Here is a 72,089-nt window from a genome sequence, read left to right as displayed (position 1 = left end):
ACAAGCATTCTACGTACGAGTTAGAACAAAAATGCCTCAATTCAATTATCATTAGTTACACTTGTAGGGTGTAAGCAAGAACATATGTTGTGTGGCTATACGGGTTTGACAAACCCTCATTCGGACTGTTCACTACCGTTAAGCGAATGAAATATATTTTCGGGTATAAGTGTAGGTTCTAACACTTTATTTATGGGGTTCATGGAAAGTTAAGCCTTGATAATTGGGTGCTCGTGATAACAACTTTTAGAATGGTTTACTATTATTTCAACGCTATAAATCTTGTGGTTCAGCTTACTTACTTAAATACTCATTTACTAAACCTATGATTTCACCAACGTTTTCGTTGACAGATTTTCTATGTTTTTCTCAGGTCCTTGAACGATATGTGTTACATGCTTCCGCACTCTATTTTGATACTTGCTTGGATGTCGAGTATACTTGCATACATGGAGCGTCTTTTGACTTTACATTAAATCGTGTCGCATAGGTTTCATTTGTACTTAAAAACGTTGTATCGTATTAGTCGTTGAACTACTTTGTAAACTTTGAAACATCTTTACATATGAAATGAATGCGATATATTTTGGTCAAACTTTGTTTTAAAGACTTATGACCACGTAATGGGACCTAAGTAGACGGCGCCGTCAATGATGATTTTGTCGGGTAGCTACAAACCCATCGGGACCAAGGCAAAGATGAAGACCGACACCCTCATGTGTCATTACCGAGGACCCGAAGCAAGATTCTGAGGTATTTTTTAAGATGTCAGTTTTATTATTGTTTTCAGCCCGAGACTTCACAACATGTTGGTATTTAGACACCCATTTTAGAAGCTGAACTACAAATATCAGGAAGGACTTTGTGTGAGATTTTGAAGACTTCCAACCTATATTAACCTCACAATTTTCAACATTTCAACACATTCACTCAATACAACACTCAAGAACAAAAAATCACTCCATCACATTTTATTTAGCATTTTTTTGTAATTAATTACTAATCTCTTTAATTAGTAATTAAGGAGGTTAAGATAGAAAGTGCACTAGACGGTCAGATATTTGTACAAACGCTATCTCAAGTTTAGTTTCTTTATTTATTTCAAACATGTTTTTATTTATTTATTTATTTTATCTTTATTGTGCTTGTGATTTAATTACTGATATCGGCAAAAATGTCACATTTTTACCTCGATATTAGAGCCCAAAAGTAATAAAGTTCCAAGCTTTGTCGGCAAAATATTCACTTAGTCGGTTAATTTTGTAGAATTAATAATTACGAAGACGATGCAAAAATAATCGGGAGAATCGGAGCTAAAACGAAGTTTCTAGAGCGAAAACGGTGAAAGACAAGTTACGACTCAAGAAACCAAATAACGATCAAGGAAATCAAGTTACGATCCAGTGAAAATAGCTGACCAGGGAAGGCCATATGACTTGCCATCCGGCTGCCATACGGCCTGCCAGTATGTAAAACGGCCTGCCATTCGGCCTTGGCAAACGGGCACACAATCTGGCTTGCCTGATCATACGACCTGCCAGCCGTATGCAGGCAAAAATCAAGCTTATTTAAGGAGCTTTTGTCATCCATTTTTCACACACCTCTTTTCACTCTTACTACAATACACTTTCTCTCACTAGAGCTTTCAAGGCCTTCTCACCTCCGAGCGGGAAATTAAGCACTCGGAGGTGAACGTCGAAGATTGTACTAGGAGCGGTCTATAGGATGTCAGCACTTGTAATGGTCCAGATCTCGGCTGTAAACGGTGAACGCTTTCCTTAATTTAATAAAGTTATCTTGTTACTTTGAGTTGCTTTCATATTGAATGCTTATCTATCCATTGCAAATGTTTATTACATGTTGAATATCTTATCTGAAACTTATGTTATTGTTATGCTGAACCTTGACGGTCTAGAAGTCTAATTTACGGATCACCCTTTCCACTTATTCACGTGGCTATAACCTAGTATTAAGATCTGATCAACCCTATGATACAAGGTAAGTAGTTATGTGTGCTTAACGTCACACTAGGGATATAGTTCCTACGTACGGTTAATCATTTATCCGTAAAAGAAGAGCTGCCCATTTATGTTGTGATTAGAGTAGGCAATATAGAGTTCAGTGAACAATGGCTTGCTCAAAAGCATGATTCACGTCAGAAGCAACATTCTTGAGATGTTGTAAGATGATCTGGGGTTGAGTAAGTGATCACAAAGGAGAGACTTCTAATCCAATTAGCAGTACCTTAGAATATCTAAGATTGCACATATGTTAATGTTAAGGCATAGCTTAGTATTAAGTGGGGGGATGTTACTGTAGTTAAACCAACTAGGATTAAGAAAAGCTGAGACTTTCCTTTAGGGATATACCACTTTATTCATGTACCTAGGATTCTATCCATAAGGTCGTTTAAACACTCTAAGGTTAACGTTGGGAGTAGGGATATCCGTCTTAGCCCGAATCTTCAAAGCCTAAACTCTTAGTGACAAATTGATTAGATTCATAACCCAATTGATTGAGGTTTAATGTTAATTCTAGGAAGTTAAACTCTTGTAATAGTTCTCCATCAATATTCTATTCTTCATACATATCCCTTTTTATCTTTATAGTTTACGCTACCTTAGTTAATCTTAATCTATCACCACTTGTCGTTAGGGTTAACTATTTAGGCACTTTTATCCCACATTAGTGAGCAAACATACAAAAATACGAACCTGAGTTATACTTACCACTTACTCGTTTAAAGGAAGACAAGTAGGTGAACTATAGCTAGGAAACCCAGCTAAATATAAATAATAAAACCATTACTCCCTCTTGGTAACTGATTCTGACGTTTTGCGACTTAACGACACCTCACAAATAAAACCGTCCGTTTTGACCATATCAATTTCCATGCTAGCGTAAATATCTGAGTGGTTGCTATGATTGGTGTATGTGTTGGAGTAGTTATTAATTAAATAGTATTGTTATGCCGGTTAGCCTTTAGGTAAAAATACGGGATGTTTAATTCGAGGTTTAGTAACCGTTATTTATCTAACTTATGATGTGGCTTAGACACAGTCTTCCCCATGAAAGTAGCTAACTCATTAGGCTTAGGTTCTTAGTTATTCTTTCATGATAGATTCTCAGAACTCGGCAAGGCCATAATTTTCCTGAGACCCTGTGTGTTCATAGGAAATAAGGATTATAAGTTCAGAGGTAAATTCAACGGTATAAATCAAGCAGTTAATACATTTTGTGAGATGCATCTATCATATGCACGTATTGTTGTTTTGACCCATTTGAAATAGAACATCACTCAAATTGACCCATCTGTAGTCATCATTAACAATTTACTAAGCCTTTTTTGTTCGTTTCTTTATTTCTACTTATACATGTTCTTCGTTTTTTTTACGAAATCGAGATCGGAGTCTTCTCCAAGTTCAATACACATATGGTAGATGAATTCAATCTGTACACAAATTGAATTCAATTTGTATACAGACTGATTTTATTTATAAATTAAAAAAAGTTCTACTCTGTATATAAATTGAGTTCAATTTGCACATAGATTGAGTTTAATCTGTAAAAGATTGAGTTCAATCTGCACATAGATTGAGTTCAATCTGTACACAGACTAAACATTAATCTATATATAGGTTGAAAAAATTATTTATATAAAAAAAATCAGTCTGTACAGACTGAAGTTCAGTTTGTGGGTATAATAGGTGCATATGCATTCAGTATGTCAGTTCTATGAGTTCTTACTACCCATGATTCTCTCTGATATATATATATATATATATATATATATATATATATATATATATATATATATATATATATATATATATATATATATATATATATATATATATATATATATATATATATATATATATATATATATATATATATAGTCAAAAGTTCAAACAAGAACTACAAAAAGGACGAGAACTGCGAGAACTTTTAATTTACAAAGATTTTCACATGTGAGTAGATTGAATCACCCATAAATGTTGATGGGGAGTAAAAATAAACATAAAATAGTTTGAAAAAACTTATATTTTACCTATATAATTAAATATATAGTTTCTCGTTCACATGTGCATATCTGTTTGTGATACATGTGAACATTTCTTATAATTAACAATTTAACATGTAATTTGTGGTAATGAACATATGTTTGTTAATGATATGAGCATTAGTTAACATTTGCATGTAATTTGTTGAATTTAAATACATAAAAACTATGAAATCAAAAAGTTCTCGCAGTTATCGCTCTCTTTTTGATTCTCGTTTGAACCTGCGCATATATATATATATATATATATATATATATATATATATATATATATATATATATATATATATATATATATATATATATAAAAGAAAAACAAGCATGGAGCAGTGGTTGGGCGTGTTGTTTGGTCACGAAGTAGTTGCACGTTTCAGTCTGCCCCTCCCCACTTTTTTTCCCCCTAATTGAGTTCTCTCACTTTCCCACCTCATTTGACTTTTTATTTTAAGCCATCCCAATTTTTTTTTAATTCTTCGATGAATTTTTTTTACAATATTTCTATTACGATTTCTTTATATTTTCTTTACAAATTTTTTTTATATTTTTCACAAAAGTATTCAAATAATGTGAGTTTTAATTAGTTTAATTCTTAAAGGTTAGTCGATTACATTATGCGCGTCTGGTCAGTTGAAACGAATCGTTGTCTTCTTTGTAATGTTTGTCACATTATCGTTAAAATATTAGAGTTGCAAACATATAGTTATGTAAAAGAAAGTTAATGTATTTCGCATGTTTAATTGAAAAACACACGAGATATTCTCCTAATTAGATTGGCTTAGGTAGCTTTCAATACAACATGTAGACAACTCCTTGAAATGAATGTAATGGTGATTCTAAGATCAAAACTCAATAGGATCATATACAATTTTAATGGTACTTTGTAATTTTTTTTCTAAATAATGGTTGTTTACTTTTTAAAACTATATGAAGTTCTATCTTTAAATTTAATAATGTCATATATAATTTGTGTAATACTTTGTAAAAATATATTTTAATAGGGTCCTTTGACCCCGCATGCTTAGTGCCATGAATGAGTATGTAGATATATATTAACCATTTTTTGACCTAATTGTGTCAGGCATTTACATCCTAGAGCTATAAGTATATATTGTATTGGTCTAGGTTAAGCGCATTTTTATCAATTTTTCCAGTATTAATTTACATAATGATAATGTAGATTTCATGCAAAACGGCTACTCTAAAAGCTCGTATCACTTCAGTTAATAAAAAATTAGTTTTTCCGTCTGACAAGTATGTTAGGAGTTGACTGATAGAGATTCTAACAACTCCTCATATATCGATTCGATACAAGAAGTGGCATACTCGTTATATGCTTAAAGTTATCTCTGGATATATTTTTTCACCGTATTTTTTACTTTAAATTTAGAATATTGGATTAGTTTATCGTCTAGTTTCATGAGAATTATTATTGCTACAAGCGATTGTTCTCAAAGTCATATGTTGACTTATTAGTTTTCCCAATTAAACCTATCACAAAATATAGACTCAAAAGTGTTTGGGGTTTATTACTTCGCGAATGAGGAACTTCGTATGTTACAAATATCATCGTTTTTTGTGCCTTGGGCCAGGCTCCTCTTATCGGCCCAAAATTTACACAGGCCTAACTAAACAAGTAAATAAACTCCCGGTCAACAAAGCCCAAAACGGATCGGATCCCTTTTTATTAACTGATGCACATCATCAATCAATCAAAGAAAAATTAAATTAAAAATATATTTAAAGCGGTGGGTTTTTGGCTTATTTTACAAGAAAAACAAGCAACAGTTGGTAGAGTAATTTTGTAGCAATGGAGAAAGAAGAATACGCAGTCGTTGATACTTCAAAACTGCTACAAGCAGCTTCTGATTTCTCATTTGATCCTGGTACCTTTACTAAACATAATATATCTACTATTTTTAGTTTTAATTTTATATTTATATATATCTAATAATAATAATAATGTTTATCAAATTGTTCTGACCTGTTTTCATTGTCACTGTAAACTTCAGGTAGTCGATCAGAAGCTGCTGTGAAGAAATTTCTTACTACTTTTCCCTTTCCTGTTATTATCAAGTAGATTTCTCTATTTGTTTATCATCGTATTTACTTAATTATTAAGAAGAATAAATAATTGATTACTTTAATTGATTTAATAGTTTAATCACCTAATTTCAAATTGTTGAAATTAAGCATATTATACATAAATTACTACGTTATTATTACCATTCTCAAGTAGAGAATAATTTGTTTAGCTGTTTTAAAAGCAATGGGTTTGTATTAGGGCAAAATGCATAAAAATTCAGTGCCTTGTTTTGTACTATCTGGTTGAATCCTCATTAGGTAGTTGGTAATTTCAACTTTTGTGAGATCTTTTTGGGCTGACGTAGGCAACCGCATCATCAAAACTTTTGTTATGTCACTAGTTAACAAGTTATAGAAGGTCAAATACATTCAATAGTAGCAAACTACAAGTTGGTTACATATCAAGGTAAAATTGGAAATGTAATACTATCTGTGTTGGATATATTTGTATGTATTGCCATTTATGTCATTAGAGTTAGACTATATTATCTGTGTTGTCACATAAAATTAAGGTCACTTTGTCTATATCATAATAACTAGTGTATGTATAATTTTCATCAATGGCAGTGCTTTGCAAACCAAAGGAGATGTCCCTGGTTTGGAGGATGCGTTGATTGATTGTTTAGAGAAGATATTCAAAACAAAATATGGGGCGTCACTTATCCCACATTTCATGGTATGTATGTTTCCTTTACTCACTGTTTCTTTTATTATAAATAAACTAGGCGAAATTGGTAAAGTGGTTGTTTAACGTTTAAGCGGACCAACATATAGAACCAAGGGTGATGATCAACTGTTATATATCATCTCATATAAGATTTACTAGAAATTGCTATATATGAACATAATAGATCTTACGTTGTATTAATTAAGAGCCACCCAAGTAGTCTTAATTTTGTTGATATATGTTTCTATACAGGCATTCATTGTGGTTGGGCTGCAAGCATATTCTCAGAGAGTTAGAGCTTTGTCATGTAAAACGGTAATTATATTTAATAGCTGTTTATTTATATATATTTATGTGATACATATTAGTTTTCCACACGAATTAAAGTAAATGCTGGATGTTATGACTCATGAAATTTTCATATTCATGCTTAGATATCTTGCCTACTGGAGAATCTTGAAGATAATACTGGTTTAGCTACTTCACTGGTGAAAGAACATGACGTCTATCCACTTTTGCTTAATTGTCTTGTTGATGGGTACGCTCATTTTTTCCATATTAACCCTTTGTGATATGCCATTCTTTTATTGATTACATATTGCTATATTATCCAAAATTAAAATTAATTATGAATACTTTTTCTTCAGTGACGAACAAGTGGCTGTGGCTGCAACAGATGCAATCAAGACTTTAGCTGGCTCTCAACAGGGGATAGTGAGTTCCAGTTTGTGTCTTATTTTTTTATTTGTAATTATTAAATGATGGAAATTAATTTAAATTCTGTTTCAATCTGTAGGGGATCATATTCCCAGCAACTCCTAGTGAAGCTACGGATATCACAAATCTAGCAGCAAGATGTTCATCTCTGGTATTGTATCATGTTAAACACATTGCTAATATAGAAAATTGTTGGCTTCTTCTATTATTTAATATTAAATTAAATATTAATGTTAATATTAATATTATTTATTATTTTTTCAGGGACGAGTTCGAGTTTTGGCATTGATAGTGAAGCTATTTTCTACATCAAGTGCAGCTGCTACCTTAGTTTACAACTTAAATCTTCTCGGTTTATTGGAGTCGGAAGTTCGCAATGTTAATGATACACTTATTACCTTGAGCGTTCTAGAGCTCCTCTACGAGGTTTTTCATTATTCTATCATTGTTTAACACTATTTGTTTCCAACCACTAATTACATATTCTTAATCTCGTCTGTTTAAAACATGTAGTTGGCTGAGGTTCCACATGGAATGGAATATGTACTGAAGACCAATATTTTGCAGTTACTTGTCTCCATAATCAGGTACTGCTGTACTGGCATGTTAGAAAAAAGCTTTAATTTTTTATTATTATTATTATTATTATTATTATTTTTTTTAATAGAAAATTCTTACCTGGTAGATGTCTGTTTAACTATAAATTATTTATTTAGAAACTCTTCTGCTGAATCAATGTTGAGATCAAGGGCAATGATGATAAGCGGAAGGCTTCTATCCAAAGAGAACATTTTAGCGTTTATAGATGAATCTGGTATATCTGATTATTTATGAATTTTGAATTTTTTTTTTACCGATTATATATACTTGTGTATATAATGTTACTTCTTGATGTAGGTATTAAAGATGTGATTTTAGCAATTGATGAAAGGCTTACATTGCTAGATACTCAAGATGCTGATGAATGTGAGTGTGCTCTTGAAGCAATGGGTCAAATAGGATCATGTAAGTACACAAGCAGGGTTAGTTTGTTTTTTATATATTTTATGTATGTATATGCATAGATGCATTTATATGTATATCTTTAACATGTTTCTGCTGTTTTGAACATGTATAGCAACGCAAGGTGCTGTGTTGCTACTCTCAAATGCATCTGCTGCTAAACATGTTGTTAACGCCGCCTTTGATTTGCATGGTCGTGGAAGACAACTGGTTAGCTTTTTTATTACAAATTGTGAAATTTATTCTTTTGTACTTTTTTGTTTTTAATAACCTTTAAACTGTAAAATAAAACAGGCTGCATTGCATTCTCTTGGGAACATTGTAGGAGAAACTCGACCTGAAAACAAGAAGTTGTTGAATGCTGATGCTGAAGAATGCCTGCGTAGGTTAATTTATGAAACGACATCCAACAGTCCAAAACTCATACCATCGGTTAGTCCCTCTTTTAGGGTTTTTTTGTGCATTTTATTTGAAATTACTGGTGTAATAATACATTCATACCGAGTATATGGTCTTTGTATTACCAATATTTTCTCGCTTCATATGGCAGGGTCTTGTTCTTTCGATAATCAAACTCGAGTCTGAATTTCGTATTGCGGTGCGATTTTCTGTCTCGCTTCCATTATAAATTCATTATGATCTCAAATTATGTAATTGCTTAAAAAACAGAAGACGTATTTGATTAACGGGACTTGTTTTCATGTATAACTTATGTGCAGGGTTACAGGTTAATAGCAGGATTGGCTGCTAGACCATGGTTTCTTGTGGAGATCTGCTCAAGACAAGAGATAATGAATAAATTGATGGATCCATATGCAGAAACAACTAAAATAGGTATTATTCTTTCTTGATGATATTATATTATAAATTTATAATTCATGTTGTGCATGAATTAAATTATTAACGTTAAGAAATCTAAAATTGAGCAGTCTCCTTTTTAACAAGAAGTTTTTCATTTTCGCTAGTTCACCATCCAGATTGCTTTTTTCAGTTGAAAGTTGCAATTTTTTTTTTTTTTTTTTTTTTTTTTTTTTTGGGTTTCAGGTATGGAGGCAAGGTACAACTGTTGTGAGGCAATCTATAAGGCTCTTGCATCATCACCTAAATTTCTGAGTGACCCGGCTCTTTCTGAGACAGCTGAAAAGGTTTGATTTCATTTTTGGTTCTTATTATACCATAAATAAATAAATAAATCTCAATTTCATTATGCTCTCAATTTTGTGATGCAGCTGCTGGAAACTATCAAAAAGGGTCCTTACCTTGCGAAAGGACAACGGCAACGTGAAGCCCAACCTGAAGTTGCAACTGCTGACAGATTTTAGGTATCTTTTTGATCTTAAGAAATGGCTTCAATGCTTCACATGCGAATTAGATTTCTATCATCCTTATGTACAAACATATAGTACTTGTTTTCAAGTTTTACCAGAACACGATTTTGTTATCTAGTGTTGGATGCTTCCTTTTGTGACAAGATGTACCCCTGAACTCAACTCTTGTAGTTTAAGGATCTTGGTTCCGTCTTGTGCAGTTCAGTTTTAGAGTCGGTGTTTTGGTTAAAGCCTTAAAGGACAAGGACCTACTACATTATCGTGTATGTATATTTAGAACCGTTTTCGTTCAGTTTAATTTACTTTTGATAATGTGGTCGGCTGTTTAACTAATAAAAAAAACTGCGGAGATGTATTTTTTTATTGCAAACATTTACTGGTTTTGAGCTTCAACCTAATCAAAGTTTAGATTGCTAAGCCAACTAAACAAGCCAATGTCGAGCTCGAGTTGATGGTAGTGGCTAAGCTCAGGCTCTGTTGAGTAGATGAGGAGTGAAGGATCTATCAGGAGTATATTTTTGATAAAAAAAAAACAACTTTAAAACCGATGCTAGTAGAATAAAAAATTGCCTAATCACACATTACTTTCAATAAACATACTTACAAATAAACAATAATTTTACTTAATCTATTAATTAATTAATTAATTAATTTAATACATATGAGTTTAAAATGTTTTTTTTAATGGTTTTCTCTATTTATCTAGTTGATTTGTTTCATACAAGAATATTAACTTTTTTATAATTATTTTAATTTAGACAAAATTGCTCAAATAATCCCTGTGTTATACCATTTTATCCGTTTTCATCCCTCTCAATTTAAAACTACACAAATAGTCCTTAAATTGAGATTTTCATCCCAAATTCATCCCTAGTCTCAACAATTTTAGCCGTTAAGTTTTAAAAAAGTTCAACTTTGAAACAACTTTTCACGTGAATTAGGCACTGAATAATATAGAACTCCTTGGAGACGAAGTTTATCCGCATGAATTAGGCACTTTTACTTTCATCCGTTTTGTTTCAATCAAATCTACCACTACTTTCTACTAATACTTTCGTTATCTTTGTACCAAGGTAGCCATTTTCACTAATAACTTCAATATGCATCACCCAATATGCATCACCCACTGATTAAAACAAATCGGACATTCAAAGTCAAGATTATCTAGATGAATTCAAGAAAACATTTAAATTGAAAAATAAAAACTCAACTTTTTAATCAACGACGACAAAAAGTTAAAAAGAGAGAAAGACCCGGAGTTAAAAACATAAACTTTAACCAATTCAAATTATACCCACCTATTATTTCATGCTAAATTGATATATAAATATACATAACTTAATGGGTATGTTGAGAAACTTATGGTAGTCGACTTGGAGTAATCAACAATAATAGAGTAGTGATTAATGAAACAAAGTGACGAATGACATTAAAAAAAGGAAAGAAATAAAGGGAAATATTGAAAATTGAGCAAAGTGTTGATGAAGAAAAATAGAATAGGAAACAAACATAAACAGAAGAATTATGAAAATAAAGTGAAGGTTTTAATTTTCTTTTGGCATGTAATGAAAATGCTAACAGCTGCTACATGTTTAGGTCTAGGGATTAGTTTGGGACAAAAATCTCAATTTAAGGACTATTTGTGCAGTTTTTAATTAAGAGAGATGAAAATAGATTAAATGATATAACACATATGTTATAATATATAAATATATATATAAATAGATAGTCAATTATTGATACACAAAAGTAATATTATTGTATTACCTAAACTTGTGATATTTTTGCTATAAATAGCCATGAATGCAAGCATTAAACTTGCACCATTTTCTCACACTTACAAAGTGTTTCTTTCTTTCTCTCCATTATCATCTTTGTTCTTACACTTCATTATTAGCATTCTTAATCAAGAATCAAACCACTAAAGGTACTTATAAGCCTACTAAATTATAACATCAAGAATCAAACCACTAAAGGTAGTTATAAGCCTACTGAATTATAATACGTTATCAGCACGATAATCTTAATACTAATTATGGTTGGCTCTGCCACCTAAATGATATATGGTCGGTTATACCACCTGAATAATATATGGTCGACACTGTCGCCTAATTATCATTTATGTTACTAACATTTATATTTCTATTATCTAACATTTATATGGTCGACACTGTCACCTAATTATCATTTATGTTATATAACATTTATTTATGATTGCTTACATATGGTCGACACTGTCGCTTACTTATCATTTATGTTATATTAAATTTATGTTTAATGTTTATATACTTATGAATATAAATTGACTCTAATTTATCATGTTGTTTGTTTTAATTTTTGATAATAGAAAATGTCGAATCTGAAAAAGCTTAAATTTACTCCTTTAGAATCAACGGGAAACAACTACATGCCATGAGTTATAAAAGTAAAAATGCATCTTAAATCAATGGGCATTCTTGAAACCATAAATGAAAACAACACTTGTTCTGAAAAAGAACAAGCAACGGCATGTTGCTTTATTCATCAACATATTGATGAATGCTTACAAAATAATTATGTGACTGTAGAAGATCCCCATGTTTTATGGGAAGGTCTCAAAAGCAGATTCAATAATCAAAGAGAAATTTTACTTCCAGCTGCTATGGATCAATGGAGAACATTAAGGTTCCAAGACTTTAAGAAAGTAAATGAATACAGCTCAGCTCTGTATAATACAGTCTCACAACTTAAATTCTGTGGACATGAAATAAGTGATGCAGACATGTTGGAGAAAACTTTCTCCACAATGAATGCTGCCAACAACACAGTGCAAAGAAATTTGAGAATGCTAAAGTTCAACACATATCCTGAACTTAATTCATATCTCTTGGTTGCAGAGCAAAATGATGAGCTATTAATGAAAAATCAGCAATCCCGTCCTACTGGTACACGTGCAATCCCTGAAGCAAATACTGCAAATAATTATAAACATGGACAAGGACGCGGGCAAGGTCGTGGTTATAATAACCATCGCCATCATCATGCCAAAAGCCATAACTATGGTAGAAACCATCCTTATGGTAATGGGAATGGGCATGGACGTGGCCGTGGTGGTCAAAGAAATAATAATCCACGAAAATATAAATATCAACCACAAAACAAGCCCACTAAACAAGATGTTGAAGAAAATTCTTCTAAAAATTCTGAAGAATCTTGTTACAGATGTGGTAGAATGAGCCACTGGGCTAATACTTGCCTAACATCTAAACATCTTGTTAAGATGTATCAGGATTCGCAGAAAGGTAAAGAAAAGGAAGTAAATTTTGTGGATAATATTGATCCAACAGTCACTGAGCAACCATCTGATTTATATGAAGATTTCTTGAATTAAATTAATATGTTTCTTTTATAAATAAAACGATTTAACCTTTGTCATCATGTTTTCTCAAATGTTTCAGTTCTATATGTTTTATCAAATGTTCCAGTTCTATGTTTGATGTTTCAATTCTATGTATGTCAAATGTTTCAGTTTTATCTATTTGTGTGTAATAAACATTTTGTGTAACATTTATATACTTACTGTTTGTTTCTTATATATGAAGTTTAATATGAATTCTGCTGGAACACAACATCAATCAAGTAGTGGAGATCTCTGTATAGCAGATAGTGGTACTACACACACTATACTTAAATCTGAAAAATATTTCATTGATTTGAAACCAACGGAAGGAACTATACATACAATATCAGGTGCTGCTAACTTGATAGAAGGGATATGAAAGGCAAAATTCATATTACCAAACGGTACAACATTTTTAATTAATAATGCCTTATTCTCTCCTAAGTCAAGCAGAAATTTATTGAGTTTTTCTGACATATACCTTAATGGATATGATTATCAGTCAGTAACGGCAGAAAATGAGAAATATTTAAGTATCACTAACAAGAATCACGTGATTGAAAAACTGCCAAGACTTAATTCTGGATTACATTATACACATATAAATGTACCAGAAGCACATATGGTGATTAAAGAAAAGTATATTGATTCTGGTGTATTTAATTTATGGCATAACAGATTGGGCCATCCAGGATCAACAATGATGAAAAGAATTATTGAATGTACACATGGACATCCACTGAAGGATAGAAAAATCCTTCATGATACAATGGTTCGATGTATATCTTGCTCTCTTGGAAAATTGATAACTAGACCCTCACCACTTAAGGTTGAGAAAGAATCACCAATGTTTCTTGAAAGAATTCAAGGTGATATTTGTGGACCAATTCATCCACCATGTGGACCATTTAGATATTTCATGGTCCTAATAGACGCATCTAGTAGATGGTCTCATGTTTGTCTGTTATCAAGCCGTAATGTGGCATTTACAAAATTTCTTGCCGAAATTATTAAATTGAGAGCACATTTTCCTGATTACATCATTAAAAAGGTGAGACTTGATAATGCTGGTGAGTTTACATCTCAAGCATTTAATGACTATTGCATGTCTATAGGAATTGTTGTTGAACATTCTGTTGCTCATGTGCATACACAAAATGGTTTAGCCGAGTCACTGATTAAACGTTTACAGTTAATCGCTAGACCATTGATAATGAGAACAAAACTCCCTGTATCTATATGGGGTCATGCAATTTTACATGCTGCTGCATTGATTCGCATTAGACCAAGTGCAAGTCATAAATATTTCCCCCTACAACTTGCTTTTGGTCAAGAGCCAAATATTTCCCACCTTAGAACATTTGGTTGTGCAGTATATGTTCCAATTGCGCCACCACAACGTACAAAAATGGGTCCTCAAAGGAGGTTGAGAATATATGTTGGATATGAAACATCTTCAATCATAAGGTATATTGAACCTATGACAGGTGATGTTTTTACAGCACGTTTTGCTGATTGTCATTTTAATGAAACATTGTTTCCTAGATTAGGGGGAGAAATAAAAAATAAAGAAAATGATGTTTCATGGTGTGAACCTCAATTAAAGTATCTTGATCCTCGCACAAAAGAATGCGAGATAGAAGTTCAAAAGATAATGCATATACAAGAACTTGCAAATCAATTGCCTGATGCATTCACAGATACAAAAAGGGTGACTAAATCATATATACCAGCAGTTAATACTCCAGCTCGAGTTGAGATTCCAAATCGGAAAACTGATAATGTAGTCACTCAAGAATATATGCCACGTCTGAAACGTGGGAGACCAGTTGGTTCCAAAGATAAAAATCCTCGAAAAATAAAATCAGCTGATAATAAGGTAAAAGAAAGTGTTCAAGAAGAACCACAAATCAGTACTCATACTGCAGAGGAGATTGATGATGTCAATACAGAAATTGCAATCAATTATGCACATTCAAAAATATTGTGGAACCGAAATGAAATGAAAAATCTTGATGAGAAATTTTCATTTAATGTTGCATATGACATCATAAATAATGATGATGATCCGGAACCAACATCTATGGTTGAATGTCAAAATAGACATGATTGGGCTCAATGGAAAGAAGCAATACGAGCTGAATTAGAATCACTCAATAAAAGAAAAGTTTTCGGATCCATCATTCTCACTCCTAAAGATGTGAAACCTGTAGGATACAGATGGATTTTTGTCCGAAAAAGAAATGAGAAAAATGAAGTTACAAGGTATAAAGCTAGACTTGTAGCTCAAGGTTTTTCTCAAAGACCGGGAATTGATTATGAAGAAACTTATTCCCCTGTTATGGATGCAATTACTTTTAGATACTTAATCAGCCTGACAGTTTCTAAAAATTTAGTTATGATATTTTCTAACTCGCAATATTTGATGAGATAACATTACCTATGAACTGTCAATATTCCATGGTTATTGCATACAAAGTGTACACAACAACAAATAATTTCTAAGTTTTGTTACATTCTGTTCGGATACTAATTCAAATCGGTGATTCCTTGTTTGGATTGCATTAAAAATCTGACTTTTAATGGCTCTTTCTTATATTTTATTATCCCATGTAACAGAAGATTTTGATTAATCCCATCACATATGTGTGTGTGTGTGTGTATTATATGCCGCCTGCTTTTCCTTTCTGATGCGATCTGATGGCATTGCTTAGGTGCGCAAGTTAACGGCAAAAAAGACTAAAGAAATGGGAGACGGAATGAGTTCTGGTATGCTTTTCAATTCTAAAATTCTAATATCAACATTGTCTTTTGTCTTTTTTTCTCTATTGCTATTACTATTTACTATTTATTTACTGTTATTATAGTTAAAAAATTATTATTTATTATTGGTTTTTTTGTAGGGGTTCCACCAATGAAACTGCCAGAGAAGTTGTATGACCTCGTTGTGGAAGCGGTTGAACTTGGGAAAAGTTTGAAGGCAAACCCAGAAAATCCGAAGTTTGTAAAGCGTCTGAATTATATTGAATCCGGTATTAGGCTTCTCGGTAACATATATAAGAAAAAAAAGGTTCTACCACGTGATTGGAAATTGTATGTTTCAATTCCTAGTTTTCCAATTAAATCGAGTATATTATTGATCAACAAATGTTTATATTTGTAAGTAGTCATACATAAAACATTAATTACCCTTTCTCTTGCAGTGTCCTGGACATCGCAACCACCCTTGTAGACAACGGATGCCTTGTCAAGTTGAAAGAGTCTGACATTGCTTATCCGAGTATGAATCTCAACCTTTTTTTATTTCTCATTTTGTTAATAATAGTTAATATTAATAATTATAATTATTAATAATAATAATAACAACAATTAATAATAAAAAAATATACCTGAATCTGATATTGTTGCTTATCCGAGGATGAGTAGTATGAATCTCAACTTTTTATTTCCATTTTGTTAAAATAGTTGATAGTTAATAATAATAATAATAATAATAATAATATATATATATATATATATATATATATATATATATATATATATATATATATATATATATATATATATATATATATATATATATATATATAACTGGTGAATGATATATAACTAGTTTGTTAACAGAACCAAGGCCTGTCCCACAAACATCTGGTATTCCTTTGACTGAGGAAGAGAAGCAGATCTGGCAGTGTTTCATTGAGACCGATAAAGAGACGGTAAGATTATTCATAAACATTTCAAAAAGCATATAGTTCATCAAAATTATACCAATTTCCATAGAACCATAATTCCATAAACATTTAATTATGCGATTTTTGAATATACGTGCATAGACAATTACCCAAATCTTTGTATACCACTAGAAAACTATCACATGTTTTGCAACCAACAAAGTAACACAAGTTAACATTTGTTTTATTGCCTTTGACAACCTGCACTTGGGTCGATATCTTTGAGTTATCCTGAGAAAGAACGTAGGCCGATTGTACTTGAAGATCCAATGGTTGGTGTTATCGGTAACTTTGCTGTTGATACCTTCAACAAGGTATATGAGATGGTATGTACATGTGCTTTCTTTTTAAACTTGTTTTGTTTTTTATATTCTTCATCAAATTAAATTGAATAATTTGTTTTACTACTACTTATCAACAAAGTTTATTTATATTTATATAATTGTTGTTGCTAGCTTGTTAATGAGAAGGAACAGAAGCGCATAAACCGTCCTGAATTTCTCAAGTTGTCGTATATAAAAATGAAGGGGATATATTCTGTGTACACGTATTACTTCTACATGACTATGAAGGCCTTTGAAAAGGGGAAAGAGGGGTTGTATGAAACCAAAGTCGTTTGTGAGATGCCTCGTGACGTGCCTGACGGTTGCAAACGATTGAGCAGGTTTGTTCTCACCGAACCAGAACCAACACCAACACCAACACCAATACATAAAGGTATGTGATTATTTGTATGCATTTTTAACTCTCAAAAAATAATAAAAACATATAGTTTTTGTAGTCAATCGTATTTATTAACATATATAAAAATATTTTTTTTTTATCAAATTTTACTCATATCAAAAGGCGAATTTTACTCATATCAAAAGGCGAATGTGGTTCAACCTGAAACTAAGAAATTTGAAAGGTTTTTTTTATTTTTATTTTCAATCACCTAATTTACCACCTCTAAAGGGTATGTATATATTATTATTATATTTTGTATTGATATTTGATCTTGCATCATCATCGTCTTATAAAGAAATCGCTGCAGAGGTTTTGCTCACCGAGGAAGATAAGTGTAAGGAAGTGACTTGCAGTAGTTCATCGGAATCCGAGGATGAGGATCGGTATGGGAATCCAGGTTCAAGAACCGGGATGATTCGTAGGAGAAAGGGAGCAACTTGTAGGGGTTACGACTTCTATACCCCGCGTGGTAATTAATTATTATTATTATTAATATTGGTATTTATATTATATTATATTTATTTATTATTTTTGGGGCGGGTATGGCTTAATCATCATGTATGTATGTTTAATGTTGTTTATGGTGTTTATATTTCAGGATTCGATGGTCCTTAGTTTTGCCAAGCTTGTTGTGGTGGTGGGTCTGTTTCAACTAAATATGTCCGTTCAATTCCTCGTTGACATTTTGAGGGTATTTACAACATATTGAATACCTTTGAACCTACATTGTAGTAACATTTTGAGGTTGTTTGAACCATATTGAATCTGTTTCAACAACCAATATTGTAGTTATGATTTATTACTCTGTCTGCTGCAATAGAGTGCAAATGAGGAAAATTGGACGGGAGGATGACTCATTTTTATTTTCTTAATAACTGACTGAGCTGTCTAATGTTTCCTCGTTGACTAAATCGCACTCTAAAATGAAGCCTTTTTGTATTGATAATATACATGTAGTTTTCTAGCCTTTTTATGTGGATTTCCAAAGTTAATATGCTATTTCCAAAGTTAATATGCTATATTTATCTAAAGTTTTGATAAATGAACGTTATCTATGTTCCCAATGTTGGTTTATTTTGGCTAGTAGAAGATATGTTTATCCCACATTGGTGGGAGGAAGATGTGAGGGGTGAGTGACTTGGTTATATAAGAGGGGCTAAGTCTTCATTCCAAATCGCACCAATCAATACACTTTAAGTATTTGATTATTTCTTTCTTTCTTACCCTTGTTTGAGAGTTGTATTAGTTAAATATTTTGGAGAGTGTAGTTGGCTTAAGAGAGTCGTCTATATCATTGTAACAATTTGTGATATAGTGTATTTCTCTCTATGGGGGCCGGTGGTTTTTCTCCTGTTTTGGAGTTTCCACGTTAAATCTTGTGTTGTGTATTGTTCTTATTTCTTTACTATTATTGTTGGGCTGGGTGGTGGGAATTAGTGAGGCCGTAATTTCCCAACAACTGGTATCAGAGCGTCAGGTTTGACGGGGGTCTCGGTTATAGGAGTCGGAGTATGCTCTGTGGTTGCCACGTGAGTGGATCGTCCACATCAGAAACGAGTTCTATTGATTGTATAGGGTATCTGGTTAGACAATATTTTTTCTGATTCGTAGTAATAGTTGGATTTGTTAGTGGCCTAGTTGTGGATTTCCGATTTAAAGGGTCCTGGCTACCTGCTACATCTTTTGGCTATTCGAAACGTGAGCAAAATCAGAGAAAGTTGTTGTCTATAGGATACGGATACGATGTCGAAGTTCAGTCCAATGAGGTTTGATGTAGAGAAATTTGATGGGATGATCAATTTTGGCTTATGGCAGGTTCAAGTCAAGGATGTGTTGATTCAGTCCGGTTTACACAAGGCTTTGAAGGGTAAACTCACCCTTGTTCCTGGCAGTGATTCTAGCAGTAAGTTCGATGAAGAAGAATGGGATGATATGGATTTGAGGGCAGCAAGTGCGATTCGTTTGTGTCTTGCAAAGAACGTGCTTGCAAATGTGCACGGGTTATCAACGGCAAAGGAGCTTTGGGTTAAACTAGAGCAATTGTACCAGGGCAAGGGCATCTCAAATCGGTTGTGTCTTAAAGAACAATTTCATACTCTGCGTATGGATGGGGGTTCAAAGATTTCAGATCATCTAAGTATTCTTAACGGTATTGTTTCAGAACTGGAGGCTATTGGAGTTAAAACGGATGATGAAGATAAAGCTTTGAGGTTGATATTATCTTTATCATCGTCTTATGAACACATGAAACCTATTTTGATGTATGGGAAGAAAACTCTGAAGTTTGAAGACGTTACTAGCAAGCTCCTATCCGAGGAGAAAAGACTGGAAGGTAACGGGGTCTCGTCATCAGGAGATACGATAGTGTTGTGTTCGGATAGGCAGAAGAGAAACTCTAGAAAGAATCTGACATGCTGGAAGTGCGGGAAGACTGGACATGTAAGGGTTAATTGTCCCGGTGGAGCTAATCCGGCAAATGGCTCCAAAGACGCTAACATTGTCTCCGTTGTTACGGAGAGTGACGAATTCCTCTGAAGTCACGTCATCCTCATGGTGTGTCCGCGCCACCGTGGAAAGGGATGTTCGTTAGCGGTTCCACAATTACACATGGGCATTGGTTTGGCGTTGATGCAGGCTGTGTGGTGGAAACTGATGTTGTAGCTGATGGGACTTTCGGGAAAGCCAAACAAGGAAGTTGCACCATAAAGTTTCAGCTGGTTGTTCAACAACATGTGCCGAGGTGAAATGCTTGGAATGTGATATTCTAAGTGCTATACTCTTAATGGTGGAGTATGATAATTCTTGTTAAGAGTTATGATTGTCTGTGATGACAATGATTGTCGGTTTAGACAATGTTCGATGAAGATGAAAGTTTTGTCTCTTGGGAGATAATGTCAACGGCATGAAGATGAGGATTTTGAAGTTGTCGTCGAGGAAGCGTCTACATCGGTTATCCTTGCAATGTGGAAGCATGGTTATCTTCTTCTATCCAAAAGGTGGAGATTTGTTGGTTTATTTTGGCTAGTAGAAGATATGTTTATCCCACATTGGTGGGAGGAAGATGTGAGGGGTGAGTGACTTGGTTATATAAGAGGGGCTAAGTCTTCATTCCAAATCGCACCAATCAATACACTTTAAGTATTTGATTATTTCTTTCTTTCTTACCCTTGTTTGAGAGTTGTATTAGTTAAATATTTTGGAGAGTGTAGTTGGCTTAAGAGAGTCGTCTATATCATTGTAACAATTTGTGATATAGTGTATTTCTCTCTATAGGGGCCGGTGGTTTTTCTCCTGTTTTGGAGTTTCCACGTTAAATCTTGTGTTGTGTATTTGGGCTGGGTGGTGGGAATTAGTGAGGCCGTAATTTCCCAACACCCAAGCCATTGGCTAACGCACTTCACCTACATGATTTTATTGATACGTAAAGTGACAAATAGACGTGGGAAAACATCGTTGTCCATAACAGTGATGAGTTTTATTTATAGATGAGACGATATATAAAATTGTGTGCTCTGCTTGATTAAATGATTTAAGTTTTCTTGTTAAAAATACACCAGATGTGGAAACATGGGCGCAAGTTGTGTATCCGAGCATACCAAAACGACATTTCTTTATAGCTTTCCTATTTAGTTATCATACTTCACCTGTACGATTTAACTTACCTAAATGATAGTCAAACCGTTAACCAAGAATCGTTATTGACATCGCGTCATCAAAATGACAATCAAGTAACTCTTTCAGTTACTCACTACAGTATAGATGCAGTTGAATAATTTGGTCTCGTAGAGTTCAAAGGAGTGTATGTGTCATGCATGATAAGTTGTCTGCGCGACACGCATTGAGCTGTTGGAATGCAACTGCTTGCTTTCTACGTGGAACATACCCCGAGGCATAAACTAAATCTATGCGTCAATTTGCATGACATAAAATGAGTGTACAAGGCAGTCTGCATGTTCATCGGCGTGACTAAAATATAAGAGTTTTCAGAAGGGAAAAAAGACATTCAATATTAGTTTTTTTTAACGATTTTGTTTTCTTAATTCTTAATCCTTTTCCATTAGTCTGTGTTAAGTCCTGTTTGTTTACGATTTAATGGACTTAAAATTGAGTAAGTTGTGTGGTTTTTGTTTGCGACTTAACGAAAATAACATGTCTTAATGATTAAAGTTATGGAATTCTGAACATCATTAAAGGGCTTTTGGCCTATTGTTATCGAGTTGTCTTTTCCAACCTTGAGTTTGTGAGTTCGAGTCTCGATGTGGACAAAAATAATGTATATATTCGTGGAGTTATTTGTGTAGTGTGTGTGAGTTTGCCTTATAAAAATAAAATAACATGAAAATGTGAATCGCTGACAGCAAGCGTTCTCACTAATTTGTGTGTGGTGTTTGAGGCGGTTAACTATAGTTACAAGTAGCTTTAGGGCCAGATTAAGATTACGGCTTTGTCAGATTGTCAATGGTTTTCGCCTTCAATCGTCTTCTCGGCGACAAAATGATTGCGAATGATCATGCAGTTTCTATAAAGCCGGAAATCACAAGACGGATACTAATGTACTACTCCGTAATAGTTACTCATGTTAATAAAAATAAGCATTACTTTAAGCTAAAGTTTTTGGACACTTTTGTGATCTCTGATTTTCAACTTGATGTTAATAGCATCAACTAATAATTTAGTTCTTGGCTCCGAAACCATTCCCTTCGATATCATCGTGTTATAGTACGGCAGCGCTTCCTCTAACCACCCCTTATCATAAAGACCATGCACCATTATTGTATACGACCTCTGATCCAGTCCCAACCCATTGTTCTCCATTTTACACCATGTCGATTTCACCTTTTCTTCATCATCCCACCCCATGAAAAGCCTAAATAGCAAATTATAACTATCCCCCATCATCTCACAACCACTTTTCTCCATACTCTTTAAAATTCTATCAACTTCTTCCCCATTTTTGGCAACGTTCAACAAGTAACCACAAGTCCTCGCATTCGGTGAACAATCACCTCCTTTTCGTATCATCTCATTCAAAACTCAAAAGCTCGTTCACTTTTTCCATTCTTCGAATCTTGCATAAGTGCTTAATAAGAGAATTATAAGTAGCCACATCTGGACTACAATCTCGCTCGTTCATTTCTTTAAATACATCAAACGCCTGTGGGATTCGTTTCTTGAAACACAACCCATCGATAATGCAGTTACATATAGCCACATCTGGTTTATATATAGATGTGATAATATCATTCCAAAACCTTTTCGCTTTACGTAAACTAACCAAAAACACACCACCCGTTAAGAATGATGTTCATAGTCTGTATGTTATGTCGAAACTCATTCTTTTTCGAGTGGAATAAAAACTCTGCAGCCTCAACATGCTTGTAACGACATAACGATAACAAAAGCGTCTGAAAGGCTATTAAATCTAGCTCATGACCAAACTGTTTCCTCTTGTAAAAAATCTCAGTGGTTTCCTCTATCTTATGAGCGGCCGCATATCTGTTCACTACAATGCCATAAGTTCCTTCATTAATCAAACTTTTACTTCTGTTAGGCATTTCATCGAGCAGTTGGGGCACTTCATTAAAACGTTTCATTCGGCCTAAAATATCAAGCATTTCATTGAAAGAACCAGTTCCAGGTGAATAAACACGTGTTTTACACACCCAGTTAAAGAATACATAAGCTGATGTCCAATCAGAACGATGTCGACGAATCATATTAAGCACTAAATATTCATTTAGCGACCGTATTAATCGAGTAAGCGACTGTTCAATTTCGTTTATGGGTATCTGTGGGGTGATTTTCTTAAGTAGGATTTGGATTTCAAGGGCTTTGTTGTTTACAGGAGAGGGATTTGGATGTGTCACTGCAAATCTCAGAACTTAGATCGTGAAAAGCATTGCATCTTGAGATTAAATTCTGTTGAATGAGAAACGGAGACTGGTTTTGTTTGAATTGATGATTTGAGGAAGGAAAAAGATTTGAAATTTTAGGGAGTAAAGAAACGGACGAAAAATATTCCCTGAAGTGGGCTCATATTCGAGTGGATTAATGGGCGTCATGCCCTCGTCTATATTGGGTTTCTCTTTGGTGAAATGTAACGAGCGGGGGGTAATGGCATCGAAAGTTTGGAGCTTAATCGGGCCAGCTATGTATTGGGCGTTTTAGATCGCTAGAAATGAAGTGGTGTTCAACGGGTGTTATTTGTGTTGGGCCGGGGAGTGGTGAAATTTATAAACTTAAGGTGTTTTAATGGTAAGTGGAATGTGAGAGTCATCAATATTATGTTGGGATTGCACAGCCATGGTTTCTACTGTGAATGATGGTATTCGAAGATGATGCTCTGGATATCTTATGGTTCTATAAATGTTAAGTATGCATGTGTTTGTGTTTTACTAGATAAAGTTATAAAGTTAGGCATTTTGCTTTGTATTGGATTTTAATGTGTTTTAAGGTTTTAGTGCTAGTAGTAAATGAATCTATTAACCCATGTTGCTCCCATTTTATATCTCTCATCTTTTCACAATTTTTGTGAAAAATTGTTATTTATGTTACTCTGTTTTTTGCCTAGGAAAAAAAGGATAAAAAGGGAACAATTTGTGTTTAGAAATACAATCTTCATTAATGATACCGCAACCCGCAGGCGCACCACATATGTATGCGGAAAATCACTATTGTGCGTATGCGTGTTCTTGTGTGCGTTATGCGGCGTGCGAATGCCTTTGTTCCCGGTACGGCGGTTGCTTAGCTGTCAAGTAAATATCTTTTCCATAATTATATCCGTGATTCGGGGGAGTCAGTTATGGATGAGGTTATCATGATCTGGGACGGTTCTAGAATTAGGGTTTGCCTATAAATACAAACCCTAATCATCATTCACCGGACACAGCATATTACGTAACCATCACCTACGATACACATTACGTAAAAAAGCATCATTCAGCATCTTTTCAAGGTTAACAGGTTAGTCTTTCGTAAGCTAGTACCTACGACCTTATTTGGGGCCTCTTGATCGACGACCGTTATCGGAGGTGGACTTAATCACTTGGCCACCCCGCCGACATCATCATGTCGGCCAGGGTTATTCACGGTAGCCGGACCGGAGAGCCACGTTCTAAGATCCTTAAACCCCTCTACGTATTGAGCATGCATATTAAACCCTATGGTAAAAATATGCATGATCAAGTGGTGCTTTCATTGAGAGTCGAATTAATTCAAGACTGTTTAATTGCTTTTTCTTTTAAGGTTTTGAATTGTATGACTCGTTATTTACAAAATTTTTGAATTTTTTCTTTAACAGTGTCATGACTTCCGAGGAATCATCGGAACATACCCAAACAGATATTCAAAACGCACCGTCTGGTAGTCAACAAACACCGGTTATGACTACGGAGGCGGCTATTCAGGCGGGGTACACGATGTACCCTCCACCTATATCCGGCGAACCCTTTCAGAGGTACAAGCCGATATATTCAGACGGGATTACACCTGTCATAACCCGTCCTTAACCATAAGAACGTGTTAGATAACGTATGATTTCATTGCGAGGTATTGACCTCTATATGCGACATTTTTAAAAGAGAAACTGCATATATTATACATTACAAACCATAACCATTATTTTTGTTACAAGCTTTAGACAATAAAAAGATGATTATCGTTTAGCGATAATCTTCGACTTACAAACTTTACATATAATGATAACAACATGATTTCGAGCATATTTTACAACACAAATCCTTGGGTATGCAGTTTTATTTTTGACACAAATATGCGTACGCAAGATCCTGCTCAAATTCAACATAATGCAGCGGAAGCTTTAGTAATCACCTGAGAATAGACATGTTTTAAAACGTCAACATAAAGTTGGTGAGATATAGGTTTAGTGCCGGCAGCAATATATATATAGACCACAAGATTTCATATATAAACAGTTTAATAAAAATATTCTAAGTGGTTGAGCACTTGGTAACCATACTTAACATTTAATCACGTCGCATATTCCCTTTATTATGAAATCTTACTACACCGTACCAAGTGTAGTCACGAAACGAAGTACTGTGCAACCGTTGAATACTGGTCGTCCAGTCCGGTTGGGGTTGTCAGGCCCGATAGATCTATCAACAGGATTCGCGTTTACAATACCGCTGTAAATATTAGTTACCAAGCTACAGGGAAGTATGCCAGTGGTACAACTCAACGTAGAATATATTTTTCAGTTACTTGTGTCCATAACGTAAAACATAAAATACATGTATTCTCATCCCGAAATATTTAGAGTTTAAAAGTGGGACTATATACTCACTTTCGTCTTGAAGATATGTAATTTCGACTTGGTCTCCGATTGATATCACGAACCTATCCATATATAGTTTATCAATATATTTCTATTTTAAACAATCGTCACATATATATACTTTTTATACTTTTAATAGTTTTAATAATTTCTTAGTCCGTAGTTAGCAGTCCGATGTTAGTAATTCAATTTTAATGGTTCATTTTTAGGTGTTTAATAAACCCCCAATGAAATAAATAAAAACCCCCATCGTATATGTATTGGTCGAGATTAATCTTGACCCATGGTACCGGTGTTGTCAAATGACGTGTTGCGTACATAAAGTACCGGTGTTGTCAAATGACGTGTTGCGTACAATCATGGGATCTTATGATTAATCTTCTCGTATTGTTTACGGGTGATCCTGAACCATATAAAATTAAATTATGAGTACATATATATAAAATATCATGTTATTTTAAAAAGATGTGATTTATTTAATTTTCTCCAATTATTTTCGTAGCCAAACTAGTCTTAGATATCCGATCTCGTTTTGGTCATAGTTTCTTCGTTACAACTCCGTTTTCGTTGATTCAACTTGCCACTTCCTTGGATCGAGTCCCTCTTTAAGACTATGAACTGTAAATACCTTAGTTTGTATTCAAAATCACAGGTCATAGGTCAAACTTTAGTGAAACTTATGAAGTTAATCATTTTCCATCATGTAAACAACCTTAAATGATTATTTTTCTAAAAATACTTATACTTTGAGTTAAATCATGAAATTTTTATGTGTTATCATATTCATAGTAAAAATCATTTTTCCAGAAAATAAACCTCCAATTCAAAGTTTAAGATGGTTTTTAATTATCCAACCCAAAACAGCCCCCGGCTGCACTCCGACGTCATAAAAACAGTTTTTAAGGTGTTCTTTGAAAAACCAAGTTATACCTTGTTAAATTAGCATATTTTTAAGTTATATTACAGGTCTTGAAGTATTTTAAAAGTTAAGTTAGAAGGATCTATTTAGTTTGCGAACAAGTTTGAAATCATTCAAACTATGTTCTAGTTTATAAACTCTTATATATATAGCTATAAATATATGAATTGAAAAAGAGTTGAAGTAGAGTTTTTACCTCAAGTTTAAAATGTAAAGTTGCTGGAAAGAAGTAGTAAAATAAAAGTTGAGAGAGTTCTTGTAAGTGTGTGTGAAAATTGGAAGTAAAATTTGGAAAATGAATGTGTAAAAATGAGTTAGAAATGGTGCTTATTTATAGGCTTGAAAATTTGGTTTTTAGTGAAAATATCTAAGATAAGTTAAAATTTATTATGTCATGAATGACATATTATTCCAATAATTGAAGATTTCTATTGGTATATACCAATAGTAAATACTTCTAGAAGCTGTGTATAGTACCCTAGATATACGTATAGGATTATTGAGGAAACGGAACGAGAATTCAAATATAACTATCTTTTGTAAATATACTTATATTGTTTTATGTATAAAAGCCCTTTAAAAATGATTAAATACATTACTTATACGATATATGTATAAACATTATAAATCATCAGTATTTATGTCAAATAACGTTACGTATGGTTATTGTTTTGAAAACTTAAGTTAGTAGTTTCAAAATATACTTATGACTTTTTGTTATTAATACAAAATGAGATATTAAAACATCCTTAGATCATGTTAAATATGTATGTATAATTATCATATATTGTATAGTTCGTAATATCATCGGTCAAACTAGACGGTCAAACGTTGTGTAAAACTCTTTTCAAAAACATAAATCTTAACAATTTGGATTGCTTATCATGTTGGTAAGGTTTAATTTATATAAATATTAATCTTATAAGTATAGAACGATCGAAAAAGTGCGGGTCATTACAGTACCTACCCGTTAAATAAATTTCGTCCCGAAATTTTAAAATTGTACCTATTTTGCGTCATCGGAAAACAAGTGTGGATATTTTTGTTTCATTTGATCCTCTCGTTCCCAAGTAAACTCGGGACCCCTTCGAGCATTCCAACGAACCTTAACGATCGGTATGTTGCTCTGCTTGAGCCGTTTAACTTCACGATCCATGATTTCGATTGGTTTTTCGATGAATTGTAGTTTCTCGTCGACATGGATTTCTTCAAGAGGAATGGTGAGGTCTTCCTTTGCAAGATACTTCTTAAGGTTTGAGACGTGAAAGGTATTATGTACTCCGGCGAGTTGTTGCGGTAACTCGAGTCGATAAGCTACCGGTCCAATGCGTTCGATGATCTTGAACGGGCCTACATACCTTGGGTTTAGTTTACCCCTTTTTCCAAAACGTATTACACCTTTCCAAGGTGACACCTTTAACATAACCATGTCACCGATCTGAAACTCTAATGGTTTCCTTCGAACATCGGCGTAGCTCTTTTGGCGACTACGGGCTGTTTTCAATCTCTCCTTGATTTGTACTATCTTCTCAGTCGTTTCGTGTATGATCTCGGGACCAGTTAATTGTCGATCTCCTACTTCATTCCAACAAATAGGAGATCTACACTTCCTTCCGTACAATGCTTCGAATGGCGCAGCTTTAATGCTCGCATGATAACTATTATTATACGAGAATTCTGCTAATGGTAGATATTTATCCCATCCGTTTCCAAAATCGATCACACATGCCCTGAGCATGTCTTCAAGAGTCTGAATCGTTCTTTCACTCTGCCCGTCGGTTTGCGGATGATACGCGGTACTCATATCCAAACGAGTTCCTAGGGCCTCCTGTAGTGATTGCCAGAACTTTGATGTAAATCTACTATCACGATCGGATATAATGGAAATAGGTATTCCATGCCTTGAAACAACTTCCTTTATATACAATCGTAATAGTTTCTCCATTCTATCCGTTTCCTTTATAGGCAAGAAGTGTGCAGACTTGGTGAGACGATCAACAATCACCCAAATGGTGTCGTGTCCCCAGGCAGTCTTTGGTAACTTCGTGATGAAATCCATGGTAATACCATCCCATTTCCATTCTGGGATTTCTGGTTGTTGAAGTAACCCTGACGGCTTCTGGTGTTCAGCTTTGACTTTGGAACAAGTTAAACATTCCCCAACATATGTTGCAACGTCTGTCTTTAAATTAGGCCACCAATAATGTGTCTTAAGATCTTGGTACATCTTTCCAACTCCAGGATGTATCGAGTATCTTGTCTTATGTGCCTCATTTAATATCAACTTCCTTAATACACCCAACTTCGGTACCCAAATACGATTTGCAAAATATCTAATTCCATCTTCCCGCATAACGAGTTGCTTCTCATACTTCTTCATTATTTCATTTCTTATGTTTTCTTTAGTAAGTGCTTCTCGTTGAACTTCTTTGATTTGTGAGTTGAGATTCATGCGAATTTTTATGTTCATCGCTCGTACTCGAATTGGTTCTCGTTCCTTTCTGCTTAGAGCATCGGCCACCACGTTCGCCTTCCCGGGATGATAACGAATTTCACAATCATAGTCGTTTATCAGCTCGACCCACCTACGTTGCCTCATGTTCAGCTGTTTTTGATCGAAAATATGTTGAAGGCTTTTATGATCAGTAAACACAGTGCATTTAACTCCATACAAGTAGTGTCTCCATATCTTCAATGCAAACACGACTGCTCCCAGTTCTAGATCATGCGTCGTATAATTCCGCTCGTGAATCTTTAATTGTCGAGATGCGTATGCAATAACTTTCTTTCGTTGCATAAGAACACAACCAAAACCTTGTCGCGAAGCGTCACAATATATTTCAAAATCATCGTTCCCTTCAGGTAACGATAAAATAGGCGCCGTAGTTAACTTCTTCTTCAGTAATTGAAATGCGTTCTCCTGCTCCGAGGTCCATTCGTATTTCTTCCCTTTTTGCGTTAATGCTGTCAACGGCTTAGCTATTCGGGAAAAATCTTGAATAAACCTTCTATAATAACCGGCTAAACCCAAAAATTGGCGTATCTGCATTGGTGTTTTAGGAGTCTCCCATTTTTCAATGGCTTCAATTTTTGCTGGATCAACCTTAATTCCTTTGCTACTAACAACGTGGCCAAGAAATTGCACTTCTTTCAACCAGAAAGCACACTTAGAAAATTTAGCGTATAGCTGTTCTTTTCTCAACAACTCTAATATCAACCTTAAATGCTGCTCATGCTCTTGCTCACTCTTGGAATAGATAAGAATGTCATCAATGAAAACGATAACAAACTTATCTAAATATGGACTACAAACTCGATTCATGAGGTCCATGAATACAGCTGGCGCATTCGTCAATCCAAATGGCATGACCAAAAATTCGTAATGACCATAACGTGTCCGAAAAGCAGTTTTCGGAATGTCCTCTTCTTTGACACGTAGTTGATGATAGCCCGATCTTAGGTCGATTTTCGAATAAACACATGATCCCTGGAGTTGATCAAATAAGTCGTCAATTCTCGGTAGTGGATACCGATTTTTGATAGTTAACTTATTTAATTCACGATAATCTATACACATCCTAAAAGATCCATCTTTCTTTTTAACAAATAGAATCGGAGCTCCCCACGGTGAAGTACTTGGTCGTATGAATCCATGATCCAGTAATTCTTTTAACTGACTCTGAAGTTCTTTTAACTCGGACGGTGCAAGTCTATATGGAGCACGAGCCACTGGTGCGGCTCCTGGTACTAAATCTATTTGAAATTCTACAGATCTAAATGGAGGTAATCCCGGCAACTCTTCCGGAAAAACTTCAGGAAAATCTCTTGCCACAGGCACGTCGTTGATGCACTTCTCTTTTTCTTTCTTTTCGACTTTATTAACATGTGCTAAGATAGCATAGCACCCTTTCTTCAAGAACTTTTGAGCTTTCAAATAACTAATGAGTTTTAGCTTTGAGTTACCCTTCTCTCCATAAATCATCACCGGCATTCTATCCTTACAAGGAATGCGAATTGCCTTCTTGGCACACACAACTTCAGCTCCTACTTTGGACATCCAGTCCATGCCAACTATTACATCAAAACTTCCTAATTCTACGGGTATCAAGTCAATTTTAAACGTTTCTCCGGCTAAATTTATTTTACAATCACGGCAAATTTTATCGGCTTTAATTAGTTTACCATTAGCTAACTCAATCATGTACTTAGCATCGAGAGGTAATGATGAACAATTCAATTTAGCGTGAAAGTCTCTACACACGTAACTTCTATCAGCACCAGTATCAAATATAATAGATGCGGATAAGTTATTAATGGTAAACGTACCCGTAACAAGCTCCGGGTCTTCACATGCCTCTTTAGCATTAATAACAAATGCTCTTCCACGTGCAGGTCCGATATTCTTCTCTGGATTCGGGCACTGGCTCTTATAGTGGCCTTGTTTTCCACACCCAAAACAAGTAATGGTAGCCAAAGCAGTTCTATTTGCGTTGGTGGCAGGAGTCTTGGCACCATTTGTATTCGTAACGAGAGCCCTACAATCTTCAGCAAGATGACCCTGTCGATTACATTTGTTGCATACCACACTACAGTAACCAAAGTGATGTTTGTGACATCGGTTGCATAAAGGACTTTGTCCTTTGTAACCAAAACCTGAACCACTACCCGCACCTTTCGGGGTTTCTTGTTTCTTAAAAGTTTGTTGTTGATTACCTCGATCATAGCTTCCATTCCACTTTCTCTTGTTACCTGATACCTTCACATCAGTATTGAATGCTTTCTTATCCAAAATGACCTGATCCATTAGCTCGTTTGCCATGGTTATAGCTTCATGAATTGTCTTAGGTTTCGATGCTGTAACATTTGCCTTGACCTTTTTGGGCAAACCATCTTTGTACATTTCAATCTTCCGTTCTTCGGTTGGAACCAATTCAGGACATAGCAAAACTAATTCCATGAATCGCTGATTGTAGTTGGTGATTTCAGTACCAATAACCTTCAGACTTCGTAACTCATCTTCCAACTTCCTAACCTCGTTCCTTGGACAATATTCATTGATTAACATTGTTTTGAATTCTTCCCACGGAGTATCATAAGCTACATCTCCTCCTACAGCCTTCACATAATTTTTCCACCACGTGAGTGCACTATCTTGTAAAGTGCACGATGCGTATTTGGTCATGTCCTTTTCAACACAACCACTGATTTTGAACACAGTTTCCATCTTTTCTATCCACCGGGTTAAACCGATCGGTCCTTCTGTTCCACTGAATGATGAGGGCTTGCAAGCTTGAAAAGTTTTGTAAGTGCACCCCACACGAGGATTTGGGTTAACTGCAGCACCTCTTGCAGCCTCGACCCATAACATTCTGTCGTTCACTCGCTGATTGATGAGTTCCTGGATTTCTTGTTCCGTCATTCGGTTCAATCGCGCCATATTCTTCTATAAGAATGAAAAGAAAATAATTATTCACATGGAATATTATAGATGTAGTGTATATTTACAGTACATTATAGCTTATTAATAATATGAACCAGGTATTATTATAAAAGCCTTTTCTTCTTATTAGCGTTTTATAATTATATCTAGGGTAGTACCTACCCGTTAATGTTCATACTTAATAGCTTAGTACCGAACCAATTACTACAATCTAAATAATACTTAACCATGGAAAATTATTGCATTTCACACTTCACTATTTTACATATGCTTATCTTACATCGAACATTAAGCAAACCACACTAATAATATTATACAAAACATTATATGATCCCATGGTTTAATACGGCAGCGCATCGTTTGGTCTATTTTCTAGGACGTTTAGTTCCAATGAATGGCCTAACGCTTATCCTAGCTGTCTGCCTATATTTTGGTGGTGGGGCTGAAGAACTAGATGCCGGGACAGCACGAATAGGAATAGCGGGAATAGGGGTGGTAGTGTTTAGTGGAGTTGGTGCCACATCATCCTCCCTAAACTCGGGATTTGAATTTTCTAATTCATTAGCTTTTCGTTTCTTTCCTTGTTCGAACTTGTCTTTCGTAATTTCCTCGGGTTCACTTTCCTCCTCGGGTTCACTTTCCAGATTTTCTATAGTTGGTTCATCCGGAATTTGTGAGTCTTCCCCAAAGATATTATTTTCGTCATCGGATAGGTTAATGACTGGAACACCATCTGAAGATTCTGATTCGGAGTCGCTGAATGTGATAATAAGTTTTGAGCCCGACATCTATCACACCACAACTAACTCATTAGTACTACATAATATTTACATATAAATTTTAACCAACAGTGATAAGCAATGGTTTTTGAAATCAGACCCGGTCAAAGTCCAGACTTACTAATGTATCCTAACGACTTATCAGTTAGACACACTAATGCAAACCTGGTTCGCTAAGACCACCGCTCTGATACCACATGTCATAACCCGTCATTAACCATAAGAACGTGTTAGATAACGTATGATTTCATTGCGAGGTATTGACCTCTATATGCGACATTTTTAAAAGAGAAACTGCATATATTATACATTACAAACCATAACCATTATTTTTGTTACAAGCTTTAGACAATAAAAAGATGATTATCGTTTAGCGATAATCTTCGACTTACAAACTTTACATATAATGATAACAACATGATTTCGAGCATATTTTACAACACAAATCCTTGGGTATGCAGTTTTATTTTTGACACAAATATGCGTACGCAAGATCCTGCTCAAATTCAACATAATGCAGCGGAAGCTTTAGTAATCACCTGAGAATAGACATGTTTTAAAACGTCAACATAAAGTTGGTGAGATATAGGTTTAGTGCCGGCAGCAATATATATATAGACCACAAGATTTCATATATAAACAGTTTAATAAAAATATTCTAAGTGGTTGAGCACTTGGTAACCATACTTAACATTTAATCACGTCGCATATTCCCTTTATTATGAAATCTTACTACACCGTACCAAGTGTAGTCACGAAACGAAGTACTGTGCAACCGTTGAATACTGGTCGTCCAGTCCGGTTGGGGTTGTCAGGCCCGATAGATCTATCAACAGGATTCGCGTTTACAATACCGCTGTAAATATTAGTTACCAAGCTACAGGGAAGTATGCCAGTGGTACAACTCAACGTAGAATATATTTTTCAGTTACTTGTGTCCATAACGTAAAACATAAAATACATGTATTCTCATCCCGAAATATTTAGAGTTTAAAAGTGGGACTATATACTCACTTTCGTCTTGAAGATATGTAATTTCGACTTGGTCTCCGATTGATATCACGAACCTATCCATATATAGTTTATCAATATATTTCTATTTTAAACAATCGTCACATATATATACTTTTTATACTTTTAATAGTTTTAATAATTTCTTAGTCCGTAGTTAGCAGTCCGATGTTAGTAATTCAATTTTAATGGTTCATTTTTAGGTGTTTAATAAACCCCCAATGAAATAAATAAAAACCCCCATCGTATATGTATTGGTCGAGATTAATCTTGACCCATGGTACCGGTGTTGTCAAATGACGTGTTGCGTACATAAAGTACCGGTGTTGTCAAATGACGTGTTGCGTACAATCATGGGATCTTATGATTAATCTTCTCGTATTGTTTACGGGTGATCCTGAACCATATAAAATTAAATTATGAGTACATATATATAAAATATCATGTTATTTTAAAAAGATGTGATTTATTTAATTTTCTCCAATTATTTTCGTAGCCAAACTAGTCTTAGATATCCGATCTCGTTTTGGTCATAGTTTCTTCGTTACAACTCCGTTTTCGTTGATTCAACTTGCCACTTCCTTGGATCGAGTCCCTCTTTAAGACTATGAACTGTAAATACCTTAGTTTGTGAAATGTCCCGTTCTTATTGATTAAAAACGTTCCATATTAATTGATTTCGTTGCGAGGTTTTGACCTCTATATGAGACGTTTTTCAAAGACTGCATTCATTTTTAAACAAACCATAACCTTTATTTCATCAATAAAGGTTTAAAAAGCTTTACGTAGATTATCAAATAATGATAATTTAAAATATCCTGTTTACACACGACCATTACATAATGGTTTACAATACAAATATGTTACAACAAAATAAGTTTCTTGAATGCAGTTTTTACACAATATCATACAAGCATGGACTCCAAATCTTGTCCTTATTTAAGTATGCGACAGCGGAAGCTCTTAATAATCACCTGAGAATAAACATGCTTAAAACGTCAACAAAAATGTTGGTAAGTTATAGGTTTAACCTATATATATCAAATCGTAACAATAGACCACAAGATTTCATATTTCAATACACATCCCATACATAGAGATAAAAATCATTCATATGGTGAACACCTGGTAACCGACAATAACAAGATGCATATATAAGAATATCCCCATCATTCCGGGACACCCTTCGGATATGATATAAATTTCGAAGTACTAAAGCATCCGGTACTTTGGATGGGGTTTGTTAGGCCCAATAGATCTATCTTTAGGATTCGCGTCAATTAGGGTGTCTGTTCCCTAATTCTTAGATTACCAGACTTAATAAAAAGGGGCATATTCGATTTCGATAATTCAACCATAGAATGTAGTTTCACGTACTTGTGTCTATTTTGTAAATCATTTATAAAACCTGCATGTATTCTCATCCCAAAAATATTAGATTTTAAAAGTGGGACTATAACTCACTTTCACAGATTTTTACTTCGTCGGGAAGTAAGACTTGGCCACTGGTTGATTCACGAACCTATAACAATATATACATATATATCAAAGTATGTTCAAAATATATTTACAACACTTTTAATATATTTTGATGTTTTAAGTTTATTAAGTCAGCTGTCCTCGTTAGTAACCTACAACTAGTTGTCCACAGTTAGATGTACAGAAATAAATCGATAAATATTATCTTGAATCAATCCACGACCCAGTGTATACGTATCTCAGTATTGATCACAACTCAAACTATATATATTTTGGAATCAACCTCAACCCTGTATAGCTAACTCCAACATTCACATATAGAGTGTCTATGGTTGTTCCGAAATATATATAGATGTGTCGACATGATAGGTCGAAACATTGTATACGTGTCTATGGTATCTCAAGATTACATAATATATAATACAAGTTGATTAAGTTATGGTTGGAATAGATTTGTTACCAATTTTCACGTAGCTAAAATGAGAAAAATTATCCAATCTTGTTTTACCCATAACTTCTTCATTTTAAATCCGTTTTGAGTGAATCAAATTGCTATGGTTTCATATTGAACTCTATTTTATGAATCTAAACAAAAAAAGTATAGGTTTCTAGTCGGAAAAATAAGTTACAAGTCGTTTTTGTAAAGGTAGTCATTTCAGTCGAAAGAACGACGTCTAGATGACCATTTTAGAAAACATACTTCCACTTTGAGTTTAACCATAATTTTTGGATATAGTTTCATGTTCATAATAAAAATCATTTTCTCAGAATAACAACTTTTAAATCAAAGTTTATCATAGTTTTTAATTAACTAACCCAAAACAGCCCGCGGTGTTACTACGACGGCGTAAATCCGGTTTTACGGTGTTTTTCGTGTTTCCAGGTTTTAAATCATTAAGTTAGCATATCATATAGATATAGAACATGTGTTTAGTTGATTTTAAAAGTCAAGTTAGAAGGATTAACTTTTGTTTGCGAACAAGTTTAGAATTAACTAAACTATGTTCTAGTGATTACAAGTTTAAACCTTCGAATAAGATAGCTTTATATGTATGAATCGAATGATGTTATGAACATCATTACTACCTTAAGTTCCTTGGATGAACCTACTGGAAAAGAGAAAAATGGATCTAGCTTCAATGGATCCTTGGATGGCTCAAAGTTCTTGAAGCAAAATCATGACACGAAAACAAGTTCAAGTAAGATCATCACTTGAAATAAGATTGTTATAGTTATAGAAATTGAACCAAAGTTTGAATATGATTATTACCTTGTATTAGAATGGTAACCTACTGTAAGAAACAAAGATTTCTTGAGGTTGGATGATCACCTTACAAGATTGGAAGTGAGCTAGCAAACTTGAAAGTATTCTTGATTTTATGAAACTAGAACTTTTGGAATTTATGAAGAACACTTAGAACTTGAAGATAGAACTTGAGAGAGTTCAATTAGATGAATAAAATTGAAGAATGAAAGTGTTTGTAGGTGTTTTTGGTCGTTGGTGTATGGATTAGATATAAAGGATATGTAATTTTGTTTTCATGTAAATAAGTCATGAATGATTACTCATATTTTTGTAATCTTATGAGATATTTCATGCTAGTTGCCAAATGATGGTTCCCACATGTGTTAGGTGACTCACATGGGCTGCTAAGAGCTGATCATTGGAGTGTATATACCAATAGTACATACATCTAAAAGCTGTGTATTGTACGAGTACGAATACGGGTGCATACGAGTAGAATTGTTGATGAAACTGAACGAGAATGTAATTGTAAGCATTTTTGTTAAGTAGAAGTATTTTGATAAGTGTATTGAAGTCTTTCAAAAGTGTATAAATACATATTAAAACACTACATGTATATACATTTTAACTGAGTCGTTAAGTCATCGTTAGTCGTTACATGTAAGTGTTGTTTTGAAACCTTTAGGTTAACGATCTTGTTAAATGTTGTTAACCCAATGTTTATAATATCAAAAGAGATTTTAAATTATTATATTATCATGATATTATGATGTACGAATATCTCTTAATATGATATATATACATTAAATGTCGTTACAACGATAAACGTTACATATATGTCTCGTTTCAAAATCATTAAGTTAGTAGTCTTGTTTTTACATATGTAGTTCATTGTTAATATAATTAATGATATGTTTACTTATCATAATATCATGTTAACTATATATATAACCATATATATGTCATCATATAGTTTTTTTACAAGTTTTAACGTTCGTGAATCACCGGTCAACTTGGGTGGTCAATTGTCTATATGAAACCTATTTCAATTAATCAAGTCTTAACAAGTTTGATTGCTTAACATGTTGGAAACATTTAATCATGTAAACATCAATCTCAATTAATATATATAAACATGGAAAAGTTCGGGTCACTACAGTACCTACCCGTTAAATAAATTTCGTCCCGAAATTTTAAGCTGTTGAAGGTGTTGACGAATCTTCTGGAAATAGATGCGGGTATTTCTTCTTCATCTGATCTTCACGCTCCCAGGTGAACTCGGGTCCTCTACGAGCATTCCATCGAACCTTAACAATTGGTATCTTGTTTTGCTTAAGTCTTTTAACCTCACGATCCATTATTTCGACGGGTTCTTCGATGAATTGGAGTTTTTCGTTGATTTGGATTTCATCTAACGGAATAGTGAGATCTTCTTTAGCAATACATTTCTTCAAATTCGAGACGTGGAAAGTGTTATGTACAGCCGCGAGTTGTTGAGGTAACTCAAGTCGGTAAGCTACTGGTCCGACACGATCAATAATCTTGAATGGTCCAATATACCTTGGATTTAATTTCCCTCGTTTACCAAATCGAACAACGCCTTTCCAAGGTGAAACTTTAAGCATGACCATCTCTCCAATTTCAAATTCTATATCTTTTCTTTTAATGTCAGCGTAGCTCTTTTGTCGACTTTGGGCGGTTTTCAACCGTTGTTGAATTTGGATGATCTTCTCGGTAGTTTCTTGTATAATCTCCGGACCCGTAATCTGTCTATCCCCCACCTCACTCCAACAAATCGGAGACCTGCACTTTCTACCATAAAGTGCTTCAAACGGCGCCATCTCAATGCTTGAATGGTAGCTGTTGTTGTAGGAAAATTCTGCTAACGGTAGATGTCGATCCCAACTGTTTCCGAAATCAATAACACATGCTCGTAGCATGTCTTCAAGCGTTTGTATCGTCCTTTCGCTCTGCCCATCAGTTTGTGGATGATAGGCAGTACTCATGTCTAGACGAGTTCCTAATGCTTGCTGTAATGTCTGCCAGAATCTTGAAATAAATCTGCCATCCCTATCAGAGATAATAGAGATTGGTATTCCATGTCTGGAGACGACTTCCTTCAAATACAGTCGTGCTAACTTCTCCATCTTGTCATCTTCTCTTATTGGTAGGAAGTGTGCTGATTTGGTGAGACGATCAACTATTACCCAAATAGTATCAAAACCACTTGCAGTCCTTGGCAATTTAGTGATGAAATCCATGGTAATGTTTTCCCATTTCCATTTCGGGATTTCGGGTTGTTGAAGTAGACCTGATGGTTTCTGATGCTCAGCTTTGACCTTAGAACACGTCAAACATTCTCCTACGTATTTAGCAACATCGGCTTTCATACCCGGCCACCAAAAATGTTTCTTGAGATCCTTGTACATCTTCCCCGTTCCAGGATGTATTGAGTATCTGGTTTTATGAGCTTCTCTAAGTACCATTTCTCTCATATCTCCAAATTTTGGTACCCAAATCCTTTCAGCCCTATACCGGGTTCCGTCTTCCCAAATATTAAGATGCTTCTCCGATCCTTTGGGTATTTCATCCTTTAAATTTCCCTCTTTTAAAACTCCTTGTTGCGCCTCCTTTATTTGAGTAGTAATGTTATTATGAATCATTATATTCATAGATTTTACTCGAATGGGTTCTCTATCCTTCCTGCTCAAGGCATCGGCTACCACATTTGCCTTCCCCGGGTGGTAACGAATCTCAAAATCGTAATCATTCAATAATTCAATCCACCTACGCTGCCTCATATTCAGTTGTTTCTGATTAAATATGTGTTGAAGACTTTTGTGGTCGGTATATATAATACTTTTGACCCCATATAAGTAGTGCCTCCAAGTCTTTAATGCAAAAACAACCGCGCCTAATTCCAAATCATGCGTCGTATAATTTTGTTCGTGAATCTTCAATTGTCTAGACGCATAAGCAATCACCTTCGTTCGTTGCATTAATACACAACCGAGACCTTGCTTTGATGCGTCACAATAAATCACAAAATCATCATTCCCTTCAGGCAATGACAATATAGGTGCCGTAGTTAGCTTTTTCTTCAATAACTGAAACGCTTTCTCTTGTTCATCATTCCATTCAAATTTCTTCCCTTTATGCGTTAATGCAGTCAAGGGTTTTGCTATTCTGGAAAAGTCTTGGATGAACCTTCTGTAGTAACCAGCTAGTCCTAAAAATTGGCGTATGTGTTTCGGAGTTTTCGGGGTTTCCCACTTTTCAACAGTTTCTATCTTTGCCGGATCCACCTTAATACCTTCTTTGTTCACTATGTGACCGAGGAATTGAACTTCTTCCAACCAAAATGCACACTTTGAAAACTTAGCGTACAATTCTTCCTTCCTCAATACTTCTAACACCTTTCTCAAATGTTCACCGTGTTCTTGGTCATTCTTTGAGTAAATAAGTATGTCATCAATGAAAACAATGACAAACTTGTCAAGGTATGGTCCACACACTCGGTTCATAAGGTCCATGAACACAGCTGGTGCATTAGTTAAACCAAACGGCATGACCATAAACTCGTAATGACCGTAACGTGTTCTGAAAGCAGTCTTTGGAATATCATCTTCTTTCACCCGCATTTGATGATACCCGGAACGTAAGTCAATCTTTGAATAAACAGACGAGCCTTGTAGTTGATCAAATAAGTCGTCGATTCTCGGTAGTGGGTAGCGGTTCTTGATGGTAAGTTTGTTCAACTCTCGGTAGTCGATACACAACCTGAATGTACCATCTTTCTTCTTGACAAACAAAACAGGAGCTCCCCACGGTGATGTGCTTGGTCGAATGAAACCACGCTCTAAAAGTTCTTGTAATTGGCTTTGCAGTTCTTTCATCTCGCTGGGTGCGAGTCTGTAAGGAGCACGAGCTATTGGTGCAGCTCCTGGTACAAGATCTATTTGAAATTCAACGGATCGATGTGGGGGTAATCCCGGTAATTCTTTCGGAAATACATCGGGAAATTCTTTTGCAATGGGAACATCATTGATGCTCTTTTCTTCAGTTTGTACTTTCTCGACGTGTGCTAAAACAGCATAGCAACCTTTTCTTATTAGTTTTTGTGCCTTCAAATTACTAATAAGATGTAGCTTCGTGTTGCCCTTTTCTCCGTACACCATTAAGGGTTTTCCTTTTTCTCGTATAATGCGAATTGCATTTTTGTAACAAACGATCTCCGCTTTCACTTCTTTCAACCAGTCCATACCGATTATCACATCAAAACTCCCTAACTCTACTGGTATCAAATCAATCTTAAATGTTTCGCTAACCAGTTTAATTTCTCGATTCCGACATATATTATCTGCTGAAATTAATTTACCATTTGCTAATTCGAGTAAAAATTTACTATCCAAAGGCGTCAATGGACAACTTAATTTAGCACAAAAATCTCTACTCATATAGCTTCTATCCGCACCCGAATCAAATAAAACGTAAGCAGATTTATTGTCAATAAGAAATGTACCCGTAACAAGCTCCGGGTCTTCCTGTGCCTCTACCGCATTAATATTGAAAACTCTTCCACGGCCTTGTCCATTCGTGTTCTCCTGGTTCGGGCAATTTCTAATAATGTGGCCTGGTTTTCCACATTTATAACAAACTACATTGGCATGACTTGCTCCGACACTACTTGCTCCGCCATTACTCGTTCCGACACCATTTGTTCCTTTCGTTCTATTAACCCCTGGTCCGTAGACCTCACACTTCGCCGCGCTATGACCATTTCTTTTACACTTGTTGCAAAATTTGGTGCAGAACCCCGAGTGATTCTTTTCACACCTTTGGCATAGTTGCTTCTGATAGTTGTTGTTGTTGCGGTTATTATTGTTGTTGGGATGATTGTTGTAGTTGCTGTTGTTGTTGTTGTTGTTGTTGTTGGGCCGTTTGTTGTAGTTGCGATTGATGTTGCGATTGTTGGGATAATTGTTGCGATTATTGTTGTAATTGCTGTTGTTGTTGTATTGGTGATTCTTATCACCGTTTTCCTCCCACTTTCTTTTGACTTGCTTCACATTGGCCTCTTCAGCAGTCTGTTCTTTAATTCTTTCTTCAATCTGGTTCACTAGTTTGTGAGCCATTCTACATGCCTGTTGTATGGAGGCGGGCTCGTGTGAACTTATATCTTCTTGGATTCTTTCCGGTAATCCTTTCACAAACGCGTCGATCTTCTCTTCCTCATCTTCGAATGCTCCCGGACACAATAGGCACAATTCTGTGAATCGTCTTTCGTACGTGGTAATATCATATCCTTGGGTTCGTAACCCTCTAAGTTCTGTCTTGAGCTTATTGACCTCGGTTCTGGGACGGTACTTCTCGTTCATCAAGTGCTTGAATGCTGACCACGGTAGTGCATACGCATCATCTTGTCCCACTTGCTCTAGATAGGTATTCCACCATGTTAACGCAGAACCTGTGAAGGTATGCGTAGCGTACTTCACTTTGTCCTCTTCAGTACACTTACTTATGGCAAACACCGATTCAACCTTCTCGGTCCACCGTTTCAATCCGATCGGTCCTTCGGTTCCATCAAATTCCAAAGGTTTGCAGGCAGTGAATTCTTTGTAGGTGCATCCTACACGATTTCCTGTACTGCTAGATCCAAGGTTATTGTTGGTATGTAGCGCAGCCTGTACTGCGGCTATGTTTGAAGCTAGAAAAGTACGGAATTCCTCTTCATTCATATTCACGGTGTGTCGAGTAGTCGGTGCCATTTCCTTCAAAATAGTTAAATGGAACAAGTTAATCATACAGAATATTAAGAGTAGTTAATAGTATTTCGTAGCATAATATGAACTCATTTATAAAAGCTTTTTCTTCATATTAGCGTTTTATAAGTTTAAATTCGGGTAGTACCTACCCGTTAAGTTCATACTTAGTAGCTAATATACAATTCAACTACTACAATTCTATATGAAAAACTGATTGTAATAATATTTCGCGTTCAAACTTTTATACAATATTTTACAAACTTACAATACCGCTTATTTTACATAAAGCATGAAATATAGCACACAATAACTTTGATACAAGATAGTTGTGAAGACAATTCTAGCTAGTACACAAGTCGTTCGGCAAAGGCAATAAAGACACGTAATTCATACGTCCAGAAACAAGTCATGCATTCTGGTTTTACTAGGACTATTTCCCATCCTTGGTCTTGTGCAACATAACCGTTATGGCCGTTGATAAGACAGCGTGTTGTAACGTCATCAAAGGGACGAGGGTTACGTAATGTCCAACAGTCCCGTAATAATCTAAAAACCTCATTTCTTACCCCAATTACCGACTCCGTCACTTGTGGAAACGTTTTGTTTAATAGTTGTAGCCCGATGTTCTTGTTCTCACTTTGGTGAGAAGCGAACATTACTAATCCGTAAGCATAACATGCTTCTTTATGTTGCATGTTAGCCGCTTTTTCTAAATCACGAAGTCCAATATTCGGATATATTGAGTCAAAATAATTTCTTAACCCGTTGCGTAAAATAGCATTTGGGTTCCCCGCAATATATGCGTCAAAGTAAACACATCGTAACTTATGGGTTTCCCAATGTGATATCCCCCATCTTTCAAACGAAAGTCTCTTATAAACCAAGACATTCTTGGAACGTTCTTCGAATGTCTTACAAACTGATCTCGCCTTAAATAGTTGTGCCGAAGAATTCTGGCCGACTCTAGACAAGATTTCATCAATCATGTCTCCGGGTAGGTCTCTTAAAATATTGGGTTGTCTATCCATTTTGTGTTTTTAAACTGTAAAATAGACAAGAGTTAGATTCATAAAAAAAATACTTATTAATACAAGCAATTTTTACATATATCATAAAGCATAAGAACACTATATTCCATATATTACACCACACGAATACAACTATCTTATTCCGACTCGCTCGTTTCTTCTTCTTCTTCGGTTTTGGTTCGTTTTGCCAAGTTTCTAGGGATATATGATGTTCCCCTAATACGAGCCGTCGTTGTCCACATTGGTTTAGAAAAACCTGGTGGTTTAGAGGTTCCCGGGTCATTGTTACAACTTAAGGACTTCGGGGGTTGACGATACATATAAAGTTCATCGGGGTTGGAATTAGATTTCTCTATTTTTATGCCCTTTCCCTTATTATTTTCTTTTGCCTTTTTAAATTCAGTTGGGGTAATTTCTATAACATCATCGGAATTCTCGTCGAAATCCGATTCATCGGAGAATTGGTAATTCTCCCAATATTTTGCTTCCTTGGCGGAAACACCATTGACCATAATTAACTTTGGTCGGTTGGTTGAGGATTTTCTTTTACTTAACCGTTTTATTATTTCCCCCACCGGTTCTATTTCTTCATCCGGTTCCGATTCTTCTTCCGGTTCCGATTCTTCTTCCGGTTCCGACTCTTCTTCCGGTTCCTCTTCGGGAACTTGTGAATCAGTCCACAAATCATTCCAATTTACATTTGACTCTTCATTATTATTAGGTGAGTCAATGGGACTTGTTCTAGAGGTAGACATCTATCACATAATATCAAACACGTTAAGAGATTAATATATCACATAATATTCATATGTTAAAAATATATAGTTTCCAACAAAAATGTTAAGCAATCATTTTTAAAGAAAACACGGTCGAAGTCCAGACTCACTAATGCATCCTAACAAACTCGATAAGACACACTAATGCAAATTTTCTGGTTCTCTAAGACCAACGCTCTGATACCAACTGAAATGTCCCGTTCTTATTGATTAAAAACGTTCCATATTAATTGATTTCGTTGCGAGGTTTTGACCTCTATATGAGACGTTTTTCAAAGACTGCATTCATTTTTAAACAAACCATAACCTTTATTTCATCAATAAAGGTTTAAAAAGCTTTACGTAGATTATCAAATAATGATAATCTAAAATATCCTGTTTACACACGACCATTACATAATGGTTTACAATACAAATATGTTACAACAAAATAAGTTTCTTGAATGCAGTTTTTACACAATATCATACAAGCATGGACTCCAAATCTTGTCCTTATTTAAGTATGCGACAGCGGAAGCTCTTAATAATCACCTGAGAATAAACATGCTTAAAACGTCAACAAAAATGTTGGTAAGTTATAGGTTTAACCTATATATATCAAATCGTAACAATAGACCACAAGATTTCATATTTCAATACACATCCCATACATAGAGATAAAAATCATTCATATGGTGAACACCTGGTAACCGACAATAACAAGATGCATATATAAGAATATCCCCATCATTCCGGGACACCCTTCGGATATGATATAAATTTCGAAGTACTAAAGCATCCGGTACTTTGGATGGGGTTTGTTAGGCCCAATAGATCTATCTTTAGGATTCGCGTCAATTAGGGTGTCTGTTCCCTAATTCTTAGATTACCAGACTTAATAAAAAGGGGCATATTCGATTTCGATAATTCAACCATAGAATGTAGTTTCACGTACTTGTGTCTATTTTGTAAATCATTTATAAAACCTGCATGTATTCTCATCCCAAAAATATTAGATTTTAAAAGTGGGACTATAACTCACTTTCACAGATTTTTACTTCGTCGGGAAGTAAGACTTGGCCACTGGTTGATTCACGAACCTATAACAATATATACATATATATCAAAGTATGTTCAAAATATATTTACAACACTTTTAATATATTTTGATGTTTTAAGTTTATTAAGTCAGCTGTCCTCGTTAGTAACCTACAACTAGTTGTCCACAGTTAGATGTACAGAAATAAATCGATAAATATTATCTTGAATCAATCCACGACCCAGTGTATACGTATCTCAGTATTGATCACAACTCAAACTATATATATTTTGGAATCAACCTCAACCCTGTATAGCTAACTCCAACATTCACATATAGAGTGTCTATGGTTGTTCCGAAATATATATAGATGTGTCGACATGATAGGTCGAAACATTGTATACGTGTCTATGGTATCTCAAGATTACATAATATATAATACAAGTTGATTAAGTTATGGTTGGAATAGATTTGTTACCAATTTTCACGTAGCTAAAATGAGAAAAATTATCCAATCTTGTTTTACCCATAACTTCTTCATTTTAAATCCGTTTTGAGTGAATCAAATTGCTATGGTTTCATATTGAACTCTATTTTATGAATCTAAACAAAAAAAGTATAGGTTTCTAGTCGGAAAAATAAGTTACAAGTCGTTTTTGTAAAGGTAGTCATTTCAGTCGAAAGAACGACGTCTAGATGACCATTTTAGAAAACATACTTCCACTTTGAGTTTAACCATAATTTTTGGATATAGTTTCATGTTCATAATAAAAATCATTTTCTCAGAATAACAACTTTTAAATCAAAGTTTATCATAGTTTTTAATTAACTAACCCAAAACAGCCCGCGGTGTTACTACGACGGCGTAAATCCGGTTTTACGGTGTTTTTCGTGTTTCCAGGTTTTAAATCATTAAGTTAGCATATCATATAGATATAGAACATGTGTTTAGTTGATTTTAAAAGTCAAGTTAGAAGGATTAACTTTTGTTTGCGAACAAGTTTAGAATTAACTAAACTATGTTCTAGTGATTACAAGTTTAAACCTTCGAATAAGATAGCTTTATATGTATGAATCGAATGATGTTATGAACATCATTACTACCTTAAGTTCCTTGGATGAACCTACTGGAAAAGAGAAAAATGGATCTAGCTTCAATGGATCCTTGGATGGCTCAAAGTTCTTGAAGCAAAATCATGACACGAAAACAAGTTCAAGTAAGATCATCACTTGAAATAAGATTGTTATAGTTATAGAAATTGAACCAAAGTTTGAATATGATTATTACCTTGTATTAGAATGGTAACCTACTGTAAGAAACAAAGATTTCTTGAGGTTGGATGATCACCTTACAAGATTGGAAGTGAGCTAGCAAACTTGAAAGTATTCTTGATTTTATGAAACTAGAACTTTTGGAATTTATGAAGAACACTTAGAACTTGAAGATAGAACTTGAGAGAGTTCAATTAGATGAATAAAATTGAAGAATGAAAGTGTTTGTAGGTGTTTTTGGTCGTTGGTGTATGGATTAGATATAAAGGATATGTAATTTTGTTTTCATGTAAATAAGTCATGAATGATTACTCATATTTTTGTAATCTTATGAGATATTTCATGCTAGTTGCCAAATGATGGTTCCCACATGTGTTAGGTGACTCACATGGGCTGCTAAGAGCTGATCATTGGAGTGTATATACCAATAGTACATACATCTAAAAGCTGTGTATTGTACGAGTACGAATACGGGTGCATACGAGTAGAATTGTTGATGAAACTGAACGAGAATGTAATTGTAAGCATTTTTGTTAAGTAGAAGTATTTTGATAAGTGTATTGAAGTCTTTCAAAAGTGTATAAATACATATTAAAACACTACATGTATATACATTTTAACTGAGTCGTTAAGTCATCGTTAGTCGTTACATGTAAGTGTTGTTTTGAAACCTTTAGGTTAACGATCTTGTTAAATGTTGTTAACCCAATGTTTATAATATCAAAAGAGATTTTAAATTATTATATTATCATGATATTATGATGTACGAATATCTCTTAATATGATATATATACATTAAATGTCGTTACAACGATAAACGTTACATATATGTCTCGTTTCAAAATCATTAAGTTAGTAGTCTTGTTTTTACATATGTAGTTCATTGTTAATATAATTAATGATATGTTTACTTATCATAATATCATGTTAACTATATATATAACCATATATATGTCATCATATAGTTTTTTTACAAGTTTTAACGTTCGTGAATCACCGGTCAACTTGGGTGGTCAATTGTCTATATGAAACCTATTTCAATTAATCAAGTCTTAACAAGTTTGATTGCTTAACATGTTGGAAACATTTAATCATGTAAACATCAATCTCAATTAATATATATAAACATGGAAAAGTTCGGGTCACTACAGTTTGTATTCGAAATCACAGGTCATAGGTCAAACTTTAGTGAAACTTATGAAGTTAATCATTTTCCATCATGTAAACAACCTTAAATGATTATTTTTCTAAAAATACTTATACTTTGAGTTAAATCATGAAATTTTTTTGTGTTATCATATTCATAGTAAAAATCATTTTTCCAGAAAATAAACCTCCAATTCAAAGTTTAAGATGGTTTTTAATTATACAACCCAAAACAGCCCCCGGCTGCACTCCGACGTCATAAAAACAGTTTTTAAGGTGTTCTTTGAAAAACCAAGTTATACCTTGTTAAATTAGCATATTTTTAAGTTATATTACAGGTCTTGAAGTATTTTAAAAGTTAAGTTAGAAGGATCTATTTAGTTTGCGAACAAGTTTGAAATCATTCAAACTATGTTCTAGTTTATAAACTCTTATATATATAGCTATAAATATATGAATTGAAAAAGAGTTGAAGTAGAGTTTTTACCTCAAGTTTAAAATGTAAAGTTGCTGGAAAGAAGTAGTAAAATAAAAGTTGAGAGAGTTCTTGTAAGTGTGTGTGAAAATTGGAAGTAAAATTTGGAAAATGAATGTGTAAAAATGAGTTAGAAATGGTGCTTATTTATAGGCTTGAAAATTTGGTTTTTAGTGAAAATATCTAAGATAAGTTAAAATTTATTATGTCATGAATGACATATTATTCCAATAATTGAAGATTTCTATTGGTATATACCAATAGTAAATACTTCTAGAAGCTGTGTATAGTACCCTAGATATACGTATAGGATTATTGAGGAAACGGAACGAGAATTCAAATATAACTATCTTTTGTAAATATACTTATATTGTTTTATGTATAAAAGCCCTTTAAAAATGATTAAATACATTACTTATACGATATATGTATAAACATTATAAATCATCAGTATTTATGTCAAATAACGTTACGTATGGTTATTGTTTTGAAAACTTAAGTTAGTAGTTTCAAAATATACTTATGACTTTTTGTTATTAATACAAAATGAGATATTAAAACATCCTTAGATCATGTTAAATATGTATGTATAATTATCATATATTGTATAGTTCGTAATATCATCGGTCAAACTAGACGGTCAAACGTTGTGTAAAACTCTTTTCAAAAACATAAATCTTAACAATTTGGATTGCTTATCATGTTGGTAAGGTTTAATTTATATAAATATTAATCTTATAAGTATAGAACGATCGAAAAAGTGCGGGTCATTACAACACCGCCAAGAGCAAACTCACCAGTCACAACCACGCGGCTGGACTTTTCGTCAGTGGATCCAAGGGTCATCTTGGCAGGCACTAGCGGTGGAACAACGGGGCCGCATGTGGTTTGCTGCGGCCAGGTACCTATTTACAGTACCACTGTTTCAATACCTCTGCATACGCAGAGCATTCAGCAGAATTCGTCATTTACACCGTTGCAACCTTGGCAACCACCGCTCCCAGTTTCACAATTTTTAACTCCTGCGGATGCGCAGGCGTTACTTAATAGTTGGGGGTTTGGTGTCATCCCAGATGCAAACTCTCATTGGGCGCCGATAACAGCACAGCAGCAAAGCACAGCGCATACAGTTGGGCTTTTAAGTGTGTATCCTCAAGTTTCGCAGATATCTACGCCACAGGTTTCGCTTCCTTTACAACCACCTGTGTACTCTGCGTCTTCAAGTCATCCCTCTTTTCCAACGCAGCAGCCTTGGTTATATCCGCAGACACAGGGTCAACCTTGGCAAAATGTTCAAGGGCAGGCAAATCTTGCAAGTCAATTCATGCAGGCCGCACCTCCTGATATGGTTCACTTATTTTCACAACCTGACTTTGTTCAGGACATGATGAAGCGTTTCTTTGCGGGCTTGAAAGGGGATCCTGTTAAACCACCCTTCGAGCTACCGACTACCTTTGACAAGTTTCCTCCGCATATAACCGCATACCCGTTTCCATCAGCACCAAAGATACCTAGCACGTTGGGTACTTACAATGGCCTGACCGATCCAGATGATTTTTTACAGCGTTTCGAAGGCGCAATGCGCACTCAAGGCTGGGTGGATCCGGTTGCGTGTCAGATATTTCCTATGACACTACAGGGTATTGCTCGTGATGTAGTGACCCGAACTTTTCCATGTTTATATATATATCAAATGAAATTGTTATTTACATGATTAAGTGTCTCCAACATGTTAAGCAATCAAACTTGTTAAGACTTGATTAATTGAAATATGTTTCATATAGACAATTGACCACCCAAGTTGACCGGTGATTCACGAACGTTAAAACTTGTAAAAACTATATGATGACATATATATGGATATATATATATTTAACATGATACTATGATAAGTAAACATATCATTAAGTATATTAACAATGAACTACATATGTAAAAACAAGACTACTAACTTAATGATTTTCAAACGAGACATATATGTAACGATTATCATTGTAAAGACATTTAATGGATATATATCATATTAAGAGATATTCATACATGATAATATCATGATAATATAATAATTTAAAATCTCATTTGATATTATAAACATTGGGTTAACAACATTTAACAAGATCGTTAACCTAAAGGTTTCAAAACAACACTTACATGTAACGACTAACGATGACTTAACGACTCAGTTAAAATGTATATACATGTAGTGTTTTAATATGTATTTATACACTTTTGAAAGACTTCAATACACTTATCAAAATACTTCTACTTAACAAAAATGCTTACAATTACATCCTCGTTCAGTTTCATCAACAATTCTACTCGTATGCACCCGTATTCTTACTCGTACAATACACAGCTTTTAGATGTATGTACTATTGGTATATACACTCCAATGATCAGCTCTTAGCAGCCCATGTGAGTCACCTAACACATGTGGGAACCATCATTTGGCAACTAGCATGAAATATCTCATAAAATTACAAAAATATGAGTAATCATTCGTGACTTATTTACATGAAAACAAAATTACATATCCTTTATATCTAATCCATACACCAACGACCAAAAACACCTACAAACACTTTCATTCTTCAATTTTCTTCATCTAATTGATCTCTCTCAAGTTCTATCTTCAAGTTCTATGTGTTCTTCATATATTCTACAAGTTCTAGTTACATAAAATCAAGAATACTTTCAAGTTTGCTAGCTCACTTCCAATCTTGTAAGGTGATCATCCAACCTCAAGAAATCTTTGTTTCTTACAGTAGGTTATCATTCTAATACAAGGTAATAATCATATTCAAACTTTGGTTCAATTTCTATAACTATAACAATCTTATTTCAAGTGATGATCTTACTTGAACTTGTTTTCGTGTCATGATTCTGCTTGAAGAACTTCGAGCCATCCAAGGATCCGTTGAAGCTAGATCCATTTTTCTCTTTTCCAGTAGGTTTATCCAAGGAACTTAAGGTAGTAATTATGTTCATAACATCATTCGATTCATACATATAAAGCTATCTTATTCGAAGGTTTAAACTTGTAATCACTAGAACATAGTTTAGTTAATTCTAAACTTGTTCACAAACAAAAGTTAATCCTTCTAACTTGACTTTTAAAATCAACTAAACACATGTTCTATATCTATATGATATGCTAACTTAATGATTTAAAACCTGGAAACACGAAAAACACCGTAAAACCGGATTTACGCCGTCGTAGTAACACCTCGGGCTGTTTTGGGTTAGTTAATTAAATACTATGATAAACTTTGATTTAAAAGTTGTTATTCTGAGAAAATGATTTTTATTATGAACATGAAACTATATCCAAAAATTATGGTTAAACTCAAAGTGGAAGTATGTTTTCTAAAATGGTCATCTAGACGTCGTTCTTTCGACTGAAATGACTACCTTTACAAAAACGACTTGTAACTTATTTTTACGACTATAAACCTATACTTTTTCTGTTTATATTCATAAAATAGAGTTCAATATGAAACCATAGCAATTTGATTCACTCAAAACAGATTTAAAATGAAGAAGTTATGGGTAAAACAAGATTGGATAATTTTTCTCATTTTAGCTACGTAAAAATTGGTAACAAATCTATTCCAACCATAACTTAATCAACTTGTATTGTATATTATGTAATCTTGAGATACCATAGACACGTATACAATGTTTCGACCTATCATGTCGACACATCTATATATATTTCGGAACAACCATAGACACTCTATATGTGAATGTTGGAGTTAGCTATACAGGGTTGAGGTTGATTCCAAAATATATATAGTTTGAGTTGTGATCAACACTGAGATACGTATACACTGGGTCGTGGATTGATTCAAGATAATATTTATCGATTTATTTCTGTACATCTAACTGTGGACAACTAGTTGTAGGTTACTAACGAGGACAGCTGACTTAATAAACTTAAAACATCAAAATATATTAAAAGTGTTGTAAATATATTTTGAACATACTTTGATATATATGTATATATTGTTATAGGTTCGTGAATCAACCAGTGGCCAAGTCTTACTTCCCGACGAAGTAAAAATCTGTGAAAGTGAGTTATAGTCCCACTTTAAAAATCTAATATTTTTGGGATGAGAATACATGCACGTTTTATAAATGATTTACAAAATAGACACAAGTACGTGAAACTACATTCTATGGTTGAATTATCGAAATCGAATATGCCCCTTTTTATTAAGTCTGGTAATCTAAGAATTAGGGAACAGACACCCTAATTGACGCGAATCCTAAAGATAGATCTATTGGGCCTAACAAACCCCATCCAAAGTACCGGATGCTTTAGTACTTCGAAATTTATATCATATCCGAAGGGTGTCCCGGAATGATGGGGATATTCTTATATATGCATCTTGTTAATGTCGGTTACCAGGTGTTCACCATATGAATGATTTTTATCTCTATGTATGGGATGTGTATTGAAATATGAAATCTTGTGGTCTATTATTATGATTTGATATATATAGGTTAAACCTATAACTCACCAACATTTTTGTTGACGTTTTAAGCATGTTTATTCTCAGGTGATTATTAAGAGCTTCCGCTGTCGCATACTTAAATAAGGACGAGATTTGGAGTCCATGCTTGTATGATATTGTGTAAAAACCGCATTCAAGAAACTTATTTTGTTGTAACATATTTGTATTGTAAATCATTATGTAATGGTCGTGTGTAAACAGGATATTTTAGATTATCATTATTTGATAATCTACGTAAAGCTTTTTAAACCTTTATTGATGAAATAAAGGTTATGGTTTGTTTTAAAATGAATGCAGTCTTTGAAAAACGTCTCATATAGAGGTCAAAACCTCGCAACGAAATCAATTAATATGGAACGTTTTTAATCAATAAGAACGGGACATTTCAGTTGGTATCAGAGCGTTGGTCTTAGAGAACCAGAATTTTGCATTAGTGTGTCTTATCGGGTTTGTTAGGATGCATTAGTGAGTCTGGACTTCGACCGTGTTTACTTGAAAAATGATTGCTTAACAAATTTTGTTGGAAACTATATATTTTTAACATGTGAATATTATGTGATATATTAATCTCTTAACGCGTTTGATATTATGTGATAGATGTCTACCTCTAGAACAAGTCCCATTGACTCACCTAATAATAATGAAGAGTCAAATGTAAACTGGAATGATTCGTGGACTGATTCACAAGTTCCCGAAGAGGAACCGGAAGAAGAGTCGGAACCGGAAGAAGAATCGGAACCGGAAGAAGAATCGGAACTGGATGAAGAAATAGAACCGGTGGGGGAAATAATAAAACGGTTAAGTAAAAGAAAATCCTCAACCAACCGACCAAGGTTAATTATGGTCAATGGTGTTTCCGCCAAGGAAGCAAAATATTGGGAGGATTACCAATTCTCCGATGAATCGGATTCCGACGAGAATTCCGATGATGTTATAGAAATTACCCCAACTGAATTTAAAAAGGCAAAAGAAAATAATAAGGGAAAGGGCATAAAAATAAAGAAATCTAATTCCAACCCCGATGAACTTTATATGTATCGTCAACCCCCGAAGTCTTTAAGTTGTAACAATGACCCGGGAACCTCTAAACCACCAGGTTTTTCTAAACCAATGTGGAAAACGACGGATTGTATTAGGGGAACATCATATATCCCTAGAAACTTGGCAAAACGAACCAAAACCGAAGAAGAAGAAACAAGCGAGTCGGAATAAGATAGTTGTATTCGTGTGGTGTAATATATGTAATATAATGTGCTTATGCTTTATGATATATGTAAAAATTGCTTGTATTAATAAGTATTTTTTTTTTATGAATCTAACTCTTGTCTATTTTACAGTATAAAAACACAAAATGGATAGACAACCAAATATTTTAAGAGACCTACCCGGAGACATGATTGATGAAATCTTGTCTAGAGTCGGTCAGAATTCTTCGGCACAACTATTTAAGGCGAGATCAGTTTGTAAGACATTCGAAGAACGTTCCAAGAATGCCTTGGTTTATAAAAGGCTTTCGTTCGAAAGATGGGGGATATCACATTGGGAAATCTATAAGTTACGATGTGTTTACTTTGACGCATATATTGCGGGGAACCCAAATGCTATTTTACGCAATGGGTTAAGAAATTATTTTGACTCAATATATCCGAATATTGGACTTCGTGATTTAGAAAAAGCGGCTAACATGCAACATAAAGAAGCATGTTATGCTTACGGATTAGTAATGTTTTTCTTCTCACCAAAGTGAGAACAAGAACATCGGGCTACAACTATTAAACAAAACGTTTCCACAAGTGACGGAGTCGGTAATTGGGGTAAAAAATGAGGTTTTTAGATTGTTACGGGACTGTTGGACATTACGTAACCCTCGTCCCTTTGACGACGTTACAACACACTGTCTTATCAACGGCCATAACGGTTATGTTCCACAAGACCAAGGATGGGAAGTAATCCTAGTAAAACCAGAATGCATGACTTGTTTCTGGACGTATGAATTACGTGTCTTTATTGCCTTTGCTGAACGACTTGTGTACTAGCTAGAATTATCTTCACAACCATCTTGTATCAAATTTATTGTGTGCTATATTTCATGCTATATGTAAAATAAGCGGTATTGTAAGTTTGTGAAATATTGTGTAAAAGTTTGAACGCGAAATATTATTATAATCAGTTTTTCATATAGAATTGTAGTAGTTGAATTGTATATTAGCTACTAAGTATGAACTTAACGGGTAGGTACTACCCGAATTTAAACTTATAAAACGCTAATATGAAGAAAAAGCTTTTATAAATGAGTTCATATTATGCTACGAAATACTATTAACTACTCTTAATATTCTGTGTGATTAACTTGTTCCATTTGACTATTTTGAAGGAAATGGCACCGACTACTCGACACACCGTGAATATGAATGAAGAGGAATTCCGTACTTTTCTAGCTTCAAACATAGCCGCAGTACAGGCTGCGCTACATACCAACAATAACATTGGATCTAGCAGTACAGGAAATCGTGTAGGATGTACCTACAAAGAATTCACTGCCTGCAAACCTTTGGAATTTGATGGAACCGAAGGACCGATCGGATTGAAACGGTGGACCGAGAAGGTCGAATCAGTGTTTGCCATAAGTAAGTGTACTGAAGAGGACAAAGTGAAGTACGCTACGCATACCTTCACAGGTTCTGCGTTAACATGGTGGAATACCTATCTAGAGCAAGTGGGACAAGATGATGCGTACGCACTACCGTGGTCAGCATTCAAGCACTTGATGAACGAGAAGTACCGTCCCAGAACCGAGGTCAATAAGCTCAAGACAGAACTTAGAGGGTTACGAACCCAAGGATTTGATATTACCACGTACGAAAGACGATTCACAGAATTGTGCCTATTGTGTCCGGGAGCATTCGAAGATGAGGAAGAGAAGATCGACGCGTTTGTGAAAGGATTACCGGAACGAATCCAAGAAGATATAAGTTCACACGAGCCCGCCTCCATACAACAGGCATGTAGAATGGCTCACAAACTAGTGAACCAGATTGAAGAAAGAATTAAAGAACAGACTGCTGAAGAGGCCAATGTGAAGCAAGTCAAAAGAAAGTGGGAGGAAAACGGTGATAAGAATCACCAATACAACAACAACAGCAATTACAACAATAATCGCAACAATTATCCCAACAATCGCAACATCAATCGCAACTACAACAAACGGCCCAACAACAACAACAACAGCAACTACAACAATCATCCCAACAACAATAATAACCGCAACAACAACAACAATCAGAAGCAGCTATGCCAAAGGTGTGAAAAGTATCACTCGGGGTTCTGCACCAAATTTTGCAACAAGTGTAAAAGAAATGGTCATAGCGCGGCGAAGTGTGAGGTCTATGGACCAGGGGTTAATAGAACGAAAGGAACAAATGGTGTCGGAACGAGTAATGGCGGAGCAAGTAGTGTCGGAGCAAGTTATGCCAATGTAGTTTGTTATAAATGTGGAAAACCGGGCCACATTATTAGAAATTGCCCGAACCAGGAGAACACGAATGGACAAGGCCGCGGAAGAGTTTTCAATATTAATGCGGCAGAGGCACAGGAAGACCCGGAGCTTGTTACGGGTACGTTTCTTATTGACAATAAATCTGCTTACGTTTTATTTGATTCGGGTGCGGATAGAAGCTATATGAGTAGAGATTTTTGTGCTAAATTAAGTTGTCCATTGACACCTTTGGATAGTAAATTTTTACTCGAATTAGCAAATGGTAAATTAATTTCAGCAGATAATATATGTCGGAATCGAGAAATTAAACTGGTTAGCGAAACATTTAAGATTGATTTGATACCAATAGAGTTAGGGAGTTTTGATGTGATAATCGGTATGGACTGTTTGAAAGAAGTGAAAGCAGAGATCGTTTGTTACAAAAATGCAATTCGCATTATACGAGAAAAAGGAAAACCCTTAATGGTGTACGGAGAAAAGGGCAACACGAAGCTACATCTTATTAGTAATTTGAAGGCACAAAAACTAATAAGAAAAGGTTGCTATGCTGTTCTAGCACACGTCGAGAAAGTACAAACTGAAGAAAAGAGCATCAATGATGTTTCCATTGCAAAAGAATTTCCCGATGTATTTCCGAAAGAATTACCGGGATTACCCCCACATCGATCCGTTGAATTTCAAATAGATCTTGTACCAGGAGCTGCACCAATAGCTCGTGCTCCTTACAGACTCGCACCCAGTGAGATGAAAGAACTGCAAAGCCAATTACAAGAACTTTTAGAGCGTGGTTTCATTCGACCAAGCACATCACCGTGGGGAGCTCCTGTTTTGTTTGTCAAGAAGAAAGATGGTACATTCAGGTTGTGTATCGACTACCGAGAGTTGAACAAACTTACCATCAAGAACCACTACCCACTACCGAGAATCGATGACTTATTTGATCAACTGCAAGGCTCGTCTGTTTATTCAAAGATTGACTTACGTTCCGGGTATCATCAAATGCGGGTGAAAGAAGATGATATTCCAAAGACTGCTTTCAGAACACGTTACGGTCATTACGAGTTTATGGTCATGCCGTTTGGTTTAACTAATGCACCAGCTGTGTTCATGGACCTTATGAACCGAGTGTGTGGACCATACCTTGACAAGTTTGTCATTGTTTTCATTGATGACATACTTATTTACTCAAAGAATGACCAAGAACACGGTGAACATTTGAGAAAGGTGTTAGAAGTATTGAGGAAGGAAGAATTGTACGCTAAGTTTTCAAAGTGTGCATTTTGGTTGGAAGAAGTTCAATTCCTCGGTCACATAGTGAACAAAGAAGGTATTAAGGTGGATCCGGAAAAGATAGAAACTGTTGAAAAGTGGGAAACCCCGAAAACTTCGAAACACATACGTCAGTTCTTAGGACTAGCTGGTTACTACAGAAGGTTCATCCAAGACTTTTCCAGAATAGCAAAACCCTTGACTGCATTAACGCATAAAGGGAAGAAATTTGAATGGAAGGATGAACAAGAGAAGGCGTTTCAATTACTGAAGAAAAAGCTAACTACGGCACCTATATTGTCATTGCCTGAAGGGAATGATGATTTTGTGATTTATTGTGACGCATCAAAGCAAGGTCTCGGTTGTGTATTAATGCAACGGATGAAGGTGATTGCTTATGCGTCTAGACAATTGAAGATTCACGAACAAAATTATACGACGCATGATTTGGAATTAGGCGCGGTTGTTTTTGCATTAAAGACTTGGAGACACTACTTATATGGGGTCAAAAGTATTATATATACCGACCACAAAAGTCTTCAACACATATTTAATCAGAAACAACTAAATATGAGGCAGCGTAGGTGGATTGAATTGTTGAATGATTACGACTTTGAGATTCGTTACCACCCGGGAAAGGCAAATGTGGTAGCCGACGCCTTGAGCAGAAAGGACAGAGAACCCATTCGAGTAAAATCTATGAATATAATGATTCACACTAACCTTACTACTCAAATAAAGGAGGCGCAACAAGGAGTTTTAAAAGAGGGAAATTTAAAGGATGAAATACCCAAAGGATCGGAGAAGCATCTTAATATTCGGGAAGACGGAACCCGGTATAGGGCTGAAAGAATTTGGGTACCAAAATTTGGAGATATGAGAGAAATGGTACTTAGAGAAGCCCATAAAACCAGATACTCAATACATCCTAGAACGGGGAAGATGTACAAGGATCTCAAGAAACATTTTTGGTGGCCGGGTATGAAAGCCGATGTTGCTAAATACGTAGGAGAATGTTTGACGTGTTCTAAGGTCAAAGCTGAGCATCAGAAACCATCAGGTCTACTTCAACAACCCGAAATCCCGGAATGGAAATGGGAAAACATTACCATGGATTTCATCACTAAATTGCCAAGGACTGCAAGTGGTTTTGATACTATTTGGGTAATAGTTGATCGTCTCACCAAATCAGCACACTTCCTGCCAATAAGAGAAGATGACAAGATGGAGAAGTTAGCACGACTGTATTTGAAGGAAGTCATCTCCAGACATGGAATACCAATCTCTATTATCTCTGATAGGGATGGCAGATTTATTTCAAGATTCTGGCAGACATTACAGCAAGCATTAGGAACTCGTCTAGACATGAGTACTGCCTATCATCCACAAACTGATGGGCAGAGTGAAAGGACGATACAAACGCTTGAAGACATGCTACGAGCATGTGTTATTGATTTCGGAAACAGTTGGGATCGACATCTACCGTTAGCAGAATTTTCCTACAACAACAGCTACCATTCAAGCATTGAGATGGCGCCGTTTGAAGCACTTTATGGTAGAAAGTGCAGGTCTCCGATTTGTTGGAGTGAAGTGGGGGATAGACAGATTCCGGGTCCGGAGATAATACAAGAAACTACCGAGAAAATCATCCAAATTCAACAAAGATTGAAAACCGCCCAGAGTCGACAAAAGAGCTACGCGGACAGTAAAAGAAAAGATATAGAGTTTGAAATTGGAGAAATGGTCATGCTTAAGGTTTCACCTTGGAAAGGCGTTGTTCGATTTGGTAAACGGGGGAAACTAAATCCAAGGTACATTGGACCATTCAAGATTATAGATCGTGTCGGACCAGTAGCTTACCAACTGGAGCTACCTCAACAACTCGCGGCTGTACATAACACTTTCCACGTCTCAAATTTGAAGAAATGTTTTGCTAAAGAAGATCTCACTATTCCGTTGGACGAAATCCAAATCAATGAAAAACTTCAATTCATTGAAGAACCCGTCGAAATAATGGATCGTGAGGTTAAGAGACTTAAACAAAACAAGATACCGATTATTAAGGTTCGATGGAATGCTCGTAGAGGACCCGAGTTCACCTGTGAGCGTGAAGATCAGATGAAGAAGAAATACCCGCATTTATTTCCAGAAGATACGTCAACACCTCCAACTGCTTAAAATTTCGGGACGAAATTTATTTAACGGGTAGGTACTGTAGTGACCCGAACTTTTCCATGTTTATATATATATCAAATGAAATTGTTATTTACATGATTAAGTGTCTCCAACATGTTAAGCAATCAAACTTGTTAAGACTTGATTAATTGAAATATGTTTCATATAGACAATTGACCACCCAAGTTGACCGGTGATTCACGAACGTTAAAACTTGTAAAAACTATATGATGACATATATATGGATATATATATATATATATATATTTAACATGATACTATGATAAGTAAACATATCATTAAGTATATTAACAATGAACTACATATGTAAAAACAAGACTACTAACTTAATGATTTTTAAACGAGACATATATGTAACGATTATCGTTGTAAAGACATTTAATGGATATATATCATATTAAGAGATATTCATACATGATAATATCATGATAATATAATAATTTAAAATCTCATTTGATATTATAAACATTGGGTTAACAACATTTAACAAGATCGTTAACCTAAAGGGTTCAAAACAACACTTACATGTAACGACTAACGATGACTTAACGACTAACGATGACTTAACGACTCAGTTAAAATGTATATACATGTAGTGTTTTAATATGTATTTATACACTTTTGAAAGACTTCAATACACTTATCAAAATACTTCTACTTAACAAAAATGCTTACAATTACATCCTCGTATAGTTTCATCAACAATTCTACTCGTATGCACCCGTATTCGTACTCGTACAATACACAGCTTTTAGATGTATGTACTATTGGTATATACACTCCAATGATCAGCTCTTAGCAGCCCATGTGAGTCACCTAAAACATGTGGGAACCATCATTTGGCAACTAGCATGAAATATCTCATAAAATTACAAAAATATGAGTAATCATTCATGACTTATTTACATGAAAACAAAATTACATATCCTTTATATCTAATCCATACACCAACGACCAAAAACACCTACAAACACTTTCATTCTTCAATTTTCTTCATCTAATTGATCTCTCTCAAGTTCTATCTTCAAGTTCTAAGTGTTCTTCATATATTCTACAAGTTCTAGTTACATAAAATCAAGAATACTTTCAAGTTTGCTAGCTCACTTCCAATCTTGTAAGGTGATCATCCAACCTCAAGAAATCTTTGTTTCTTACAGTAGGTTATCATTCTAATACAAGGTAATAATCATATTCAAACTTTGGTTCAATTTCTATAACTATAACAATCTTATTTCAAGTGATGATCTTACTTGAACTTGTTTTCGTGTCATGATTCTGCTTGAAGAACTTCGAGCCATCCAAGGATCCGTTGAAGCTAGATCCATTTTTCTCTTTTCCATTAGGTTTATCCAAGGAACTTAAGGTAGTAATTATGTTCATAACATCATTCGATTCATACATATAAAGCTATCTTATTCGAAGGTTTAAACTTGTAATCACTAGAACATAGTTTAGTTAATTCTAAACTTGTTCACAAACAAAAGTTAATCCTTCTAACTTGACTTTTAAAATCAACTAAACACATGTTCTATATCTATATGATATGCTAACTTAATGATTTAAAACCTGGAAACACGAAAAATACCGTAAAACCGGATTTACGCCGTCGTAGTAACACATCGGGCTGTTTTGGGTTAGTTAATTAAAAACTATGATAAACTTTGATTTAAAAGTTGTTATTCTGAGAAAATGATTTTTATTATGAACATGAAACTATATCCAAAAATTATGGTTAAACTCAAAGTGGAAGTATGTTTTCTAAAATGGTCATCTAGACGTCGTTCTTTCGACTGAAATGACTACCTTTACAAAAACGACTTGTAACTTATTTTTACGACTATAAACCTATACTTTTTCTGTTTATATTATAAAATAGAGTTCAATATGAAACCATAGCAATTTGATTCACTCAAAACAGATTTAAAATGAAGAAGTTATGGGTAAAACAAGATTGGATAATTTTTCTCATTTTAGCTACGTAAAAATTGGTAACAAATCTATTCCAACCATAACTCAATCAACTTGTATTGTATATTATGTAATCTTGAGATACCATAGACACGTATACAATGTTTCGACCTATCATGTCGACACATCTATATATATTTCGGAACAACCATAGACACTCTATATGTGAATGTTGGAGTTAGCTATACAGGGTTGAGGTTGATTCCAAAATATATATAGTTTGAGTTGTGATCAACACTGAGATACGTATACACTGGGTCGTGGATTGATTCAAGATAATATTTATCGATTTATTTCTGTACATCTAACTGTGGACAACTAGTTGTAGGTTACTAACGAGGACAGCTGACTTAATAAACTTAAAACATCAAAATATATTAAAAGTGTTGTAAATATATTTTGAACATACTTTGATATATATGTATATATTGTTATAGGTTCGTGAATCAACCAGTGGCCAAGTCTTACTTCCCGACGAAGTAAAAATCTGTGAAAGTGAGTTATAGTCCCACTTTAAAAATCTAATATTTTTGGGATGAGAATACATGCAGGTTTTATAAATGATTTACAAAATAGACACAAGTACGTGAAACTACATTCTATGGTTGAATTATCGAAATCGAATATGCCCCTTTTTATTAAGTCTGGTAATCTAAGAATTAAGGAACAGACACCCTAATTGACGCGAATCCTAAAGATAGATCTATTGGGCCTAACAAACCCCATCCAAAGTACCGGATGCTTTAGTACTTCGAAATTTATATCATATCCGAAGGGTGTCCCTGAATGATGGGGATATTCTTATATATGCATCTTGTTAATGTCGGTTACCAGGTGTTCACCATATGAATGATTTTTATCTCTATGTATGGGATGTGTATTGAAATATGAAATCTTGTGGTCTATTATTATAATTTGATATATATAGGTTAAACCTATAACTCACCAACATTTTTGTTGACGTTTTAAGCATGTTTATTCTCAGGTGATTATTAAGAGCTTCCGCTGTCGCATACTTAAATAAGGACGAGATTTGGAGTCTATGCTTGTATGATATTGTGTAAAAACTGCATTCAAGAAACTTATTTTGTTGTAACATATTTGTATTGTAAATCATTATGTAATGGTCGTGTGTAAACAGGATATTTTAGATTATCATTATTTGATAATCTACGTAAAGCTTTTTAAACCTTTATTGATGAAATAAAGGTTATGGTTTGTTTTAAAATGAATGCAGTCTTTGAAAAACGTCTCATATAGAGGTCAAAACCTCGCAACGAAATCAATTAATATGGAACGTTTTTAATCAATAAGAACGGGACATTTCACGTGAGTGGTTTAATAAGTTGCCGGCGGGTAGTATTGCCGGGTTTATGGATCTGCGGACAAAGTTTTTACTGCAATATCAGAATCAGAGACCACGCAAGCGCACTCACATTGAATGCCATGACATCGTGCAGAAGTCCAAGGAATCTTTGGGCGAATTTCTCACAAGGTATACTAATGAGTGCCTGCGCATACCAGATCTTAAGCCAGAGCAGCAGATTTCAGGGCTCATACATGGTATAAATTCAGAGCGTCACCCGCCGCTGGTTAAGCGTTTACGCCATACGGTGCCAGCAACTTATGCTGAAGCACTTAAAGAATGCCATGATTATATGCGGAGTGGCGAAGATAACGATATTCCCACCGCTAGCTCGCGAAACAAAAGAAAAGATGATGATGATCGATCGCGTGATCAAAGTCGCGGAAGTAACTCTCGCGGACGATATCACAGCGGCGGTCCTATCAGGAGTGACAAGGGGAAGTCCACTGGCAATTATCAAAACAATAATCAGTGCGGCATCAATAATCAGAACTATGCGCTGCTCAAAAGTTTGTCCAAAACGCCCAAGGAAATTTTGGCAACGGAGCCAATATGCGCTACCTTCGCGGTTCCAACTCCGCTTACAGAATTTGGCAAGCAGGACAAAATAAAGTATTGTGAATTTCATGACGATTATGGTCACGACACCAATCGGTGTAAAAACTTGATGGAACGGGTTCTGGAAGCGCTTCGCGCGGGCAAATTGGATCATCTAAAACCACCTAAAAAGGATAAGGGAAAGGCCGCAGAAGAGGCTTCGAAGTCTAAGACTTTCGCGTGGCAGAAAGTTGACAAAGCGAAAAATGCTGACTTAACCATTAACATGGTTGACGCAGAGAAAATCAGCCAGCGGAGAAAGTACAATGATCACCAGGATTGGGAGCTTCTCCCAATCACTTTCCCTCCTGTAATGTCAATTGATACAATTAATGAGCCCATTATCATCAAGTGTCGCATCCCTAATTGCGGAATCCAGATTAAGCGCATGCATGTTGACACTGGCAGTGGTGTCGATATTATGTATGAGCATTGTTATCGTTTCCTTCCGGCAGAAGTAAAAGCCCAGTTACGCCAGCCTGATATTACGCTATCAGGGTTTTCCGGAGAAAACTCGTGGCCGCTAGGCCGGATAGAATTAAAGATAAAGCTTGCGGATGACAGGAACCCGCAGATGATCAGGCATGAATTGGTCGATTTTTATGTGGTTCGTTCAACTTCACGATATAACGCACTGCTAGGGAGAAACTTCATACGGCGTTTCAACATCATACCATCGGTAGTGCATGGTTTAATTAAGTTTCCCACAGTAGGAGGCGTTGCCACAGTTGCGTCACATCAAGCAACCGAGTTGTGTGGCTCTGTCGCGTCTGTAAGCGCTCCTAGCGTAGGAGAGCAACTTGCAAACTGTGCAGTAATAGCAAATCGCTTGCATCCGGATAAGCGAATTAAAATCGGCGCAGGCTTGTCAGCCGAAACGAAGGGCAAGTTGCATGGAATATTGTCAGCTAACGCAGATATTTTCGCATGGTGCGATTCAGACATGACCGGGGTTCCGTGGGATATTGCGGAACATAAGTTAAATGTTAATCCATCATTGACACCCGTTAGGCAAAAGAAGCGGCATATGGCTCTAGACCGCAGTGATTGGTTGTGCGCAGAGGTGGACAACCTTGTCAAAGCAAACATTCTGCGGGAAGTGCGTTATCAGACATGGGTTGCAAATCCTGTGTTGGTAAAAAAGGCTAACGGTAACTGGAGAATGTGCGTTGATTTCAAGGACATTAATAAGGCATGTTCTAAGGACAACTACCCTCTCCCGGAGATAGACTGGAAGGTAGAATCACTATCGGGATTTAGGTACAAGTGTTTTCTGGACGCATACAAGGGTTATCACCAAATCTTAATGGCTGCGGAAGATGAGGACAAGACTGCTTTTCATACACCGCAGGGTATTTATTGTTACACGAAGATGCCTTTCGGTTTAAAGAATGCTAGCGCGACCTATCAGCGTGTAATTGACGCAGCATTCAAGCACCAAATCGGTAGAAATCTTGAAGCGTACGTCGACGACTTGGTAATTAAAAGTAACACCGAAGAAGACATGCTCGCGGACATCCTGGAAACGTTTGCATCTCTGCGCAGGATCAACATGAAGCTTAACCCGCTTAAATGTAGTTTTAGGGAAGAGGAAGGCAAGTTTTTAGGTCATGTGGTGACAGCGCGGGGTATCAAGGCCAATCCCAAAAAGATTGAAGCCATTGATAATTTTCCATCTCCGAAGACAAAGAAAGATGTGCAGAGTCTAACTGGGAAGCTTGCGGCTATCACACGGTTTTTGTCGAAAGCCGCAGAACGACAGTTACCATTCTTCAATACTTTGAAAAATTGTTTGAAGAAAAATGACTTCGTATGGACTCAGGAAGCAGAATCAGCCTTTCAGGAGATGAAAAAGGTGCTTGCGGAATTACCAACACTTACTGTGCCAGTATCAGGAGAAACGCTAACGCTGTACCTCGCGGCATCGAAGGAAGCTGTCAGTTCAGTTCTCATCGCGGATCGCGAAAAGGTAATCCATTAATTTACATGCTTTATTTATTTCGCAGAAACTTAACGACTGAGGTTTTTCTCAGACGCAAATGCCGGTCTACTTCGTAAGCAAGACGCTGACATCAAGCGAAGTAAACTACTTACCGATAGAAAAGCTCGTATATGCGCTGGTCCATACGACGCGGCGTTTGTGCCGATATTTTCAAGCACATCCAATCGTGGTCCTAACGGATCAACCAATCAAACAGGTTGGTAAACGCCTACTTTGCGGCAATGACCGGGGTTACCGCATTGACTAACGCAATCATTTTTCTTTCAGGTGTTATACAAGCCTGAGATTTCTGGCCGAATGGCTAAGTAGGCAGTTGAATTAGGAGAACATGAAATAAATTTTTCTTCGCGCAGTGCGGTTAAGGGTCAAATACTTGCTGATTACCTAGCAGAATTACCTGTGGATGTCGAGGCATCAGTAGAACATCAGGATCCACCTGCACCAACTTTGTCACCATGGGAATTGTACACCGATGGTGCGTGCAGCGCATCTGGTGCAGGTGCGGGTGTAATTTTAACAGGCCCGGATGGCGAAGAGCATACATACGCACTGCGGTTTAATTTTGCTATTACGAACAACGAAGCAGAGTATGAGGCTTTGTTAGCAGGTATGCGTATTGCGCATAAGTTAAATGTTAAAATTTTTCACGCTTATGTGGATTCAAAGCTAGTATGCAGTCAAGTCAGCGGAGATTTCGAAGCGCATGATATAGCCATGCAGCAATATCTATCGCTTGTTCACAACCTCGCTGACCAGTTTGAAGCTTTTCAAATCTCCCACGTAATGCGGGGGCAAAATAAGAAAGCGGATGCGCTAAGCAAACTGGCTGCCTTGGCTTTTGATCATATGGGGAAGAAAGTTCTAATAGAAGAACTCAATGCGAAATCCATTGTTATGATGCCTTTAGTGGCACCAGTTGAGGAATCAAGCTCAACATGGATGACGCCCATCGTGGCTTTTCTGCGGGATGGCACTTCTCTTACGGATTCCGCTGATGCAAAGAAAGTCCGCGTTAAGGCACCGCTGTATGCCCTTGAGGGTGACGTCCTATATCGAAAGAATTATTTGGGACCGCACTTAAGGTGCATTGGCCCAAAAGAGGCGGAGGAAGTTGTACGCGAGGTGCATGAGGGTGCATGCGCACTCCATTCGGGGCACAGGTCCATTGTGTCAAAAATAATGCGGCTAGGATATTATTGGCCCACCATGTACGCGGATACTGCGCGCATAGTTAAGCAATGCGAATCATGCCAAATACATGCACCTATTAGCAGAGCACCTGCGCATCCAATGATACCAGTCACCTCACCATGGCCATTCTGCAAATGGGCAATCGACATAGTCGGACCATTCCCAAAAGGCCGAGGTAATTTTATCATTTATTTTCTAAACATGCTGCTCACATCAGTATCTTACGCACATTATGCACACGCAGGAAACATCAAATTCTTGATTGTTGCAATCGACTATTTCACAAAGTGGGTCGAAGCGAGACCGCTGGCAGCAATCTCAGGAAAAAGGGTGCGAAATTTTGTATGGGAAGACATCGTCTGTCGATTTGGTATACCAAACGAAATTGTTAGTGATAACGGTACGCAGTTCGCGGGTGACCCTTTTCGCAGCTGGTGCGCGGAGCTTAATATTAAGCAAACTTTTATATCTGTTGCGCATCCGCAGGCGAATGGCCAGTGCGAAGTCACAAACCAGGATATAGTAGCTGGAATCAAAGCTAGGTTGGGTCATGGTCGCGTTGGTTGGGTGGATGAACTACCGAAGGTTTTATGGGCGCATAGAACAACACCCAAAGCAAGCACTGGTGAGACCCCGTTCAGTTTAGTCTATGGATCAGAAGCTGTTGTACCCGCAGAAATTGGGGTACCAACGTTCCGCATACAAAATTTTGATGAGCAAAATAACTCTGAAGCTTTGCGGGAAAATCTGAATTTGCTGGAAGAGCGCTGACTCTCTGCGGCTGTCAACGAAGCAAATAACAAGCAAAAAATTGCAAAGTACTATAATCAGCGTGTGCGTTTGCGCTCTTACAAGTGCGGTGACTTGGTTTGGCATCAGAACGACGCAAGTCATGCGAAGGATACTGGGAAACTGGGCCCCCGTTGGGAAGGTCCATACAGGGTAGCGAAGGCAAACAATACCGGGGCGTACCATCTCGAGACATTAGATGGAAAACTTGTGAAACGCACTTGGCATGCGACGTTATTGAAAAAATGTTATATGTAGCTAGGTGGACCTGATCACTCCAGTTTATTGTAGCACATTATTTTTTCTATGTAATTTCCGTCCGTTTGGATGTGTCGCGGTTGTAATTGTGATTAATGCCAATTAAACATTTACTCGCGCATACTTTTGTTGTTTAAATATCTTTTTTGTATGCGGTTCCTGCCTACTTAAGGGGTGTCCTCTAGCCCCCGTGCGGCAGAAGCCTGTTTGGTTACAAGGCTAGACGCTAACGGCAGGCAAAGGGAATTGGTTTTCCCCTAGCCAAGCGCCACGCAGACTAGATGGCTGGAAAGTCGACTTAAAAAATTACAAGCATTGGTTTGCTTGTGCATAATTACTCTCGCATTGGTTTGCTTGAGGAACTCTTAAGCATAAAGACATTGGCTTGTTTTTAGTTGCGTTGCTTACCATACAGCTACCGTGCACCTCTAGTACATGACAAAGCAAAAACGCAGTAGCTTATGAGTCTAAATTGTTAAAGGTAAATTGTTAAAGTATTGGTTTATTTTACGCAGTACCATCCGCATAGGCATGAGTTTTGGTTAACTATGGGCATGGGCATGCGGTTCACCTTTTGTTTTGATTCGCGATATATAAACAAATAAACACACTACGCATGCATAACAGAAATATATATACATCAAATTAAGTTGTTACATAAGAGGTAATTGTTTGAAACGCCTGCCCAACACGGGACTTAGGGCTGCAAAAATACAAATACCTGCCTAAGCATAGGACTTACGGCGCAATCTAACACAAACTAATAATCCTCCTTCAAAAACCCATCGATCGCCATGTTCGGGTCCGCAGCAAATGCGTTGATTAGGGGGATAGAGATGGATTTGATGGCTTCTTCCGCCTCCATTAATGCCGCAGTCGTTCCCTCTTTTAGCTTCTTTTGAACGATGTCGGGGAACGGCGGTGTTAGACCGCAAGCTTGGATTACCTCCTGCACAGCCTTGTTGATTTCATGGTCCCTGACCGCATCAACGTAGGCATTGAACTTGTCGGACACATGCTCTGAGTCCATCACCTTTTGCGCAATGGTAGGGAGTGCGGTGCGCAGCTTCGCTAGATCCGCCTCTGCCAGTTCGCGGTTGGTTACCGCGTCATCCCTTTCCCTCGTCACTTTCTCAAGCTCTGACCGCAAACGCTCTGCATCCCCCTTCGCCTGCTTAACCGCACCAACCAGCTCGCGGCTCTTTTTTCTTTCCTCAATCAGCGCAGTTTTGGTTTCATTCGCGGTCGACTCAACCGCCTTGCACGCCTCCTCAGCAGCATCCCTATCCTTCTTGACCTGATCTACACCCGCCTGCAGTAGCCCTAACTCTACCTCTTTGGGCAGAGCTAGCTGGTATATACTGGAGGAGCGGCGGGCCTGATCCGCAAACATTCCGAAAAATACCAGGCCGTTTTGAATGAAGGCGTTGTGCGCCTGGTTGAACGGCAGAGCGGCCAGTTGCTCTCAGAATTCGGCCGGAAAGATTTGCTGCAGGAACGCAGACTGCTCTGCGGCATTTTCCACAGAAGACTGTGTGAGTTGGCTGAGGTTGGCAAGGTGGAAGCTACCTTATGGAGGAGTTGGTGTGGAATCGGAATCCACGTGTATCGCCTTATCCTTTGATGTGGTGGTAGCTTCGAGATCTGGGTTGACCCGCGGGGTGGACGGCTGCGTCTCCTCCACATGCTCTGCATATCAGTAAATAGTTATAACGTAAACTTTAGTATGCGGTATACGCGCAAGGAATGGACGCTTACCAGTAATGTGGGGAGGTAGTTCTGCGGAGCACGGCTCGATTGGAACAAAGTTATCGTTCCGCATGTCCTCCCTTTGTTTGGGAGTCATCTTCTTCTTCTTCTGCTGAGCTGCAGAAGTCTCAGCTGCTTTGCGTTTGTTGCCAGATGCCGCAGGCGATAGCTCCCGTTTTTGCTAGCTTTCTCTTGCTCTAGCTGTACGTTCACATCTTGTTTGCGGAAGGAGATTCCCGCAATCTCTTCCGCAGTCAGCACCTTCTTCATCCTCATTTCTGCAAAGATACACGCATGCGTTAGATAATATACATACAAAAACAGTTGTTAGTACGTGATTATACTATTCTTACCCTTTCCATCCGGTCCGACTATGGCTGGGCGCACATCCTCCCATGGCCAATGTGCGGATATCTTCCCTAGCCGCAGCATCACGTTCCCATATGATCGATGCACTAGCTGTGCGTTTGCACACTCCGCTAATAGTTTTCTTTCGTCCTCATTCAGGGTGGGGGTCTTGTTTACATCCTTCTCCACCTTCTCGAACTATATCAGCGTTTGCGAGAAGTTTGCACTCACCACAGTTTGGTCGATGAAAAAGAATGTCTCTTTCCAATTCCCCGCATTCGATTTTGGGGTCTTGGTGAAGTTTTGACGAGCGAAGAAGGTGAACCACGATTTGTGGTGGTTGGCTAGTCGGTATAAATGGCAAAACACCTTCACCAGGGGCACTTTGTTGAGTGCAACGCACCACATCTCGAACAAGACTATTTTCCCTATAGCGTAAGGGTGTAACTGACCTAATCTGACCTTAAAGTAATCTAGCACGCCCAGAAAGAAATCGGTGGGAGGAACCCTAAAGTTGCCATGCTTAAAAGCATGTTCGTAAATAGCCACCTTTTTCTCCGGTGGCTCGTGGGCTCGTTGATTGGACAAAGGGGGCACCGGATTGTACTTGGCTAAGGGGGGTACTGTTTCACTAAGTGATCTATGTGCTTCTGCTCTATAACAGACTCTACGCTATCTACATACGTCTCATTAGCTTTAGTCATTTTCTAGGAGTAATCGGATTAATACTAACCTTAAAATGGTGGCCGGAATGTTTGATTTTTGATCGGAATTCAAATTGGCAGCGTAACGAGGAAGCTTGAAGCAGGAAAGTGGAAATGAGCTGCAAAATGGGCTATTTATAGGGAAGATTGGGGGTCATGGGATGGAGTGGTGTGATCGTGGCTGTACACGTGTAACGCAATCAACTGGTAACATTTTATTTATGCGCGTGGATGCCAGTTGGGTATGATGACATATACGCGCGTGGTTGGCACGCGCCAGCCACACTGCCACTTTATGTCATGTCAACCGAATGGGCTTCTGCGATTGTGACAGGATTTAATGACATCGAGACGCACGCGGAATTTAAAATGCTAGCCGTTTTCTTGTTTTTTCATTTTCGCTTAATAGTTTGATGTCATACGCCTTGCGCCATATAACATCAAACTGGGGGGACATAATGATACCGCAACCCGCAGGCGCACCACATATGTATGCGGGCAATCACTATTGTGCGTATGCGTGTTCTTGTGTGCGTTATGCGGCGTGCGAATGCCTTTGTTCCCGGTACGGCGGTTGCTTAGCTGTCAAGTAAATATCTTTTCCATAATTATATCCGTGATTCGGGGGAGTCAGTTATGGATGAGGTTATCATGATCTGGGATGGTTCTAGAATTAGGGTTTGCCTATAAATATAAACCCTAATCATCATTCACCGGACACAGCATATTACGTAACCATCACCTACGATACACATTACGTAAAAAAGCATCATTTAGCATCTTTTTAAGGTTAACAGGTTAGTCTTTCGTAAGCTAGTACCTACGACCTTATTTGGGGCCTCTTGATCGACGACAGTTATCGGAGGTAGACTTAATCACTTGGCCACCCCGCCGATATCATCATGTCGGCCAGGATTATTCACGGTAGCCGGACCGGAGAGCCACGTTCTAAGATCCTTAAACCCCTCTACGTATTGAGCATGCATATTAAACCCTATGGTAAAAATATGCATTATCATTCATTTAAGTATTCTGAAAATGTAGTGATTCTTGCATTAATATTTCTATTCATCCATCACTTATTGTTTTTTAGTCATGTTGTACAACACTTATGTTGTTTTTTCATCATATACCATTAGATATTTTAAAACCATGAATAGCCTAGGCGTGTTGGACAAATTTTAAGCCTAGCACACCTCTAGTTGTATGTGTTGATGGCGTGCTCACTCGGCGTACTGGCTAGTTGCACGGGAAAATTTTTCGCCTGTTGAAATTTATCTCAAATTTGATTGGT

At 36.0% G+C, this 72,089-nt stretch overlaps 3 protein-coding genes across 3 annotated transcripts; 2 read left to right on the top strand and 1 right to left on the bottom strand.

Moving 5' to 3' along the window:
• The first annotated feature begins 5,812 nt into the window (after positions 1-5,812).
• On the top strand, positions 5,813-10,171 carry LOC139886063 (uncharacterized). The gene is made up of 17 exons (XM_071869801.1): positions 5,813-5,946; positions 6,073-6,136; positions 6,713-6,821; positions 7,065-7,127; positions 7,247-7,350; positions 7,460-7,526; positions 7,609-7,680; positions 7,794-7,955; positions 8,043-8,116; positions 8,246-8,343; positions 8,427-8,534; positions 8,647-8,741; positions 8,826-8,963; positions 9,082-9,129; positions 9,251-9,365; positions 9,576-9,676; positions 9,761-10,171. Exons 1-17 carry the CDS (start codon positions 5,871-5,873, stop codon positions 9,851-9,853), a joined length of 1,587 nt encoding a protein of 528 aa, XP_071725902.1. The 5' UTR covers positions 5,813-5,870; the 3' UTR covers positions 9,854-10,171.
• Positions 10,172-15,957: 5,786 nt separating this feature from the next.
• LOC139852498 (uncharacterized) lies at positions 15,958-18,645 on the top strand. Its single transcript, XM_071841803.1, has 8 exons — positions 15,958-16,001; positions 16,142-16,331; positions 16,442-16,518; positions 16,863-16,954; positions 17,170-17,295; positions 17,425-17,686; positions 17,991-18,164; positions 18,294-18,645. Exons 1-8 carry the CDS (start codon positions 15,986-15,988, stop codon positions 18,308-18,310), a joined length of 954 nt encoding a protein of 317 aa, XP_071697904.1. The 5' UTR covers positions 15,958-15,985; the 3' UTR covers positions 18,311-18,645.
• Positions 18,646-22,300: 3,655 nt separating this feature from the next.
• On the bottom strand, positions 22,301-70,019 carry LOC139852489 (putative pentatricopeptide repeat-containing protein At3g15200). The gene is given in 6 exon segments (XM_071841792.1): positions 22,301-22,732; positions 22,734-22,967; positions 22,969-23,561; positions 69,292-69,503; positions 69,607-69,683; positions 69,894-70,019. Coding segments are annotated over 6 exon segments (1,674 nt in total).
• Between the last annotated feature and the right edge of the window lie 2,070 nt (positions 70,020-72,089).

This window comes from Rutidosis leptorrhynchoides, chromosome 1, assembly GCF_046630445.1.
Source record: "Rutidosis leptorrhynchoides isolate AG116_Rl617_1_P2 chromosome 1, CSIRO_AGI_Rlap_v1, whole genome shotgun sequence".
NCBI lineage: Eukaryota > Viridiplantae > Streptophyta > Magnoliopsida > Asterales > Asteraceae > Rutidosis > Rutidosis leptorrhynchoides.
This window is presented reverse-complemented; position numbering and strand designations above follow the sequence as displayed.

Excerpts from the sequence above, each read along its gene's own strand:
- LOC139886063 (XM_071869801.1), top strand. The coding sequence starts at position 5,871 with ATGGAGAAAGAAGAATACGCAGTCGTTGATACTTCAAAACTGCTACAA. Across the intron at positions 7,128-7,246 it reads GAGCTTTGTCATGTAAAACG|ATATCTTGCCTACTGGAGAA; the intron begins GTAATTATATTT and ends ATTCATGCTTAG. Across the intron at positions 8,535-8,646 it reads AATGGGTCAAATAGGATCAT|CAACGCAAGGTGCTGTGTTG; the intron begins GTAAGTACACAA and ends GAACATGTATAG.
- LOC139852498 (XM_071841803.1), top strand. Across the intron at positions 16,332-16,441 it reads CTACCACGTGATTGGAAATT|TGTCCTGGACATCGCAACCA; the intron begins GTATGTTTCAAT and ends TTTCTCTTGCAG. Across the intron at positions 17,687-17,990 it reads ACCAACACCAATACATAAAG|AAATCGCTGCAGAGGTTTTG; the intron begins GTATGTGATTAT and ends CGTCTTATAAAG.